The 71,048-nt window shown below is 41.6% G+C and overlaps 2 protein-coding genes across 3 annotated transcripts; one reads left to right on the forward strand and one right to left on the reverse strand.

The window, feature by feature from the left end:
- Positions 1-44,599: 44,599 nt before the first annotated feature.
- LOC115130311 (carbonic anhydrase 1-like) lies at positions 44,600-49,417 on the reverse strand. 2 transcript variants are annotated; one of them, XM_029661317.2, is made up of 7 exons: positions 49,295-49,417; positions 48,784-48,981; positions 46,978-47,096; positions 46,450-46,542; positions 46,230-46,292; positions 45,952-46,107; positions 44,600-44,752 (listed from the first exon to the last, which is right to left on the reverse strand). In XM_029661317.2, exons 1-7 carry the CDS (start codon positions 49,326-49,328, stop codon positions 44,633-44,635), a joined length of 783 nt encoding a protein of 260 aa, XP_029517177.1. In that variant the 5' UTR covers positions 49,329-49,417; the 3' UTR covers positions 44,600-44,632. The 2 variants fall into 2 exon arrangements, with proteins under 2 accessions (XP_029517177.1, XP_029517178.1); XM_029661318.2 differs by lacking the exon at positions 49,295-49,417 and adding an exon at positions 49,134-49,235.
- A 2,038-nt stretch (positions 49,418-51,455) lies between these two features.
- Positions 51,456-57,630, forward strand: rbis (ribosomal biogenesis factor). The gene is made up of 4 exons (XM_029661319.2): positions 51,456-51,562; positions 51,762-51,878; positions 57,062-57,178; positions 57,314-57,630. Exons 2-4 carry the CDS (start codon positions 51,768-51,770, stop codon positions 57,380-57,382), a joined length of 297 nt encoding a protein of 98 aa, XP_029517179.1. The 5' UTR covers positions 51,456-51,562; positions 51,762-51,767; the 3' UTR covers positions 57,383-57,630.
- Positions 57,631-71,048: the final 13,418 nt, after the last annotated feature.

Consider the following 71,048-nt stretch of genomic DNA (forward strand, 5'->3'; position numbering starts at 1 on the left):
GGCCTGTCGTCGAGATCCTGAGGCAGCAAAGCATCCCCAAATCAACACATGAAAATGTCAGAAAGAAATGTTTTGGGAAGTTTTGGAATGGCCTAGTCAAAGTCCAGACCTAATCCCTGTGATGTTGTGGCTGGACAGTTCATGCTTGAAAACCCACAAATTTCGCTGATTTGAAACAGTTCTGCATGGAAGAGTGGGCCAAAATTCCTCTACAGCGACGGGATAGGCTGATCAACAACCATAGGAAGTGTTTGGTTGGCGTCATTGCAGCTAAAGGTGGCACAACCAGTTATTGAGTTTATGGGGGAAATTACTTTTTCACACAGGGGCATTGGGTGTTGCATAACTTTGTTTATGAAATAAATTAAATAAGTATGTAATTGTTATTTGTTTACTCAGGTTCTTTTTATCTGATATTAGGTTTTGGTTGAAAATCTGATAACATTCGGTATCAAAAATAGAGAAAATTAGAAAGGGGGCAAATACTTTTTCACAGCACCGTATATGTGTGTTAAGTTTTTTAAGTTGGAAACTTGTTGGCTACCTGATTCAAACAAGCAAATCGAATGTTTTATATACACCACCATTATGCACTGCCTGCTGACGGTCTGTTTGTGAGGAAGTCATGCCATGTTTTACACGGATTTCCCTCATTTTCTGCACGGAATCACCATATGTCAAAACAGGAATTGAGGTCAGTTGCTTATGATGCGGTTTGGAGACTGTACAGTACAGTAGCTGTCTGGCTCTACAGACAACATAACAGAGACAGGAAAATCCAATCGGCTTTCTGATGCCTGATGATGGACTGTTGAATTAAAAATAGCTTCATAAATTTGATTGATTGATTATGGGAAAACAGGTATTAAATACAAAATAAACTAGAAGAGCTGATCAATTTTGTAAAAGTTTGTATCCCCCCCAAAATAGCACAAAACACACAATATAAATGTGTTCTTAATGTATTAATCCAATTAATATTTCAGTGAGGATTTAATGAGCAATCCCCCCCAAAATGTATTGTCTGTAACTTTGTTCATATTCACCAATAAGATACATACTATATTACAATTTCTTTCTCTAGAGTGGTTTTCTATTTTGCAGCTGTCTGTGATCCCAGAGTTGAGTTCATCTTACTCATCCAGCATGTTATTATTATTATTATGTAACATCTCAAATGTGTCTCAAGTGTCTCTGAAGCACATCTTAGTAAGAGAGAAAAGATAGTATGCTATCAATCGAATGATATTTTCTTATCTTTCTCTTACCCTTCTCTTAACCTTTTCACATTGATGCAAAAGTGTGATAAGCAGAAGACATACTGTATGCACGCACACACTCTCACAAGCGCGCAAGCACTGCAACATCCTCCTGCTTAAGCCCTGAACCCCAGTGTTTTTCTCACGTCTGGCCATTTGTCATAATTACTGTGGAGCTGTCAGGCCTAATACCCGTACACAAGCTCTGGGCCTAGGGGAGAGTTACAGCAGAGCAGAATACAATTGGGGATTTTTATTGTCTGGTACACACCACAAAACATCCTGTCAGTTTTCGAGTGGGCACATTCAATAAATAGTTATGGAATTGAAATAATGCTTGTTTGCTTTGTCGATGTGACAAAATAATTGCTATCATTTTTTCATTTGATACAGTATACACATTTGTTTTCTCAGTTCACTCGTAATTTTCTCTTTGAATGGTCTCTTGCATGTGTTCATTTAGGAATCCATATGCATACAGTACATGACACTGGGTCACTCCACCAAGTGGGTGCCTTTTGAGTAGTGTCATTTGGTACAAAAAACGAAAAACATTTTTACATTCTGCCATAAAGAGTACATGGTCAACTTAATAAAAAGCATATTTTCCCATCTCAAGTAGTTAAATAAAAAAGTGATCATAGTAAGTACCAAGTAAAGTAACAGGCTTGACAATTTCATCTTAAATCAGCCATAAATCCCCATGTGACAGGGCGAATGGAAGCTTGTTGTGTGCAACAGGGAGGGGCAATTGAATGCAAGTTTCTATGGATAACAGTTATGTGTTATGCTAGACCCACTCAGTTTTCCACTACAAAACACCAGAAAATTGCCAAAAAGAGTAGAACCAGCTCACCTGCTTTTATACTAGGGTTTGACTATAAGATGTTCAATGTTTCTTTAAAATAATATTTTTAAAGGAATAGTTTCACCATATTAAAACGAGAGTTCTGTTCATGTAACAGGAGTTTACCTTAAAATGAATCACTAATCATATTAAATCAATAATAATAGCCAGAAATGACTTTGTCAAGGCAACATAATAAATAGGGTTTTACAATGATTATTACAACTTGGAGAAATGTTAGGGTTAAGTGGGTTAAAAACTTCCTAGAAGACACACAGGGTGCAAAAAGGGACCATTCAAAATGCACTTTAATAAAGTCTCTTTTATTCATATTAAAAATCAGATTTATTGAATTTTCCATGGGGTTTATATTAAAGGGCACTTCATTTAATATAACAGGGTTTTAAAATTCTATATTTGTTCACACAATTTCTACTTAAAATATCCAAGGGATGCTAAAGGCACTCATTTCGTGGAACGACCAAGCGGTATTACTTTGCAGAGTTGTAGAGTGAGATAAGAGAGACACTGCAGTTATCAGAAAGCCATACAGTGCCAGCTGTAAGGGTCAGAGATAGATTGGAGAATGGGGGCAACCCAACCCAATCCCACCCTACTGCACAGCACAGTTTACTAACTCACTGACTATTTCGTTTGGGAGGGGGCTTAATGAGAAATAACTACTTGCACACAACTTGTGTTATGTTTCACTATATTGGATCACTCCAATATATTGGTATCAATCCACGGCGGAGGGATACATCCGCGGGGAGGATTTACAGATTTACTCCCGTGTATACCTGTCTTACGACTGGGGTCCACCCCTATATATAAACCCCATGGCCGCATGTTCTCTTTCATTTTCTCTGTGGACGTCCGTATGGTTTGAGGTACAAACTTTCTGAAGTTTGCTTGGTAAGTCACTGGTAAGTGTAATATCTTGCGTGGAAGTATACTCACTGGCTGTTTGCAGCTGGCCACATGGCCAGCCCCTCCTCTTGAGTGTTCCACTTGCTGCACGTGGTTGATCTGTACCTTCCGCCCGTGGTTTGTCGTACTTGTGCATCATTAGCGTTACACTACGACTCCGTGTGCATCCATTAGTATGGCGGCTCTTGCTGCCACAAACTGTAATTTACCTTACCCAACTTGCCCACTAGCTTGGTCTATGTGTGTGTTGTGAATTGCTTTAACATACTGCTCCCTGCACCGTAGACGCGGGTTCTCTGATAATTACCCTGCAGGGTTTTTTCTTGTTCTTTCCCCTGCAGAGTGTAAGAGTATTGTGGTGGGCTTTCCACTACGTTGAGACATTAACTTTGGAGTTCCTTAATGGAGTTACTCCATCATATGGGGCTGTTTTTCCTGCTTGGATATTAAACCGGCTAGGTAATATTGCAGTTGGCCTGAAACAAAAACAAATAAACAAATCCATTACCTGGTTGCTGTTTTTTTTATCTGCCTGCTTTTCCCACACGGGTCTTCCCCATTTTTTTTGCAGAGATACTGGGTAATTTATCCCTCACTGGGTTCCTATTCCTCTAAGCGCGTCACGACATAAGCTCTCCCAGGGCGTTGGACCCCGGCTCCGTTGTCTTGTTGGCTTGGCTGAGCTTATGGCTTCCTTTTGTGACAGGTGTGATGGTGGCCTCCCCCCTGGGGATGGGCATACCTTGTGTACTGCCTGGGTTTGAGCCACGCAGAGAGGGAGGTGGAGCGCCCTACTGGATGCCTGTTTTGTGTGGTGTTCTCAGAACGCATGGCACGATTGGAGGCCAGGAGTCGGACCGCTGGGACCACCTTGAATGGAGGGCACATGCCCTGCCTCAGGAGGTTGATAGCTTCGTTGGCAACGACTGCTGTTCCCTGTTGGCCAGTGATAGGCTGTTCCTGAGGGACGATGCTGGCACTGTTCACCACCGTGAGCATGTCTTCATCGCCCTCAGGGGATCGAGAGGCTATGAGGAGCCTACTCACTCGGGTAGCCAATGCACTGGATATCATGCTGAGGGGCGACAGCGGGGAGGGGCACAGCTTGCGGGGGAGCAACTGTCACCACCATAGTTATGTGCCTGGGGGACCCAGGGTATCAGAAGAGAGGCGGGCCCCGGCAGGACCCCTGACACAACCTTCCCCGGCCTCGGCCGCTTCTCCCGGTCTCAAAGGACAAAGTGGGAGGAGGGTGTGAAGTCCCCTGGGAGTTGTCCGCAATGCTCGAGGGGTACCGACTCCAATTCCAGTACCGGCCCCCGTACTTCAGGGGCCATCATGTCACGACGGTGGCTGACCCTCTGGAGAAGAAAACCCCGCGGTTGGAGATCTCCTCACTCCAAGACAAGAATGCTATCTGCAGGATCGAGATATCAGAACGGCTAGGTGGGTTATACTTATTTTGTGGTCTCAAAAAGAGATTTTTGACCGATTCTGGACCCCTGCAACCTCAATTGGTAATTCAAGGTACTTAGGTTCCACATGCTGTCCCCAGCCTGATTGTTGCAGGCCGTGTCCAGGGACCAGTGGTTTGTGACGCTGGACCTGAGGGAGGCGTGCTTCCATGTTACTGTTCACCCAGTACATTGGCAGTACCTCCGATTTGCATTCGAAGGGAGGGCTTACGAATTCATGGTTCTTCCCTTTGGCCTCTCCTTTCACAAAGTGCATGGATGCTGTCCTGGCATCTCTCACATACCGAGGATTGTTGATCCTCAATTACCTGGACGATTGGCTGATTTGTGCCCCAACCAGGACCCAGGTCCTGTCAGACAGGAGACATGCTCCTGACCCACATCGGCGGGCTGGGCATTACTGTAAATAACAAGAAGAGTCATCTGACGCCCACCCAGAGGGTGGCCTTCATTGCCATGGAACCGGACTCAGTCCTCATCAGAGCACGCCTGCCCACCAGAAGGGTTCAGGTGATCTTATCTTGCCTCGACTTTCGGCAGGGGCGGGTGGTATCCGCCCTGACATGCTGACGGCGGCCTCGTTGCTAATTCCCCTGGGCCTGCTGCATCTCCAGCCTCTTCAACGGTGGTTCAACTCCCACCGGCTGCACCCGTAGCACCACCTTTACCGCCAGCTGCAGGTGACCGCACAGTGCCTCAGTGCATTGTTGAGGTGGTGCTGTCGCTCCTTTCTCTCAGGTGGGCTGGAGATGCTGAGGATGTGTTGCCGGGAGCTAGTCAGCACAGGCGCCTCCCAGATCAGCTGGGGGTTGTGATCAAGGGCAGGTCGGCCAGCGGCTGTTGGTTACCTCCTTGGAGCGGCAAGCACATCAATACACTAGAGCTCCGAGCTGTACTGTTGGCCCTGCGGTCTATCCTTCCACATCTGATGTCCTGGTGACAATGGAAACACCACAGTGGTGGCTTACATCAACCATCAGGGTGGACTGAGGTCCTACTGTCTCCATCTTATGGCACGGGAGCTCCTTCTCTGGGCTCAGGGACGTCTAGCGTCTCTATGCGCAGCGCACATATCTGGCATCCTGAATGTGGCAGTGGATACGCTCTTGAGGGAGGGCCCGCCACCTTGGGACTGGAGCCTACATCCCCAGGTGGTGCAGCACCTGTGGGACATGTTCGGGAGGGTGCAGGTGGACCTGTTTGCCTGGGCTTGCTCTTGCTCCTTTGCTAGGTACTATCGGGTAAATGTGGCACCTCCCTCGGCGGTTGGTTCAGAAGTCCTGGGCATCGCCTCCCCTTCCGGGGACTGTGCCGGGACCCCCCTTCCACATTGACGGCCCCTGCGTCTCGGTCCAGCGTTCGCCGCTGGCTGGCCAGGTCCCTCTAGCACCGACTAAATCTGGTACGGGTATACCAATATATTGGAGTGATCCAATATAGTGAAACATAACGAAGGTTATGTATGTAACCACGGTTATGTGAGCTATATGGATCACTCCAATCCTCTACGGTGCTAGAGGCGCCTCAAAAATGATGTAGGGAACATTTGTCGTGGCCATGGGGTCTATATATAGGGGTGGACCACAGGTGTACCCAAGAGAAAATCTGTGAATCCTCACCTCGGATGTATCCCTCCGCCGCGGTGTGATACCAATATATTGGAGTGATCCATATAGCTCACATAACCGTGGTAATTCCTGAAACAAAATTACCTCAAAGTGACCATAGCATGTGTCTCTTTTCTTTTTTTACACATTTACCCTCCGATGGAATTTCTCCTTTTAATGTAAAACACATCACATAGTAAGCAACCGGCTGGTGTGTGCAGAGTGTGTTATATATACGGTCACTAGAAAAGTTGGGTCTATGGGTGGAAGGTATAGTACATGTAAACGATTACATAAGAACATGTCTGTGAATTGTTGACAGAGTGGAATTTTAACACTGTGATACAATGTACAGAGGGACATCTTGCAGATCATGTGATGTGTGGCCACACACTTAGCGGCAGACACTGGTTACACAAATATAAAACTAAACTGTCTCTATGCATCATAATACGAAATAAATGTATATTACCATGTTATAGACATCAATTGTGTATATTTATTGGCTGTCAAATAGGAAGTCAACCCTTCCCATGTTTGCTGCCAAAGCTAAAGTTTGACAACATTTTGGATCGAGCCTCAGGTGCATTTCTAACTCAATAAAGTTGAATTGCAATCAAAACTCAACCAATAAATGCAGTAACGCATTTTCTTCCTTGAAACTCTCCCTCTTCCTTCTTCTTCCCACGAGGCCCTGAGTTTTCCCTGACTATGTGATCTGGAACAGCTCAGGGCCCTATACCCATGATGCATGACCGGTGACCGTGAGCTCTGAGTGAATTCAATGAACAGTTCAATATCGTCTGCAGCCTTTTTCCTGTTTACAGTAACTGAGTACCATTTTAACTTGTACAGCAGGTCAATGTATTATCCAGACGTGCAGGGCTGTCTCAAAGGAATGATGTCATCATCTATCACTTTATGCAGAATTTGTCATGTGAATGTTCCATGTTTGTTCCAATATTTTGTACATCAGTTGGATTAAATGATTTGTAAAAAATGAGTGTTATTATTATGTATTTGGAATACGTAAGAGTACAATAAGCCCCCACATGAAACATTTTCAGTTTCACCCAAGGGAAGCCTTCCTTGTTCCTCATACGATCTATATATAACGCATGGCTGCTGAAGTTATGATTGCCTGAACTTTTCACCTTCTGAACTTTCCACATTATGAGAAAGTAAAGGTCCTATCTGTACAGATGCTTATGTTCCTGTGAAAAATATAAACCTACTTCCCCAAAAGTCTCCATAAGCAGACAGACAAACCACAAAAGAGTGTAAGAGACTGCATCTACATGTGCGTGTGAGATAGATTTATATATATAGAGAGAGATGAGATAGAGAGTGAGAGGGCAATAAGTCATTTGCTTCTCACAAATAAAATCTTCTATCAATACGTCCTTGTCAAATGTTATACAAGCCATATCATCCGAAGTTGAATTATGACTTGAGATATGCCACGATCCCACGATCCTAGTCCTTTGGTGGCGCCACACACATTGCGCAGCTGCGCGTGAGCTATGCACCTCACCTGATATTCTCATATCTCACGCCCCAACCTGCATCCAGGCACTATAGAGACACATTCCAATCTCCAATCTGTAAAAATGATTATGAGCATGAGGGCTGTCATACACTAGTGTCTCTGAAGAATGTCCCCATAGTCCCTTGCACACCTCAAAAAACTGTTTGGCTTGTGTATAGGGCTATCAATGACCAGATCTCTTTGCATAGACTCTTGTTTACATTCAAACCAATTTTCTTGTACAAACATGGTGCCAAAGTGCAAAGGCCTATGTTCCCGTAAGGTGCAAGGGATGTTTTGTGATGCATAGAGTACTTTGCTCTTTGTCTCTCACAGTACCCCTTGACTATTGCGCACACAACACATTGCATAAAATATAGATTTTTTTGCATTATTCCAAAGCATTTTAAGACGGCCATCTTGTAATTCTAAGACTCTTTGTTTATAAAGGTTATGTCTACAAGCTTAGACCTTTTGGGGAATTTGATATTTTCCTGGTTTCACTGAATCTCTTATCCACACGATTATATGCTGCATGTGTATGAGGGAGCAGGGGAAGAGAGGATTTGAATAATCCTTCCACAAAGATTCATTTTCTAAAGCGGGACCAACTACTGTTGTTGTTGCACAACAATCCCACCAGGCACACCACGTCATTTCAACGTGGATAATTGGGTAATATTTGGTTGAGAAGTTGATCAATGAGATTATAACCTATATTCACCCACTCAAAAAGACAGCCAAAAGTCAGTAGAATTTATGATGTGTTATAACTATTCTTTTAACCATCTAAACCAAATTCCAATGGAAAAACTGTCAGATATTTGGTTTAGTTGTCACTCAAATGTCTCTCGCTTTCAACCATTTAAAACCACAGCAAAATTCAAATGGGAATATCACTTCAAATATTTTATTTACTTATACAGATGAATGTATTATCACTGTGCTTCATTTTATAGCACAGTGCTTCCCAGCTCCGATCCTTGAGTACCCCCAACAGTACATATTGTTGTTGGTGCCCCTGACAAGCACACCTGATTCTACTTGTCAGCTAATCATCAAGCATTTGACAAGCTGAATCAGGAATTGGGAGTTCTTGAGGACCAGAGTTGGGAAACACTGTTATTGCAAAACCGAATGACCTGGATTGCAGTTGAGATTACATTAAAAACCTCTTAAGGATCAGCGCCTTTTTTTCAAATTCCGCCTAAAATGACTCCCAAATCTAGCTGCCTGAAGCTCAGGACCTGAAGCAAGGATATGCATATTCTTGATACTATTTGAAAGGAAACACTTTGAAGTTTGTGGAAATGTGAAATTAATGTAGGGGAATATAACACATTAGATCTGGTAAAAGATAATACAAAACCAAGAAACATTTTTTTTTTATACAAACCCAAAAACATTTTTGTTTGTTGTTTCATCATCTTTGAAATGCAAGAGAAAGGCCAGACAGTGAAGTAGGATTCTAGGTGTAATTTAGATGTTGTTCACAAGATGGCAGCAGTGTATGCAAAGTTTCAGACTGATCCATTGAAGAATTACATCATCACACAATATTTTATATCAAGTCTGCCAGGTGTTCTTCACCAGTTTTCCCAAATGTGCCGAATTGGTCAATTGATACATTTTCAAGTACATAACTATAGAGAACATACAAAAATGCTATGATAATAAAACATTTTACACACTCCCAGGAATGTAACACATGTTGGATCAGTACCTTCCCTAAAGAAAAGACATTAACCTTCACACATCTAGATGGCCAGGCGGGGTGGGTGTGGAGCCAGAGACAGCAGTGGGGTTAAACTGTAGACCCCAGTTCCTACATTTAAATATAAAAATGATTTTTATCAAACAAAACTATGCTACATTTCTATCTCTGGTACCCTCAGGATGACAAATTAGCGTAAGATTACTGAATGCAAGGACATTATTTACCGTCAGAGGTGAATGTATCAAACCAGTTACCGTGATAAGTGTTTTGTTGTTGTGTACTATCTTCAAACAATAGCAAGGTATTTTTTTTTGCTGTAATAGCTAGTGCAAATTGGACACTGCAGTTAGGTTAACAATACATTTTTTTATTTCACCTTTATTTAACCAGGTAGGCTAGTTGAGAACAAGTTCTCATTTGCAACTGCGGCCTGGCCAAGATAAAGCATAGCAGTGTGAACAGACAACAACACAGAGTTACACATGCAGTATACAATAAACAAGTCAATAACATAGTAGGAAAAAAAAGAATCTATATACATTGTGTGCAAAAGGCATGAGGAGGTAGGCAATAAATAGGCCATAGGAGTGAATAATTACAATTTAGTAGATTAACACTGGAGTGATAAATGATCAAATGAACATGTGCAGGTAGAGATACTGGTGTGCAAAAGAGCAGAAAAGTAAATAAAATAAAAACAGTATGGGGATGAGGTAGGTAAATTGGGTGGGCTATATACCGATGGACTATGTACAGCTGCAGCGATCGGTTAGCTGCTCAGATAGCAGATGTTTAAAGTTGGTGAGGGAGATAAAAGTCTCCAACTTCAGAGATTTTTGCAATTCGTTCCAGTCGCAGGCAGCAGAGAACTGGAAGGAAAGGCGGCCAAATGAGGTTTTGGCTTTAGGGATGATCAGTGAGATACACTTGCTGGAGCGCGTGCTACGGGTGGGTGTTGCCATTGTGACCAGTGAACTGAGATAAGGTGGAGCTTTACCTAGCATAGACTTGTAGATGACCTGGAGCCAGTGGGTCTGGCGACGAACATGTAGCGAGGGCCAGCCGACTACGAGCATACAGGTCACAGTGGTGGGTGGTATAAGGTGCTTTAGTAACAAAACGGATGGCACTGTGATAAACTGCATCCAGTTTGCTGAGTAGAGTATTGGAAGCTATTTTGTAGATGAGATCGCCGAAGTCGAGGATCGGTAGGATAGTCAGTTTTACTAGGGTAAGTTTGGCGGCGTGAGTGAAGGAGGCTTTGTTGCGAAATAGAAAGCCGACTCTAGATTTGATTTTGGATTGGAGATGTTTGATATGAGTCTGGAAGGAGAGTTTGCAGTCTAGCCAGACACCTAGGTACTTATAGATGTCCACATATTCTAGGTCGGAACCATCCAGGGTGGTGATGCTAGTCGGGCATGCGGGTGCAGGCAGCGAACGGTTGAAAAGCATGCATTTGGTTTTAGTAGCGTTTAAGAGCAGTTGGAGGCCACGGAAGGAGTGTTGTATGGCATTGAAGCTCGTTTGGACGTTAGATAGCACAGTGTCCAAGGAAGGGCCAGAAGTATACAGAATGGTGTCGTCTCCGTAGAGGTGGATCAGGGAATCGCCCGCAGCAAGAGCAACATCATTGATATATACAGAGAAAAGAGTCGGCCCGAGAATTGAACCCTGTGGTATCCCCATAGAGACTGCCAGAGGACCGGACAACATGCCCTCCGATTTGACACACTGAACTCTGTCTGCAAAGTAGTTGGTGAACCCGGCAAGGCAGAACCAGGCAACTTAAACTATGTCCCGGGAAGTTGGCTGTTTACACCGTCATTCTAGTCATATTATCGCATATTGAGCAACATTTGTCCCGATTTCGGGGCACCGATCCAGTTAAAAATACATGGTGCAAGTGATTGATGCTGAGATTCTGCACATATTACAACAATTGTACATTTCCACAGACCTGCGTTGACCTATGCATACTATTTTTAATATGCATGCTTTATGATTACATAAGAAGAAATGTATTGTTAAAGTCACATCAAAATGAGACCATGGATGCGATACTCATTTTAAGTTTCAATGTTACATTAGTTTGTAAGATGGCCGAAAGAGCCTAAAGTTAAGGCTTACTGTATTACAAAAGTAATATTGAATAGTTATTGTTGACAATGCAACCAAATATCAATATTCAAAGGACATGTATCTCCTGCTTTAAATAGTTCCATCTGAGCCATTTCCTTAATCTCATTCTTTAACTGTTATTTTTGGCTGAGTTGGAGATGTGAATACAATATATAATTTAGTTATCTTGTCGACAAGTTAATAGGCTAATTATTGTATATAAAAAGTGATATTGCATTTTACTTGGTTGTCGATGCAACCAAATATTGTAATGATGTGAGCTGAGAGTCGGGAAGCAAGTTCAGGGAGTGAGTGTTTTAAATAAAACGCAACATAATACAAAACAAGAAACACGAACAACGCACAGACATGAAACAGAAACAATGACGCCTGGGGAAAGAACCAAAGGGCGTGACATATATAGGAAAGGTAATCAGGGAAGGGATGGAGTTCAGGTGAGTCTGATGACGCGCAGGTGCGCGTAACGATGGTGACAGGTGTGCGCCATAATGAGCAGCCTCGTTACCTAGAGGCCGGAGAGGGAGCATACGTGACAGTACTCCTTCCCCAACGCACGGCTGCAGCCGCAGGACACCGACCAAAATGACAATCCCGGGGATCAGGAGCGGACAACTCTGCAGAGGCGTGGGAAACCTGTCAATCCGGCTGAGACGCAAGAGCATGGCGACCTAGCGCGCCGGGGAGAGCGCATACCTGACGGTACCCCCTCCCAGATACGTTCGCATCAGGACGCCAACTCAAAGGCTGGAAGCAAAGGGCGTGACATATATAGGGAAGGTAATCAGGGAAGTGATTGAGTCCAGGTGAGTTTGATGACGCGCAGGTGCGCGTAATGATGGTGACAGGTGTGCGCCATAATGAGCAGCCTCGTTACCTAGAGGCCGGAGAGGGAGCACATGTGACAAATATCAACTTTTGAAGGAGATTTATCATCAGTGCCACTGACTTAGTCTGGCTTAAATTTTTGTCTACAAAAAAAGAATGTCTAAGTGGGTTCACATCTCCATCTCAACCAAAAAATGTAAGTTAAAGATAGGTTTGTCAAGGTTGAATTTGGTTACCATGATGACACAATCCTGCGGTTGAAATACCACCCTCAATTACATTTTTTTTTTCCAATGTATTTTCCCACGTAGATTCCACATCACAATATATTAATAAATAACATTGATTCAACCAGTTTGTGTCCAGAAAACTTTATGTTCAAAAAGTCTGTGTCTGTGTGAATTTCTGTGTTTGCATGTGAATGCTGTTACATGTCATGTGCCTTCACGTGAATGTGTTAGGGAGATATGGGTTGTTTTATGTGTGTGCGTGCAAGCTGATGTGTGTATCTGTAGTCAAGCATACAGTAGACACTGATACAATCAACAACTGAAATGAAATTGGGATCTCCTGTTCAAAACAGATACCAGCACTGTTGCACACACCCTTACACCACATCCACAAGTGAAACTACTAAAAACTGTTCAGGGCAAACCACTAAACATGTTCAAAGTGAAAATAAATGGTGATATTCAATCACTAATATACATGCTCCAATAAAATAATAGATTTTTGCTAAACAAGAGCTCTTTGTTGTGTAACAATATCCACATCCTTGATGGCAGAGATAATTAAATAGTAGTCAGTAATAATAATACATTTGATCATTGGCTTGTCTGATGAAATGGATGCTTCAGTGCCAAGTTTAACACAATGCCAAGTGCAGTACATATTTTATCACCCAATCAGTTATGATGATATAATGGTCCTTCAAATAAAGCGTCTTGACTGGGCCGTGGGTTCAATGTAATCAAACCAGCATGGCATAATAAATGCAATGGCGCCCCACCAAGAAAAAGCTTGAAATCACTTACATTACTATGCTTACTGATTGAAACCAATTGAATGAAACGAATGGGATTATTTATTGGACCGTGCATTCTCTTAATCTATAATATTTTTTCCCCGTAATACGAGTTTGATGGAATGGAGCCCTATGTCTCTATTCACTTACGTCAAGCATACAAATACAGTATGTGGCCTGTCAGCTGAGAGGTTGCAGTGCAAGCAGTTGCCAACACGTGGTAACCTGAGAGACTTGACCCCCTGCCACTCCTCGGGAAACTTTACTCTCCCTGGGTAATGCTAGCCCCTCTCCCAAGCATACCACAGGAAAGTAGGGGCATGGAGGTGAACCATAGACTGTAGAGCTAGTGGGCCGTGAACTAAGGGGTTGGCTGAATGAGCAGCAATAGAGGAAGAGGAGGAGAGAATTCATGGGGAAAGTGGTGCCAGGGTTGTAGGTGGAGGGAGGAATGATGGGAGAGAGAAAAAGAGAGAGGCTGACTGACAAATGTTCAATTCAATGTTAATTGTAAAGGTAACATACACTAAGTGTACAAAACATTAGGAACACCTTCCTAATATTGAGTTGCACCCCATTTTGTCATCAGAACAGCCTCAATTCGTCGGGGCATGGACTCTACAAGGTGTCGACAGTGTTCCCCACGGGAATGCACACATATACAATCCATGTCTCAATTGTCTCAAGGCTTACAAATCCTACATTGATTGAAGTGGATTTAACAAGTGACATCAATAAGGGATCACCTCGACCACCTGGCCGGTCTATGTCATGGAAGGAGTGCTACAACCAGCACTGTAGTTGTAATGTATGAGTAGGAAAGTGTATCAATAGGCTTGCATTTTTGTTATTGGGTCTTTTTTAATATCAAGGAATATTTCACTTTTTCTGGTCATAGGAGTAACATCATGAATTTGTGCATGAGGCAGAAATAATGCTGTGCTGGAAGACGGTGTCCCTTTTTGGAGGAAAGCGAAAGCGGAGGGACGTTGAAAGGCAGACCCTCAGTCTGCTGCTCTTTCCCTCCACTGAGACTGACCATCAGATGCAGGCTATATCAGCCCAGTAAAATAAAATAAAAATTAAATGTAAGTGTATGCTCACTCAGCTGTGCCTCACAAATAATACAACAACTGATCTATTACCGGTGTGATCACATAGCCTACATCAAATATGTTGAAATGTACACTTTTTGAATGGCCTGAGAAGAACAACAATGCATTATCAGGGCAATTTAAGCAAAGCCAATATAATGTTTTGGGCCTATAGCCTACTGCACAAACCTCATTACTACAGTACTGTTTTTAATACATTGGTGTTGCATAGGCTTATGTTTTTTAAGTCATGTTAAAAATATATATAACAGTAGATCTCGGCTTGCATTTTGACTCAAATAAGCTTTGTTTCCACTGCTCTAGTGTGATAACCTCCCTAGTGAAATGGTGTGGCCTTATCAGTATGGCTAGGGGAGGTAATGTTCTATGTAGGTGACCTACTTAGGAATAGAATAGTGTGGAAAACCAAGGGCCTCCCAAGGTGACACACCCTCCCTATCGCCTCCCCTCCTGTATGTGTCATCAGAGGCTCGAAAGAAAATACTCGTACCTCACTAGGACCTCACTAATGACTTCAGTCCAAATATTCAATTAAAAACAGAATGAGGTGTGGCTATGGAAAAACTGAACCAGTAAACACACAATTGCTTAATCAAAAGGATGAAATATTTCCAATATATACTACAGAGATGTTGGTCATTGTGTACAATAAGTGTAAAGTTTTAAAGCAGTTAGTATGTTACTTTACTTAACACCCCGGTGTCCTGGCTAAATTCCCAATCTGGCCCTCAAACCATCACGGTCACCTAATAATCCCCAGTTTACAATTGGCTCATTAATCCCCCTCCTGTAAGGGTTTTCCTCCTCTTCGTCTGAAGAGGAGGTGTAGCAAGGATCGGACCAAGATGCGGCGTGGTAAGTGTCCATGGTTGTTTATTTAAAAACATGAACTGAACACTCAATGAATACAAAACAATAAACGTGAACAAAACCGAAACAGTACCGTGTGGCGAACAAACACAGACACGGAAACAATCACCCACAAACACACAGTGAAACCCAGGCTACCTAAGTATGATTCTCAATCAGAGACAACTAATGACACCTGCCTCTGATTGAGAACCATACTAGGCCGAAACATTGAAATTCCCAAAACCTAGAAAAACAAACATAGACAACCCACCCAACTCACGCCCTGACCATACTAAATAAATACAAAACAAAGGAAATTAAGGTCAGAACGTGACACCTCCTCTCCCCTGTAACTATTCCCCAGGTCGTGGCTGCAAATGAGAACGTGTTCTCAGTCAACTTACCTGGTAAAATAACGGATAAATAATAAACAAAAATTACCCATAATCTACTTGTTTTGAGAGAGTTTATAGTCATTTGGATTATTCTATGATCCCATTCATGTTAAAACTGTGGATTTTTTATGAATGTCACAGTATTAGTAGTATAACTATATAGAAGTCATATTTATTCTTAACTTGCTTTTCTGATCACAACCCTTCTGGCCCCTCCTTTGACACTGTGTTAACTAACCTCCAGGAGAGCTTCAATGCCATACAACTCTCCTTCCGTGGCCTCCAACTGCTCTTAAACGCAAGTAAAACTAAATGCATGCTATTCAATCGATCACTGATCACTGCCCGCACCTGCTCGCCCGTCCAGCATCACTACCCTGGACAGCTCTGACTTAGAATACGTGGACAACTACAAATACCTGGGTGTCTGGTTAGACTGTAAACTCCCAGACTTATTGGCTTCCTATATCGCAACAAAGCATCCTTCACTCATGCTGCCAAACATACCCTCGTAAAACAAAGCCCCATACACTACCCACCATTGCGACCTGTACGCTCTCTTTGGTTGGCCCTCGCTTCATACTTGTCGCCAAACCCACTGGCTACAGGTTATCTACAAGTATCTGCTAGGTAAAGTCCCACCTTATCTCAGCTCACTGGTCACCATAGCAGCACCCACTCGTAGCACACGCTCCAGCAGGTATATCTCACTGGTCACCCCCAAAGCCAATTCCTCCTTTGGTCGTCTTTCCTTCCAGTTCTCTGCTGCCCACGACTGGAACGAATTGCAAAAATCTCTGAAGCTGGAGACTCACATCTCCCTCACTAGCTTTATGCACCAGCTGTCAGAGCAGCTTACAGATCACTGCACCTGTACATAGCCCGTCTGTAAACAGCCCATCTATCTACCTACCTCATCCCCATACTGGTATTTATTTATTTATTTATTTTGCTCCTTTGCACCCCAGTATCTCTACCTGCACATTCATCTTCTGCCGATCTACCATTCCAGTGTTTAATAGCTATATTGTAATTACTTCGCCACCATGGCCTATTTATTTCCTTAACTTACCTCATTTGCACTCACTGTATATATACTTTTTGTTTTCTTTTGTTCTACTGTATTATTGACTGTATGTTTTATTTATTCCATGTGTAACTCTGTGTTGTTGTATGTGTCAAATTGCTACGCTTTATCTTGGCCAGGTCGCAGTTGCAAATGAGAACTTGTTCGCAACTAGCCTACCTGGTTAAATAAAGGTTAAATAGAATTAAAATAAAAACACATGGTTCTCTGTTTTTTAAAACTTTACTTTATATAATTCTATACACATACTATTTCATACTCCCATTTAGCTGTAGCAGTTATGGTGAGGCTATATAGCCTTCCTCTGTTTACTAGTGAATAGCTTAGTGCTGAAGGCCTCACAGCTGTGCATTGGACACATGGTTGGGAAAAGATTAATTAAATCTGAGTTCAATCTGCCTCCCAGCACACAGTTTAATGAACAACAAACAAATATTCCCCAAGGTCAATCTTCTCTTTTAATAAATACAAGTTCAAATCTACTCAACAAATATTTGAATTTTTCTGTTCATTTTTTAACATAGAGGATATCTTCTTGTCTAATACAACATTCCCGTGGATTATCATGTAATAACATTGCTGTTGATGTTTGAGGCAAATATCCTGTTTGAGTGACCACAAGTGCCTTGGTTGTAGACTTTGCTGTTGATCAGATGAGAAATAGAGGTAAAAGTGTAGAAAATGCTGGGAAATGTGAATGTTAAATAATGATTATTATAAGAATTGTAGCACTATTTGAAAGTCCTCTTATAAACTGATTTTAAACATGAACACATTCATATTGTTGGATAAGTTACAGTATATATGACCCAACATATCACCTGACACCCTCATTATGTCATGAGTCCCCAGCCTGCATCCATATATTATAGACAAAAGACACAATCCAAATTCCAATCTGTATGAAGGACTATACCATTGTATACACTTGCTTGGTATTTTATCACTCGATCACTGGTGTACAGTGGCGACCAGTGCCGTTGACAATTTTGTATTTTTTACAAGTATGTCCACATTTCTTTTACAGCATATTAGATGACTGTCTATTAGATGATATTACATTCACCCAGCTCAATGTAACATCGATGGGTTTAGGTTACTACACAATACAAAACATTTTTTCCTATACCCATCATGAGGTTGCTACAAACTGGCCTACAAATGACAGCAGATACTTAAAACATTCATATTTTTGTCTCTAAAATAAAAAATTCAACACAAACATTTGTAAAATATGGAAAACTATGAATCGACAATAAAAACATAACCGTTCTATCAGATGTTTCAACACTGTGACGGAGTTGACATTAGACAAAAACCTGACGGAGTTAATGTTTTACAAAAATATACTTTTTCTTCTTCGTTCAAGTGGTATACACAGTAGCAATTTAGTATTCGGGCAGATGAACTTGACAGTTTATGGTTGTGACCATGGAGATTCCAATATTGTTTGTTTAAATCAAAAGTAGAGAACTTTACAGACCATGAGTGGTGTTGTAGCACTACATTTAAGGAGGAGATGAGTAAGTGGTACTTATGGTAAAGCTGACCCTGAGTCATTCATGACTAATTTAGGATTGTAGACAAATATGACGGTGTTGATCAAGGCTCCAGACACATCTTTTAGGAATCAAAGTTTTGAGAGAAATATTCTTAAAAGTCACAGAGGGTTATTGCAAGAAACAACATACGATCATTTTTTCAGTTGATATCCATTATTTGCTCCAGACAACGGCATTTCCAGGCATAGAGCTGACATGGAAATAAATAATATTGAAAGTATTTAGAAAATTCCCCCAAAATCTTTTCACTTATGAAATTGTTATCTTTAAGCTCAAATAAGGCAGCAATATCATTTTTTTTCAGCTATAAAAAATATAGTTTCCCTGCTGGACAAGGATTGTCCCGACTTTGAAAAATCCCTGCTTGTGGGCCCACAGTTCCATCCTGTTGGAGCTCATAGTTCACAAAATGTACAGTTTGCTACAGTGTGTAGTTCTATATTCATATCTCTGATTGAGTACAGATTCACAACTGTTGGATGGTGCTTAAAAGCTTCTATTAGATCGTTTTTTTCCTGTGAGACCAGCAGCATATCTCATATAAACTCATACTGTAAGCATGAAAGCCCATTAAAAAAAAATTGTTTCAGGGGCCAGTACTCCCACATATGACTTTCTCAGCTATATTGTTTAGTGTGTTTAACCTCTGTGGGACGTTGTGTCCTTTGAGACTCAGAAACAAATAGGTGTAAGGTAAAAACATGAAACCTATCTCCAGGAAAATATTATGCACTCATTCTGGCCAAATCTGATGTTTGACATCAACATCCACGGTAAGGCCTACTCTCATATTCTCAGTACTTGTCAATAATGTGTCGTCAATATTAACATCTTTCTCCACCAATTGACAGAATTGACACATATTTCCTAGAAACTAGTTATAGTCAATGACGTGAAGGAAGGAGCCAATGTGAGTTTCGGGTGAACCCGTTTTGTAGTGCAATGTGGTTGGGATTGAGTGCTACTCTGTGCTAGGCTGGTCTGCCTCCCCAATGCCTGGGGAGATGGATGTCCCAGTTTTCCCTGTCCTTGACTCAGGATTGGGTGTCGCTCTGGTTGTTAGTCATAGCGAAGTGCACCGTCATATTTATTTACCATCCACCATCCACCAAGCACTGCAGTGGAGCCATTTAAACCCTGGTCTCTGTGTGACTGCGTGCATTTATGATAATGCAAGTGTGAATGAGAGGAAATTGTGGTAGGCTGTGTGTGAGTGTGTGTGTGTGTAAACTGCCTATCAAATATGTAGCACCTACAGTGGTTCTTAATTTAAAGGTTTTGAGTTTATGCCGCGACCGTTTGTGGTAGATGAGATGGTGTCAGTTTCTGGTAAATTGCATCATTCTTGCAACAATGTTTGACACTTAAATAACGTGCCATAGAATTCTGCGGCACCCCGCAAGCTGTGCTGCAGTACGCCGCAATTTTCAAAGGATGAACCACTGTAGATTACCATAATGGGCAGCACTGAGACATGGTTGGAGGAATTAAAAGTGACTTACTGATAGTGGTGTGTGTCATATGGTTGTTGTATGCTGACCATAAATATTAGACTCCATGCATTCACTCTGTCTGTATGTAAAGTTCTATTAAATCAATCTCTCTTTCGTACTTTATTTGTCACCCTGGTCTCGCTTGTAATGCGTTTGAGCGCCAGGCTTGTGTATAATATGTACACCAAACACAAATATATTAGGTCACAGAGGGTTTATGACCTAGAGAAGCACTAGACTGATTGAGAGACTAATGAGCAATATTCTGTACTGTACTGTTCTCATTGTGTCATATGAAGGAGACAAAGAAAGACAAGCATGGCTGTAGCTGTGCTAGCTACATGGTACCCAGCAGGATTTTTCCTCTCGTCCAGCTGTCATAACACCAGGAGAGATAACGAGACACAGTACATACTACCCATCTCTGACTGTACTTTCCTTATGACGGGAAAGTACAGTCAGAGATGGGCAGTATTTCTGTGACATGTATTTGAAATACGTATTTTAATTACGTCTGAGTATTTTGTATGTTGTATTACACTGGGCTGAACTACTCTCCAATGTATTTTGTAACAAGATACCTTGGAAATACAAAATACTTTTTTATTCCATTTCTTTTCACCCTACATTGGTATCAAAAGTTGTTCATTTTCACATAAACATTTACATTTCGGTCATTTAGCAGACGCTCTTATCCAGAGTGACAGAGCATTCAGCTAAGGTAGATAAACAACAACATATCACAGTCATAGCAAGTAAAAGTTTCTGTAACCATTACTGAGAATGTTGTTGATGTTTGCCCACCTACTTGCAAATGTGTTTTTGTATTTTAAAATATTAAATATATGGATTTTCATTAAAGGTCTTGAACAGTCATTCTGATTCCCATGTAAAATAGCCTTTTGAGTGACTAAAATATCATCCATGAAAAAAAAGTTGGGTAGAAATGCTCAAATTTTGAGAAAAGTACTTTTTCGCCAATGGCTAACTACCAAGAAGTTTGAAAAGATGCTGAGTGGGCTTGGGAGCTTATATTTATGAGCTCCGCTTGACTGACAGCTCTTTGAAATGCCTAAGTCAAGAAACTTGGATGCAGTGAGCAGTGTTGCTGTAAAATCATCTCAAGCTAATTTGGTGATACACAAAGCAACTCAAACATTGAAATTGCATTAATGATGTATCTTTACCATAGATTAAATGTGTAAACTTTTAATTATATTTGCTGACACAGACAGTCAAATTTTGGCACCAGTAGAGTAGCTATAGTATATAGCTATTTATAAACTGGGTGGTTTGAGCCCTGAATTCTGATTGGCTGAAAGCCATGGTACATCAGACCATATACCATGGGTATGACAAAACATGTATACTTACTGCCTTAATTATGTTGGTAACCAGTTTATAATAGCAATAAGGCTCCTCGGGGGTTTGTGATATATGGCCAATTTACCACGGCTAAGGGCTGTGTCTAGGCAGTCTGCATTGCATCCTGCCTAAGAACAGCCCTTGCGGTGGTATATTGGCCATATACAACACCCCCTCTGGCCTTATTGCTTAAATAAACCACACCCCTCTGCAAACACACCTTCTCCGATGTTGGTTACAATGTGGTACTTATTTAAATTAGGTAAGAGAATAACATGTTACCATTGGTGTATTCAAATGAGAGTTCATTTTAATAATCCCACCTCCTGAATCCAAGTGTTTGACATGGGGAGGGGACCAGTAACTTTATGATCAAATTTATCAATGTAGAAGCAACAGTCATTTTTCATACTTTGGTCATCCTACTTTGATCTGGTTTCATCCTAATATCAACAAATTTAATGAAAAACAATATATCTGCAATATTAAAGCTGATCTACCCCCTTAAAAAAGGTTTTAAAAATAAAATTGTAATTGTAAGAATTTTTCATAAAAAACATTATTTTGACTTTTCATGACCTTGAAATACAATACTTTGTAAAAGTGTATTTATTATATTTTATTTTGATACATTGATCTTTATGGTATTTTGTAGTTGTATTTCATAAATGTAATTTGTGATTTATGCCCATCTCTGAGTACAGAGATGGGCTGTATTTCTGTTACATGTATTTGAAATATGTATTTCAATTAGTTCTGAGTATTTTGACATTTAAATTACACTGGGCTGAACTAACACTCCAATGTATTTTGTAACAAGATACTTTTGAGAGCTGCAATTTGTATTTTCAAAATACAAAATACTTTTCTATACCGGTTCACATTTTGTGGCTCCATTTAACAATGCATTGGCATCAGAAGTATGATAGCACTGTGGTGTGATTAGAGTATGTTAAATTAACTAAATATGAATGCATATGTAAAAAGGAACAATTGCAAAGCATGCTGAGTATTAATCTAATGAGCTCTGCCGTGAAACAAGGCCAATAGTAATACCCAGTGTGGTTTGCAGTTAATTTAGCTATGTTCATTTTCACAAATACTTTTACACTTTGGTTATTTAGCACTCTTTTCCAGAGTGACTTACAGTCAGTGCATTTAACTAAGATAGATAAACAACATATCACAGTCATAGCAAGTAAAATGTTTATGAAAACTGTTACTGAGAATGTTGTTGCTGCTTGCAAATGTATTTTATATATTTTAATTAAATACTTTACAAAATGAAAGTATTTTGAAGTTTACTTTTATACATTGATCTTTATGGTATGTTGTAATTGTATTTTGTAAATTTTGCCTATCCATGCCTTAGTACAGTGTTGAATGAGTCTGAGGCAGAGGACATTTCAAAATGGAGATACTTTAGATAACGTAATAGTCTTGTCTACCTCGCCCTCGTCTTCTCTCTCTCTAAGCCTCTCTGACCCATATCTCCTCTCTGAGCCATCTTTTCAGACCTCCCCATTAACCCTCTTGAAAAAAAACAGCATAGACCAACATACATTTCAAGGTGGTCAATGCTGATCGGATGCTGTTCAACCTGGTCTAACTCAGATCTACCTGCATGGACAGTGTAACAATATTCGCTGAGAGTCAGGAACCAAGTTCAGGGGGTGAGTGTTTCAATAAAATAAACATAATCCAAACAAGCAACACTAACAGCACACAGACATGAAACCGAAACAATGACGCCTGGGGAAAGAACCAAAGGGAGTGACATATTTAGGGCAGGTAATCAAGGAAGTGATGGAGTCCAGGTGAGTGATGAAGCTCAAATGCTTGTTACGATGGTGACAAGTGTGCGCCATAACGAGCAGCCTGGTGACCTAGAGCCGACGAGCCGGCTGAGGCAGGAGAGCCCGGCGATCCGGCTGATCGCGGTCGGGAAGGAGTACTGTCACGCGTGCTCCCTCTCCGGCCTCTAGGTCACCAGGCTGCTCGTTAGGGCGCACACCTGTCACCAGCGGTACATGCATATTGACACTCACCTGGACTCCATCACCTCCTTGGTTACCTGCCCTTTAAATGTCACTCCCTTTGGTTTCTTCCCCAGTCGTCATTGTTTCTGTTTCATGTTGGTGCGCTGTTTGTGTTTCTGGTTTTATTTATTTATGAAAATGTATTCACTCCCTAAACGTGCTTCCCTGCGCACATCGATACAGATAGGCAACTCCAGTCCTCGGGGGCCTGATTGGTCTCACGCTTTTGCCACAGCCTCAGTTAACGCAGCTGACTCCAATAATCAACTAATCATGATATTCAGTTTAGAATGCAATTCATTTTAATCAGCGGTGTTTGCAAGGCATGGGGAAAAAGTGTGACACTACTCTAGCCCCCACGACTGGGAGTTGCCTATCTCTGCTGGTTATGCTGGCAGACCAGCCTTCATTGTTTAGTTTTTTTTGCTGGTGGCCTTCACTATTTTTCGGATACTGGTGACCAACATAAACTAAATTAAAACCAGCATCAAGTCACATTACACTGGCTTGCAAGGTAATGTTTAATTTAGATTGGAAACCCGCCAGTGTGGATGCCCACAATCTGCATTCAGAATGACTGCCAGGGTTAGGAAGACACATTAATGAGACTAGCTAAAAAAGGTCATGTGGAAAACCATTTCAGTAACAGGTGGAAGTCCAACTAGTTTATAAATGTATGAAAGGTGTAACATTAGATTAATTCATGTATTAATCGGTCAATGTACATGCAGAAACACAGATATAGAAAAAAACAGACAACTGCAATACATCATGCTGGGAAATATGATAGTGATGGGTGTGGTTTTGCAGACCAGCTAAATTCTGATTTCTTGGAAGTTCATCTCAATGTGATTAGAACTCCGAACCTCTCGGTTGCCAGCAACCTGAATTTCTTGCTACACCATGGAGGGATCTGCAGATTTAATAAAGATTGTTAAAATATTATATTAACAATATTATTTAGATAAGGTAACAAAGTGGTTAATATACCATTGGGTATCTCACGCTTGAATTTGCATGGACTTCTAAGAAATTCATACACTTCTGCAAGATTCATTAAAGCTACAAACTTGTCAGTGTTGGCCAGTAGCATGTGATAACAATTCAACAGAACAGATGAACCGGAACAATATTAACTCTCACAGGTGGCCAAAAATAACTTCCTGAAAGCCACAGCCCTGCGAAACCAAGCCTCAAGTCTTCTGATCTGACCCACTGGGTCAATAACCCATTATCAGCAAACCAACCTTGCTCTTTTTAAAAATAACCCAACACTCAACCAAGATATAAACGCAACATATAAAGTGCTGGTCCCATGTTTCATGAGCTGAAATAAAAGATCCCAGAAATGTTCCATATGCACAAAAAACTTATTTCTCAAAAATGTTGTGTACAAATGTATTTATATCCCTGTTAGTGCAAACCCTAATGATTCAGGTGAAAAAGTTCCGAGCGTGCGGTGGGAGTCCGGGGATATGGAGAGAAAATAGGTCCGGTATGCTTTGGTTTGAAACGCGTGCTTTGGCATGCTGACTGCAGGATTGTCCAACAGAGCTTTTTCCAGAGAATCTAATGTTAATTTCTCTACCATAAGCTGCCTCCAACGTCGTTTTAGAGAAATTGGCAGTACGTCCAACCGGCCTCACAACCGCAGACCACGTGTAACCACGCCAGCCGAGGACCTCCACATCCGGCTTTTTTACCTGCAGGATCATCAGAGACGGGGTGGGGACTGAGGTGTATTTCTGTCTGTAATAAAGCCCTTTTGTGGGGAAAAACTCATTCTTATTGGCTGGGTCTGTCTCCCCAGTGAGTGGGCATGGCTCCCAAGTGGGTGTGCCTATGCCCTCCCAGGCCCACCTGCTGAATCATGTGAAATACATAGATTAGGGCCTAATTAATTGATTTAAATTGACTGATTTCCTTATATGAACTGTAACTCAGCAAAATCTTTCAAATTCTTGCATTTTGCATTTATACAGTGGGGCAAAAAAAGTATTTAGTCAGCCACCAATTGTGCAAGTTCTCCCACTTAAAAAGATGAGAGAGGCCTGTAATTTTCATCATAGGTACACTTAAACTATGACAGACAAAATGAGAAAAAAAATCCAGAAAATCACATTGTAGGATTTTTAATGAGTTTTTTTGCAAATTATGGTGGAAAATAAGTATTTGGTCACCTACAAACAAGCAAGATTTCTGGCTCTCACAGGCCTGTAACTTCTTCTTTAAGAGGCTTCTCTGTCCTCCACTCGTTACCTGTATTAATGGCACCTGTTTGAACTTGTTATCAGTATAAAAGACACCTGTCCACACCATCAAACAGTCACACTCCAAACTCCACTATGGCCAAGACCAAAGAGCTGTCAAAGGACACCAGAAACAAAATTGTAGACCTGCACCAGGCTGGGAAGACTGAATCTGCAATAGGTAAGCAGCTTGGTTTGAAGAAATCAACTGTGGGAGCAATTATTAGGAAATGGAAGACATACAAGACCACTGATAATCTCCCTCGATCTGGGGCTCCAAGCAAGATCTCACCCCGTGGGGTCAAAATGATCACAAGAACGGTGAGCAAAAATCCCAGAACCACACGGGGGGACCTAGTGAATGACCTGCAGAGAGCTGGGACCAAAGTAACAAAGCCTACCATCAGCAAGGGCATTGAAGATGAAACGTGGCTGGGTCTTTCAGCATGACAATGATCCCAAACACACTGCCCGGGCAACGAAGGAGTGGCTTCGTAAAAAGCATTTCAAGGTCCTGGAGTGGCCTAGCCAGTCTCCAGATCTCAACCCCATAGAAAATCTTTGGAGGGAGTTGAAAGTCTGTGTTGCCCAGCAACAGCCCCAAAACATCACTGCTCTAGAGGAGATCTGCATGGAGGAATGGGCCAAAATACCAGCAACAGTGTGTGAAAACCTTGTGAAGACTTACAGAAAATGTTTGACCTCTGTCATTGCCAACAAAGGGTATATAATAAAGTATTGAGATAAACTTTTGTTATTGACCAAATACTTATTTTCCACCATAATTTCCAAATAAATTCATTAAAAAATCCTACAATGTGATTTTCTGGATTTTTTTCCCTCATTTTGTCTGTCATAGTTGAAGTGTACCTATGATGAAAATTACAGGCCTCTCTCATCTTTTAAGTGGGAGAACTTGCACAATTGGTGGCTGACTAAATACTTTTTTGCCCCACTGTATTTCTGTTCAGTATTAGTGACCAGATGCCTGCAACCGGTTCATCCAAAATAACAAGTATTTCCTTTTAGAGTAGCCCTCAAAATAAGGCCTTCACAAATACAAATAGTATTGTGTTAAAACAATACATTTGATTTATTTTAACTTATGTTCTTACTTGAAGTCCACAGGGCTGAAAATTGATGTATGGAACAAGAATATCTCTGTCACTAACAAATTCAGTCATGGATGGTAACTCACCAATTCACTACAAAGGCAAGGCATTCTAGGAAATATGCAAATAAAGCTTTAGAGTAAGCAGTGCGTTAACACAGTGGAATTTTCTATTTAGCATAACCCAAAAACGAAAGACTAATTAGCCTACCCTGTTTATGATTTAGTTGTCACGGAAGACTGACTGGGCTCATGTCTTCTAATTGAAAAATAAATGCTGCTCTTGGAATGGCATGCTTTGAGCACCACCGAAAAGTGCTATTTGCATGTGAAAAATCAATTCCATATGCTGCATTTAATTAGTCCTATTGTTTACGTTTTTGTTGGTGACACTATGATATATTGATAATTTGCAGCTGTTCAAAATTGTTCGAGTTCGAGCATGTTTCTGTTGGGCCTATGAAGAAGAAAAAGGAGCAATAAAAGCCCCACTCCTTGTCTTCCTAAATTAAACTAGTTTTTGACTGTATGGAGAACAATACCACAGGGGCAGTTTAGAAGGGAGGAACTCTAACCTTTATTCCATAGGCTGAGATCCGCTTTTCCAGGAGCGCATTTTCCACCGGGGCTGATTCATTACACCGATTCTGTTGTAAAAATATCCTTATATGGAAACAAACGGGGCGGGACATACCTGCATTTGTCCAATAGAAACTCTAATTTTGCTCCATTTTCTTCCGTTTGGTTCTTAAACGGTAAATGGTTTCCTTAAGGAATAGGCGACACCCCTGGTCGCAAAAACAACGATTGGCAGCTTACATTTCTTCAGTTTAACCATTATTGGGTTAAAATACACATATACATTTGTTAACAGCTATCCACAACAACCACAAATTGCTAAATGAATGCGCTATGTAGCCTATAATAGGTCTACTTGATATCCGTATCGCAGTTAGGCTACACCACTGCTGTCTTCCTTACCTCCAAGCGTTTATTAAAGTTGGACCATTGGAATACATACTGTAGCTTGGACTGTAGCCTACAAAAGCATGTTCCTGGTCTTTCCCTGCAATCCATCAAACGTATTTGGTGTGTCATCATGGTGGTCTCAGATTTCTATTCAGATTCACTCAGACGGAACCAAACTGATTTGAAGGTCATTGAGAAAACAGAATATAAAAGTTGTCTTAGAAATAATAATCTAGTTTTTTTAAAGTAACTAATCTGATAACAATATTTGGGCTGGTAATGTAATGGATTACAGTTACAGTTTCTTGTACTCCGTTACACCCCAACCCTGCCTGTGAGACCAGCGGCCTATCTCATGTCAACTCCTAAACAAGAGACCATTTTAAAAAAACTGTTTCAGGAGCCAGTACGCCCACATTCTACCACTCATTTAATCAAAAGGTTACATTTGGCATCTGATGAGTTTCTCAGCTATTATTTCGTGTTTTTTTTTACCCCCTGGGACTCTGTCCTTTGAGACTTTAAACAACTAAGTGAAAGGTTAAAACATGGATCTCCAGCCAAATCTCACGTTTCACATCATCATCCACAGTAACTCCCACTGGGCTTGCTCTCACATTGTCAATACTCGTCAATAATGTGTTATCAATTGATAGAATTTACACATATTTCATAAAAAATGTTTTTATTGTCGATGATGTCATAGATGGGCAGTATTTCTGTTACAGGATTCAGACACCTGACATCAGACACCAGACATCACAAATTCAGACACATGTATTTGAAATATGTATTTGAATTACTTCTGATTATTTTGTGTGTTGTATTGCACTGGGCTGAACTACACTCCAATGTATAATGTAACAAGATACTTTCGAAAGTTGTCATTTGTATATTAAAATACAAAATCGTTTTCTATACCATTTCTTTATAGCAGTTTGGCCTTCTGGGGCCCCTTTTCACCCTACATTGGTCTCAAAAGTCTTATGGCACTATGGTGAGATAAGAGTGCCTGCTAAATTAACTAAATGTAAATGTGTAAAAATGAACAATTGCAAAGCATGCTGAGTATCATTCTAATGCACTCCCCGCTCTGAAACAAGACCAATGACAATACCCAGTGTGCTTTACAGCGGTTCATTTTCACTTATACATTTACATTTTGGTCATTTAGCAGACACTCTTGTCCAGAGTGACAGTGCATTCAACCAAGATAGATAGACAACAACATATCACAGTCATAGAAAGTAAGACGTTTCTGTAACCATTACTGAGAATGTTGTTGCTGTTCGGCCTGCCACAAAGCAAATTTACTTTTGTATTTTAAAATACATGTATTTTAATGAAATACAATACTTTGCAAAAATCTATTATATTTTATTTTGATACGTGATTTTTGTAATTGTAATTTGTAATTAATGCCTGTGAAGGGAGTAGCCAGTGTGAGTTCCGGGTGAAATTGTTTTGTAGTGCAGTGTGGTTGGGACTGAGTGCTAGGCTGGGCTGCCTTCTAATGCCTGGGGAGATGGATATTCCTGGTTCCCTGTCCTTGACTCAGTGTTGGGTTTCACTCTGGTTGTTAGTCACAGAGAAGTGCATCGTCAGGTTTATCGGCCATGCACCATCCACCCAGCATTGCAGTAGATCCATTCAATCCAGCTATCTGTGTAACTGTGTGTATTTGTGATAATGCAAGTGTGAATGAGAGAAAATTGTGACAAGCTGTGTGTGAATGAGTAAACTGCCCGTTTAATATGTGGCATGCTAGATTACAATAATGGGCAGCACTGAGACAAGGTTGGAGGGATTAAGAGTGATTTACTGACAGTGGTGTGTGTCATATGGTTGTTGTATGCTGAGCATAAACATTAAACTCCATGCATTCACTCGGTCTATATGTAAGGTTCTATTAAATCAATCTGTCTTTCGTACTTTTTCTGTCAAACTGGTCTCGCCTGTAATGCACGTATCAAACTCATTCCACGGAGTGCCGAGTGTCTGCAGGTTTTTTGCTCATCCCTTGTACTTGATTGATTAATTAAGGTCACTAATTAGTAAAGAACTCCCCTCACCTGGTACTTTAGGTCTTAATTGAAAGGAAAAACCAAACACCCACAGATACTAGGCCCTCCATGGAATGAGTTTGACACCCCTGCTGTAATGCATTTGAGCAACAGGCATGTGTACTGTATAGTATGTATGTAACAGGGTGGAACTGTTGAGTTGGTGAATGCAGTCTGTCAGTGCCAGGTGTATGAGACTCTTGATTGTAATTAAAGTTGTGGCCTTCAGTATTTAACCTGCCTGTTCCTGCCGTTCTAGAGCAGGGCTGGGCAACTGGCGGCCCCACTTAGTGCTGCTGACAAGCGGGGGGGGTGTCTTGCCATATGGGAGGGGGGGTTGCTTGCCATATGAGCAACTGTTGCCCCTCATGATGATTTCAGATTTTTTTTGTGGCCCCCTTCAAAGTTGCCCATCCCTGTTGTAGAGATTACCATGTGAAGGTTGACATGCGCAGGGAGGATGGGAGTGGGGTTATTGGGCTAGTTCAAATTCAGAAGTGTTTCCATGGGTCGTAAATGTGTTTATGGCAAGGTTGCCCGTATGCCTGTTGAACCCACTCTCCTTGTCCCTGGGTACACCCTCCCGAGGTGTTGCACAACACATGTTCTTTGTCTGTGCGGAATATTGATCTGATCTGTGTGTATGCAGTGACTCAAGCCTCTGTTTAATTGAATTGTGGATTTGTACATGTTTTTATGTCCTGTGATAGGGACTTTGTGAGCTTCCGTGGGATCATATATGATAGCAAATTCGCTTTAAAACTATAACATTTTCTCTCAGCCTCATGACAAAATGTGAACAAAAGCACGAGATAAGATAGAAAACAGGAAAAAAAATCCCTGCCCCATGACAAAAAGTGAAGAATTTAAAGAAATGTGCTTTTTCTTGCTCCCGACGCCACTTGGGTACACTGTAGCATCCACCGAGAGGCTCTTGCTGCCAAGGGAATGCCTGACAGCTTGAAAGATGTTTTGGACACTACAGTGAAAATGGTTAACTTTGTTAAAGCAAGGCCCCTGAACTCTCGTGTATTTTCTGCATTATACAATTATATGGGCAGCGACCATGAAACGCTGGTTATCAGGGGGCAAAGTATTGACACGATTTTTAAAATTGAGAGACGAGCTTAAAGTTTTCTTTACTGACCATAATTTTCACTTGTCTAATCACTTGCATGATGACGAGTTTCTCATACGACTGGTCTATCTGGGTGATGTTTTTTTCTCACCTGAATGATAAGAATATAGGATTACAGGGACTCTGCAACTATATTCAATGTGCGGGACAAAATTGAGGCTATGATGAAGAAGTTGGAGCTCTTTTCTGTCTGCATTAACAAGGACAACACACAGGTCTTTCCATCATTGTATGATTTTTTGGTGTGCAAATTAACTCAAGCTTACAGACAATGTCAAATGTGATATAGCGAAGCACCTGAGTGAGCTGGGTGCGCAATTACCCAGGTATTTTCCCGAAACGGGCGACACAAACAACTGGATTCGTTATCCCTTTCATGCCCTGCCTCCAGTCCACTTACCAATATCTAAACAAGAGAACCTCCATCGAAATTGCAACAAGCGGAAAATTCTGTGAAAATTTAATTTAATCAGAAGCCACTGCCAGATTTCTGGATAGGGTTGCTCTCAGAGTTTCTTGCCTTGGCAAATCGTGCTGTTAAGACACTGATGCCCTTTGCAACCACATACCTATGTGAGAGTGGATTCTCAGCCCTCACTAGCATGAAAACTAAATACAGGCACAGACTGTGTGTGGAAAATGATTTAAGACAGACTCTCTCTAACAAAACCCAACATTGCAGAGTTATGTGCATCCTTTCAAACATACCCTTCTCATTACCCTGTGGTGAGTTATTCACCATTTTTGATGAACAAATAAGGTTTTATATGTAAGATGGCTAAATAAAGAGCAAAATAATTGATTATTATTATGTTATTATTTTTGCCCTGGTCCTATAAGAGCTCTTTGTCACTTCCCACGAGCTGGGTTGTGACAAAAATTCACACTCATTCTTATGTTTAATTAATGTATCATATAGTGTGTGTGGCAGGCTTACAGTGATGGCAGAAAACAACATTTGAGAATGCGCTGACCCTGGTGCTAGAGAGGGTACGCAGCTGGAGGTTGAATGTTTGTAGGGGTACGGGACTATAAAACATTTGGGAACCACTGCTCTACACTATACTTGTTTGTTTTGTCAAATAAACTGAAATTAGGCTATAAGAATTTTCGCAACCAGGAAATGGCGGATTTCTGCATAGTATATCTTTACATGGTGTACGTTACATGTACACCATATCAAATCTATTATGTCACTGAGAGTTTGTGACCTAGAGAAGCACTAGACTGAATGAGTGACCAGGAAATCCTCTGTACTGTACTGTTCTCATGTTGTCATATGAAGGAGACAAAGAAAGATAAATAAGCATGATTTCAGCTGCGCTAGCTACATTGGTACCCAGCAGGATCTTTCCTCTCGCCCAGCTGTCATAACACCAGGAGATATAAAGAGAGCCAGTACAGTGTTGAAAGAGGCTGAGGCAGAGGATATTTCAAAATGGAGATACTGTGACATATATATATTTTGAAACTCACTCTCACTCTCCCACTCTCGCTGTCTCTGTCTCTGTCTCTGTCTCTCTTTCTCTTTCTGTCCCTCTCTCTTTATTTCTCTCTCTCTCTCTCGCTGTCTCTGTCTCTCTCTCTCCCTCTCTTTTGGTCTCTCCCTCTCTTTCTCTGTCTCTCTCTCTCTCTTTATGTCTGTCTGTCTGTCTGTCTGTCTGTCTGTCTTTCTCTCTCTCTCTGTCTCTCTCTGTCTCTCTCTATCCCTCTCTATCCCTCTCTTTCTGTCTCTCTCTCTCTTTCTGTCTCTCTCTATCTCTGTCTCTCTCTCTAAGCCTCTTCTCTCTAAGCCTCTCTTCCCTCTAAGCTTCTCTGCTACCATCATTCCAGATCTCCTCCAATAACATGAACAAACGATAAACCTCTATGCAGTCTGTCTAATGTATGTACTATATTTGAAAAAGGAGAACAAACTGTAAAGTTATATGTTGTAGTATCTCAAATTTGGAATGACTGAGCAACAAAAGACCTATAGATCGGAGTCCAGACTGCTTACTGGAGTCTTGCTGGCAGACTGACTGGTTTACTGGCAGTAACTGGGGAAGCACTGGGGAACGGGCCAGACAAACTCTAAGCTCAGCATGGTTTGGACTGACCCCTGCAAGCTTAGCCTATCCCAATGGACCAGGAAAAGAACACATTCCTGGCCAGTACCTCAAGCGTGGAGGAGAAACCCACAAATATCTCTAACTTCAGTGAGAGGGGGTGAGCCTGTTCCCTGACACCTCTTTGATAGTGTTTCATCTGAGTATGAAGGATTCATTATCAGAGAAGTCCCTCATGAAAAAGTACTACTGAATCACCACTCAGCCCTACTACACAAGATCTACACAAAACCTACTGGTTTTACTACTCGATTGCTATTGAGATGTGTAGGAAACCATTAGTGATTTATGTAGTAATTTAAGTAGTAATGGGTGATAAATTGGGACGCTTCACATTTGCATACAGACACACAAACTTATTAGTTAGCAAAGTTAACAGAGGCTACATAGCGACATCTCAATGGGGCTAGCAAACAACTAGGCTAAACACAAGACCGTTTTGGATATCAATATTTTTTATGTGGTACAAAGTTATATAAACGGCTATGCAATGACATGAAAATATCCATAAAACATAAAGGAAAGTTAAACTTACAGATGGTGCCAGTAGAAGGGCTTTGAAATACAGGACGACGAAGGAAGGAAGATGACTTCATTCCGAATTGTCCAAAACAGTGGCTAGCTAACAACAACCAACTACTCCCTGTTTGTCTTCCTCTACGGTTGTGAAAAGCTGGTGTAGTCTGGCTTTAGTGTTGTTACTTGTTATTTACTACCCACATCAAATAGTAAAAACTCTACCTGATTACTATTGTCAAGCCTGTGTAGTAAAGTGTTTTGAGTACTTACTGTATTTACTACCAACATCAGGAAGTGAAAATCTCCAACTGATTAATACTGGAAACCCTACCGTTTTCCACCCGAAACTACAAAACTCTACTTGTGTATCTTGAGTAGTGCATAAACTGCACATTCACCATGCACTCCCTACAACTTTCTTCATAGTCACTACTGCACAAATAGGTTTTGTGTAGTAATTCAGTAGCACTTTTTCATGAGGGGTGTGGGGACATGATACAGTATGTCACATCTGATCTAAAGACATACTGTATTTGTTGTGTAGCTCCTAAATAGATGCACTTCCTCAATCAAGATAGCAAAATGTCTCCTTCCCTGCCTAAGCAAGTTGTCAAACTCTGGCGTCGTTACAAAGAAAAATGAGATAAGTGATGCTTTTTATCAGCAATTTATCTCGGCAGGCTTTTTATTAGAAAGATATGGTGGTTTAATTGACCCAGGTCAACCAGTCGACTGCCTTCCCCTCTCCCATCCTCTAGCTGGCTCAATGGAAGTTCCAACTTCTAGTGAATATTTGTATTTTATTTTTTACTTTCTACTTGTGATATGCTAGATGCCTTGTGCAAGATTTACGTTAGCTGATTTGCTTGATTCTTTGTTGCTGATGTTTTCTTCTCCTCTGATTGCAAATTCTTTAACACATATTTTTAACCTTATTATTTCTGTGCTGTTTCATAATGTTGTGTTTTGCTTTTCAGGGTTTGTGTTCGCTTTTCGTGTATTGTGTAATTGATGTGTATCCAGTGCATTCGGAAATTATTCCGACTCTTTGACTTTTTCCACATTTTGTTACAGCCTTATTCTAAAACTGATTCAACTGTTTTTTTCCCTCATCAATCTACACACAATACCTATAATGACAAAGCAAAAACTGTTTTTTAGATTTTTTTTTGCACATTTATTTAAAATAATGTGTATTTAGACCCTTTGCTATGAGATTCAAAATTGAGCTCAGGTGCATCCTGTTTCCATTCTTGAGATGCTTCTATAACTTTATTGGAGTACACCTGTGGTAAATTCAATTGATTGGACATGATTTGGAAAGGCACACACACACCTGTCTATATAAGGTCCCACAGTTGACAATGCAAAACTGTCTGTAGGGCTCAGAGACAGGATTGTGTCGAGGCACAGATCTGGAGAAGGGTACCAAAAAATTCTTGCAGCGTTAAAGGTTGCCAAGAACACGGTGGCTTCCATCATTCTTAAGTGGAAGAAATTTGGAACCACCAAAAATCTTCCTAGAGCTGGCAGCCCGGCCAAACTGAGCAATCGAGGAGAAGGGGCTTGGTCAGGGAGGTGACCAAGAACCCTATAGTCACTCTGACAGAAGGACAACCATCTCTGCGGTACTCCAACAAATCAGGCCTTTATGGTAGAGTGGCCAGACTCAAGCCAATTCTTTAGTAAAATAACATGACAGCCCGCTTGGCACATTAAGGACTCTCAGACCATGAGAAACAAGATTCTTTGGTCTGATGAAACCAAGATTGAACTCTTTGGCCTGAATGCCAAGCATCACGTCTAGAGGAAACCTGGCACCATCCCAACATGGTGGTGGCAACATCATGCTGTGTGCATGTTTTTCAGCAGCAGGGACTGGGAGACTAGTCAGGATCAAAGTAAAGATGACAGTAGCAAAGTACAGAGAGATCCTTGATGAAAACCTGATCCAGAGCACTCAGGACCTCAGACTGGGGTGAACGTTTACCTTCCAACAAGACAAAGACCCTAAGCTCAAGAGCCAAGACAACGCGGGAGTGGCTTTGGGACAAGTCTCTGAATGTCCTTGAGTGGCCTACCAAAGCCATTATTGATGTCACTTGTTAAATCCACTTCAATCAGTGTAGATAAAGGGAAGACAGGTTAAAGAAGGATTTTTAAGCCTTGAGACAATTTAGACATGGATTGAGTACATGTCCCTTCACATGAGGGTGAATGGGCAAGAAAAATATTTTAGTGCCTTTGAACAGGGTATGGTAGTAGGTGCAACAGTTTGTGTCAAGAACTGCAATGCTGCTGGAATGGAAATCATTGGAGTCAACATGAGCCAGCATCCCTGTGGAATGCTTTCGATACCTTGTAGAGCATGCCTTGATGGATCGAGGCTGTTCTGAGGGCAAAGCGGGGGGGGGGGTCAATGTTAGCAAGGTGTTGATATGTATAGTGTAATTATTGTTAATTGATGTGTTCATGCAAGGGCTCATCTGCAAAATGAAGCTGGCTAAATGAAGGTACAAAATTGTAGCTCCAATTCTAATGGTTCTAGTTCTATCAAGGCACAAGGCGAGACCCAAATGCAGACACAGGAGGCAGATGGTTGGAGTCTTACAATGTTTATTAATCCTAAAGGGGTAGGCAAGAGAATGGTTGTGGACAGGCAAAAGGTCAAAACCAGTTCAGAGTCCAGGAGGTATAGAGTGACAGACAGGCTCGTGGTCAAGGCTGGTAGAATGGTCAGGCAGGCGGGTACAAAGTCCAGAAAAGGGAAGGAGTCAAAACTGGGAGGACTAAACAAAGGAGAATGCAAAAAGCAAGAGAATGGGAAAAATCCTGCTTGACTTGGAAACATACAAGACAAAGTGGCACAGAGAGACAGGAAACACAGGGATGAATACACTGGGCCGAGGGTACGCTGGCCTGCTCTTGTTCAGGGAAGAGTGGAGGCTGACACCCCATGGAGCACTCGAAAGGGGAGAGTCCCGTGGCAGAACTGGGAAGAGTGTTCCGGGCATACTCCACCCAGACCAGTTGACGGCTCCAGGTAGTGTGGTTAGTTGAGACCAGGCACCTTACGGTGGTCTCCAGGTCTTGGTTGGCTTGCTCCGACTGACCGCTAGTTTGGGGATGTAATCCGGATGACAGGTTGGCCAACGATCCAATAAGGGTGCAGAATGCCTTCCAGAACTGAGACAAGATCCCCAATCGGAGAACATGCCTACCGGGAGTCCATGGATCCAGAAGACATACTGCACCATAAGCTGGGCCGTCTCCTTGGCAGAAGGTAATTTGGGGAGATGGATGAAATGGGTGGCCTTGGAGAACTGGTCGACTACCGTCAGAATGACAGTGTTGCCATCAGACGGAGGGAGCCCAGTGACAAAGTCCAGATATATGAGATCAAGAACAATGAGGAACCGGTAGAGGCCAGAAGGTTTGCCGTGGAGTCTTGTTTTGAGCACACACAGTGCATGGAATGACGAAGGCAGAGACGTCAGGGACCATTGTGGGCCACCAGAAACGTTGTCGAAGGCAGGCTAGTGTACGACGGGACCCTGGATGACAGGTCAGCCTGGAGGAATGAGCCCATTCCAGGACCCGGGACCAGACTGGGTTAGGGCCAAACAGCCGGTTAGCCGGGCCCCCTTCAGGTCCAGGTTGGGAGTGTTGCACCTCGCTAACCAGATTCTCAATACCCCAATCCACAGTGGCAGCAAGGGATGAGGTAGGGAGAATGTTTTGGAGGGTGTGGCAGAGGAACTGTATAGGCGGAAGAGAGCATCAGGCTTCACATTTTTAGACCCAGGACGGTAGGAAATGGTAAAGTTGAATCTTGTAAACTGGAGGGCCCACCGGTCCTACCTTGAGTTGAGGCGCAGGGCTGAACGGAGATATTCCAAGTTATGGTCGGTCCAGACCAAGAACGGCTGTTCTGCTCCTTCCAGCCAGTTCCTCCACTCTTCCAATGCCATCTTCACCACCTGGAGTTCTCGGTTGCCAACATCGTAGTTCCTCTCAGCAGAATTGAGACGATTGGACAGGACGGCACAGGGATGAAGCTTCTGGTCAGATCGCTAGGACATGATGGCCCCCACTCCAACATCCGAAGCATCCACTTCCACCACAAATTGACGCAAGGGGTCCGGATGGATGAGGATTGGGTGCTGAGGTGAACCGATGCTTCAGATCCACAAAAGCTTTGTCGACAGCTAGAGACCATTTGAACGGTACCTTGGGGGAGGTGAGTGCTGAGAGGGGGGCGCAAGGGTGCTGTAATACCAAATGAAACGGTGGTAGAAGTTTGCAAACCCAAGAAACTGTTGCAACTAAACCCTGGATGTTGGTTGAGGCTAATCCACCACTGCTTTCACCTTTCCATGATCCTTCTGAACATTGCCCTCAATGACATATCCCAGAATGGTGATATAAGCGCAGAGGAGCTCACACTTCTCAGCTTTCACGAACAATTGGTTCTCCAGGAGGTGCTGAAGGACCTGTCTGACATGGAGTATATGTTCTTGGGCAGATCGGGAAAATAATTGGATGTTGTCCAGGTAGATGCACACAAACCGGTTTAGCATGTCCCGAAGCACATCATTGGCCAAAGCCTGGAAGACAGCGTTGGTGGCCAGTTCGTACTATCAAGGCACAAGGCGAGACCCAAATGCAGACACAGGAGGCAGATGGTTGGAGTTTTACAATGTTTATTAATCCAAAAGGGGTAGGCAAGAGAATGGTTGTGGACAGGCAAAAGGTCAAAACCAGTTCAGAGTCCAGGAGGTACAGAGTAGCAGACTGGCTCGTGGTCAAGGCAGACAGGCTCGTGGTCAAGGCAGACAGGCTCGTGGTCAAGGCAGGCAGAATGGTCAGGTAGGCGGGTACAAAAAAAATGCAAAAAGCAGGAGAATGTGGAAACCGCTGGTTGACTTGGAAACATACAAGACAAACTTGCACAGAGACAGGAAGCACAGGGATAAATACGCTGGGGAAAATAAGCGACACCTGGAGATGGTGGAGACAATCACAAGGACAGGTGAAACAGATCAGGGCATGACAAGATCAGTTAACATTTAGTAACCTGTTTCACTGATTCAAGTATAGATTTGTTACCGTGCCTTGCAAAAGTATTCATCCTCCTTGCCGTTTTTCCTATTTTTTTGCATTACAATCTGTAATTTAAATGGATTTTTATTTGGCTTTCATGTAATGGCATACACAAAATAGTCCAAATGTGTAAGTAAAATTTTTCAAATTAGTTTAAAAAAATGCAAAATAATAAAAAAGGGAAAAGTGGTGCATACATATGTATTCACCCCCTTTGCTATGAAGCCCTTAAATAAGATCTGGTGCAACCAATTACCTTCAGAAGTCACATAATTAGTTAAATAAAGTCCACCTGTGTGCAATCTAAGTGTCACATGATCTGTCACATGATCTCAGTATACATACACCTGTTCTGAAAGGCCACAGAGTCTGCAACACCACCAAGCAAGCGGCACCATGAAGACCAAGGAGCTCTCCAAACAGGTCAGGGACAAAGTTGTGGAGAAGTACAGATCAGGGTTGGTTTATTAAAAAAAGATCTGAAACTTTGAACATCCCACGGAGCACCATTAAATCCATTATAAAAAATGGAAAGAATATGGCACCACAACAAACCTGCCAAGAGATGGCCGCCCACCAAAACTCAATCACAGAGGCAACAAAGAGGCCAAAGATAACCCTGAAGGAGCTGCAACGCTCCACAGCGGAGATTGGAGTATCTGTCCATAGGACGACTTTAAGCCGTACACTCCACAGAGCTGGGGTTTATGGAAGAGTGACCAGAAAAAAGCCATTGCTTAAAGAAAAAAATAAGCAAACACGTTTGGTGTTCACCAAAAGGCATGGGGTGTCACGAATCCCGCTTCCTGAGTCTGTGTTTGCCTGTGTTTCTGTCCTGGAGTGTGTTTCCGGTGTCCTGGAACGCACCCTGTCTGGTTGCCGGGCAATGTAGCCAGTTGGGAGTTCTGATTACCCGCACCTGTATCCCATCAGCTATCTGCACACCTGGTCTTGATCATCATCTCTCCTCTTCATAAGCCCGGACCTGACATCCATTCCCTGCCGGATCGTTAGCCATGAACACCATTCACCCGGAACCCATACCCTATGCCTGTCTGCTCGTCGCCAGTGTGTTGTTATCCATTGGATCTGCCTATCCACTCCCATCAACCCACCTCCGCTGCCCGCTCCTCCACCCGGAACTATCTACCTCCACGTTCTCATTGATTAATAAATACTCACCATCTTCTTACTCACCTTGTCCTGGTCTGCTTCTGGGTCCAATTCTGGTAAACCCTGACATGGGGGAGACTCCCCAAACATATGGAAGAAGGTACTCTGGTCAGAGAAGACAAAAATTCTGCTTTTTGGCCATCAAGGAAAACGCTATGTCTGGCGCAAACCCAACTCCTCTCATCACCCCGAGAACCCCATCCCCACAGTGTTTTTCATCGGCAGGAACGGGGAAACTGGTCAGAATTTAAGGAATGATAGATGGCACTAAATATAGGGAAATTCTTCAGGGAAACCTGTTTCTGTGTTCCAGAGACTTGAGACTGGGACGGAGGTTCACCTTCCAGCAGGACAATGACCTTAAGAATACTGCTAAAGCAACACTCAAGTTGTTTAAGGGCAAACATTTAAGTGTCTTGGAATGGCCTAGTCAAAGCCCAGACCTCAATCCAATTGAGAATCTGTTAAAGATTGCTGTACACCAGCGGAACCCATACAACTTGAAGGAGCTGGAGCAGTTTTGCCTTGAAGAAGGGCACAAATCCCAGTGGCTAGATGTGCCAAGCTTATAGAGACATACCCAAAGAGACCTGCAGCTGCAATTGCTGAAAAAGGTGGCTCTACTTTGGAGGCGTGAATAGTTATGTTTTTTTTGAAGGGGTGAATAGTTATGTTTTCTTTTGTCTTATTTCTTGTTTGTTTCACAATAAAAAATAATTTCCATCTTCAAAGTGGTAGGCATGTTGTGTAAATCAAATGATACAAATCCCCCCAAAAATCTATTTTAGTTCCAGGTTGTAAGGCAACAAAATAGTAAAAATACCAAGGCGGGTGAATACTTTTGCAACCACTTATCCAAGATCAATTAAGAGGTAGTTAGTAACCCAAGCTCATCCGTGTTTGGATCTCTTCCTGCTTGGTGCTCCCATAGTTGAGTTGGATCATATGACATCGGTGGCCAGTCCCTCTGATCAGGACCTAGCTGTGATCTGTGATGATATAGGTCAAAGGTAATCTGTTAGTCATGTGAAGTTCTGGACAGCTCTCGTGTCAGTAGTTAACAGGTCGTGGAGTGTCCTGTAGGTTCTGGAGTCATAATATGCACTCCTATAAACTAGTGAACAGCTGGCATGAGAACATATGATGGAAGTATACAAGAGTCAAACTGTTTACTAGTTGACATGAGACCTTCTGAGCGTGAGAGCAATCTGAGCCTGCGTCTAATTTACAGTCTTAAGCTTACCATATGCTTCCCAGTCAAAACAGTTCATGCTGAACACTTCTGAACACGACATTTTGTGACGTTCTAGTTCGTTTTGCTGTTCGGAAGCGTTCAGAAGTTTATTTTTAGGCAGTTCGAGCACGCAATTTTTTTTTGAGGTAGTTCGAGCACGCAATTTTTTTTTGAGGTAAGCCAAACTTTGGTAGCCAAAGTTTTCGCCCTTTCGTCTGTGATTGGTCAAAAGTAGGGATTCTTCAATTTAGTATTTGTTGTCATTCAACAACAGACTACTAGTTTTCATGCACGTTTTCACTTGAGAAATTCTGCACCAAACATCTTAGATGTAAAATTTGCAACGAATACCTCCTCTACAAAAACTTCTAAATTAATGACAGATTTCTTGATTTATCTTAGATTGATAGACTATTTTAAGGAAGTGTTACTGTGTTATTGCTACGGCATCTCAAAAGGGACAAACAGTAATATTGCTGCTTTTTTCTTGTTTTTCAAGCAAATGTATTTAAGGGAGAATGCCGGTTTCCTCTAGTTACACAGCCCTTTTTGGTCTTAATTTAAGGTTAGGGTTAGGCATAAGGTTAGCAGTGCAGTTAAGGCTAGCATTAAGGTTCGGTTTAAAATCACATTTTAAGAAGAGAAATTGTAGAAATGGGTGGGGTTTATGACTTTGTGACTGTAATAACTAGTGACAACTGACTACACGAGGCACAGACATTCAAATCAAATCAAAAGTTATTTGTTATATGCACCGAATACAACTGGTGTAGACTTTACCGTGAAATGTTTGCTTACAAGCCCTTTCTAACGATGCAGAGTTAAAAAAGAATAATACAATAAAAAATTAAACAGTAACACATGAGGAATAAAATAAAATACATAAGAATGGAGCTATATATAGGGAGTACCAGTACCAGATCAATGTGCAGAGGTTTGAGGTAGATATGTACCAGAAGGAAAGGTAAAGTGACTAAGCATCAGAATAGATAAGAGTAAAATAAAGAACAGAGTAGCAGTAGCAAATGATGAGTGTAAAAGTGTGTGTGTGTGTGTAATGTGTATGTATGTGTGTTTTTGTTGTGTCGGAATGCTGTGTGTCGTGTGTGTGTGCATATGTAGTGTATGTGAATGTGTGTGTGTTTTGTGCGAGTGTCAATGTAGTGTGTGCGAGTAAGTGTGTATTTGGTGTTTGTATATACACTGTACAAAATATGATATCTAAAACCTAAAAGGGTTCTTCAGCTGTACCCATAGGAGAACCCATTTTGTTCCCTTTCCACAGAGTGTTCTACATGGTTACCCAAAATGGGTTTACCTGGAACCAAAAAGGGTTCAGCCTGGAGTCAAAAAGGGTTCCCTGATCGGGACAGCTGAAGAACTCTATTGGAACCCTTTTTTCTAAGAGTGTAGTCTAGAGACTGCTCTAGGGTTCAGTGCAAGATAGAGTGTGCAGATAATTCTGCTAAGAGCAAACCAAACCTAGCATGTGGATGTCTTTAGGAGTTTGGGCAAGCTAACTGAATGGCCCCTAACATTTTAAAAGCTCCATTTAGATTTAGATGTTTATTTAGATTAAGAGCTTTTGCCCAGGAAGTAAATAAATTGAAACCGTCTGGTAAACTCAATTTCCAACCTTCCTCATGTAAGTGATGAATGAGAGTTGGAAGGGTGGCTTCAAAAGAGACTAAGGGCTAGATTCAATCAGATCAAGCGTTAACCGGCGATAGCCGACACCCGCATTGCTAATAATGTTTTACTGCGTTGGAGCTGTCAAATTAGTGAGTAGCTCCTCTTGACCATTGTCATGAAGACACAGTCTTGATCGTTGTCACAAAGCCAACTTGAGTTAGAAGTTCAGAACAAGAAAGTGTAGGCTACATAAAAATAATGATAGAAATTCTCATTTCATTTAATGATTTTCAATCAGCCTAATAGAGGTGTAGATTACTTCTCACATTCCAGTGTTTAAAAGGCTGCCTGGGAATTATTTTAATGCAACTCTGTGCAGCCAATGACAATGTCCGTTTTAGGTATAATGTCAAGAGACGCTTGTGGATTTGACAGCTCTAACTCAGTTCCACCAACCACTATGCAGAGGTCGGATAAAGTGGATCTGATTAAATAAAGCCCTAACTGTCTGGTTGTGAAGTAGACAAAGTACAACGGAGACAAAAAAAATTGTCATAAAATATATTTATTCAACTGATAAAACTTCCACTTCCTGGGAGTAAGTCTGGCTGTTTTTGGGTGGCCCTTTAATTTGTGCTTTGCATAAGGCTTTTAAACTCAATTTCATTATCAAATACAGTCATCCGTTTTTGACAGATATGATTCATAATTTCACTTGCATTCAACATTTTTTTAAATTTAAATTAGCATGATTCTGTGGTCCCAAAGTTAAAGGTGACCCTTCGTCATTAGTAATCTGGCCTAAAAGGACCCGACACCCCACTAACACTACAAAGCTTATCAGTTGGCGGGTTGATTCTTCCTTGGCTGTAGTGCCCTATGGCGTCGCACAAGGCGACTGTGCGTTCGAAACGTTACAACACAATACATAGGGGCTTGCAAAACAATGCTTAGACGGATATTCCATTACACAATTCATAATGTCTGAAAAGGGTCATAACCGAACCCTCCTGTGGTCATGTCATCAAGACAATACTACAAGTATAGAGGAGCTTTCAGTTGCAAAACGCAGTTCAGGAATCACTTAAATATTGAAAAAAATAAATCCATTAATATTGCTAATAACACCAAGAGGAACAAACAAATAAAACAAATGATTGAAGATGAGGCTTTGCTATAAAAACACAGGAATGCAAAGTCATTGTCATGACAGAGCACACTAGCTAACAGTTTGTAGCTGTAACCTCCAATTATGTGTGTGTGCTTGTATGTATGTCAATGTGTGTCTGTATATTGGGTATGCACTGTAGGCATGCTAAGTATGAAAATCAATGAGCAGGTCAATGACTGTAGGCCTGTGTGTGTGTGTGTTCCAGAGGAGGATGTTCTGGTTCAATTGGGTGTGATGGAAGTGACCACTGTGTTTCATTAAGCTGCCGTGATCCTGAGGCAGGCAGTCAATCAGAGATTAAAGACAGACTGGCAGTGTGTGTGTGTGTGTGTGTGTGTGTGGCCCTACTCACAGATGGTGGAAGCAGTTTCATCCACCCCAGGCCTGCCACTGACTGCTAGTCAGATATGCTTGTCTTTCTCCAACTGAATCATCCATTACATGATCCCAGCTACATTTCTATAGTCTTAGCCTCTTCGCAAGCTTTGTTTGTTTGTTGACACATCCTCTCTATCTATCTATGAAAAACTACAGAGCCCAGTAGCTGTCTACAACATTGGCACCGCAGGCGAAATCCCGGTAAATCTGTCACATTATAGCCACCACTGTGGAGTGCTTCTCTTGTGAAGTACATCAGGGCTTCTCTGGCTTGTTATCACTCAAGAGAGGAGAGAGGGGATACAAAAAAGGTCAAAGCCTCAACTGTTTCCTCTTCCCACGTCACATCACAGCAGGGCAACCCTGCACTGGTAGGAATGGGGAGACAGGAAAGGAGGGATTTCGTCCTTCTAAAAAAAATGTAAGGGCAGACATACAGTACATGTGCTCTGAGTCTTACTGCAGGGGAGGCACGCCTGGGTGTCTCACTAAGCAGGGGAGGGGATTGGGGGGCAGGGGGATTTATTTGAAGGATGCACGCACAGCGCGGCCCTTGAGGGGCTGAGGGGGGCGGTAGTTGTCCACCATGCAGCAGGCGGCCTCGCCCTCTCCAGAGAAAAGCAGGCACCGGAATTTGCCCATCTGTCAGAGGAGAAAGGAGAGAGAGGAGATAGAGTTATACTCCTTACCTCCTGTCCCTGTCACTCACCCCAATACATCTCCAGTCATACAGTTGGTAGCCTTCATTAAGTAAAGCAAAGGTTGTGTGGGACTTCTCTATTTAAATGATTTTCCTAAACAGTGATTCATGGAATTAAGCTTAGTGTCTTTCTGTTGATGCCTTAAGTCTGACAAAGAGATTGAGGTCACAAATGAGAAGTACAGTCAAATGACCCATCTAAGAGATTTGCCATTCATTTTGGCCAATAAATTAGTAAGAGGTCACAAGTTCGTGGCTACAGCCATTGGACATTCTGTACAGTACATAGTGCAACCCCTGAAACAAGTCTCTTATTTTTCACCCTCAGGGATTGAATAACATTTGATCACGGGAGACAAGTAAGTTCTTATTAAACTAATATCCACCCAAATATTCTAATCTTCAAGTAGCTTCTAATAGTGCGTCATTAGCTACTGATAAACACTTAATACAATGTTCCTTCTTCTGAAGTGTTTCTGTTACCATTCATGATATTTACTGTATGAATAATTTCTTTGATATTATATCTTATGTCTCTGCCTAGTACGGCACCCCCTCTAAAGCCTATGTGTACATTTCCCTGTTCACCCTTGAGACGCCCAGGCAAAGGTATAAAATAAACATTTGACTGGGCAGTGTTACATGGTCACAAGTGAGTCAAGCCACAAGGGCAGGGTTTAGAGAAGACGTGGGCTGCCATTTTACAGGAACTCTCAACATGACTATGCTTGTATGAAAATGTGTGGGTTGAGGTTGATGTAGGAGCATTTTCAAGTCCACTGGAAATAAACAGACCTCCCACACACTACTTTATTTTTTTGGCCAACAGAACATCCAGCTGGACAGGCACATAGGAATCTTTTCAGTTTTGGTGGAGAACCGGGAACGACCTCAATGACCTGGAATGACGTGTCCCATTACTCTAAAATAGGAGAAAAGACTGCAGAAATAGCAGCCATATGCTTCTCAACTATCAAATCTTCTTATCTACAACACATTATAGTTGTCAAGCAGACTCTTTAATCAAGGAAGAGATTAAGAAAGGAGGCTATTCCAGACTATTGGAACAAAGCCAGTATACTGTAGCTGCAGAGTGTAAATTCAATCCCTTACTACTCAATGAGGTCGTGACCTATCATACCTGGGCAGGGCTGACGCTGATTGACTCCTTGCAGACGATCCAGGTGACACTCTCCAGCAGAGGAGGTGTGGTCAGGGAGCCGTCGTAAGTCCAGTAGTCTAGGGACTTGGGGAGCAGGATGGTGGGGTCAAAATTCCCGAAAGAGGTCTGCTTGCCCTGTAAACAAAGAGGGAGGCAAACGACAAGTTTACATCAGCAGGTCAAGGATTGGCTCAGAGAATGACAGGTTCCATGCTAGCAGTAGCACCACTTACAATGCTTGCTCCAGATAGACTTACCTTGGCTTTAATGGCATCAAAAGCATCAAGGACCTTCTGAAGATTGGCATTTTCATTTCCAATCTAATGAGACAAATTCAACACACATAAATGGCAAATAATAATGATAATTTGACCAAAATATTGCACTTGAAAACATATTTATATTATCTTTAACTAATAATCTAAGTGAAAACAATTGAAGGTATACAGCAAAATGGCTGAGTCCATTGCTACACACCCGGAGGAAGACTCCTACAACAGCAAGGCCATCAGACTTGCTAGCAGCATCACCAAAGCTGGGGTACTTGGTGTTCCAGTGTACCAGGTGGAGCTAAAATAAAGAAATAGGACACAAGCAGTGAGCAACCCCAGGGAGTATTCTCTTACCACTAGGCCTTGGGTCTTTTGTACAGTGGGGTTTAGGGGTTTAGACCAATTTGGAAGTTGCATGGCTGAGGCTTTTGTTGAATTACACAATATTTATTGAAAAGCAGGGTTTAAGTCAATTCCCTTTCAGCAAAGTCAATTCATGAAATAAATTGAAATTCAATTCACGAATTGGCAGAAATTCCTCATTGAATGTCAAGCGAACATTTTCACTCCATGAACTGAAAGTTCACTGACCCTTAAAAGTCATTTATGAAAAAAACTAAAAGAAACATATTGATGGCTTGCCAAATACTGTGGGTTGCACTACTAATGCATACCATTGACACTTGTGTTGAAACTAAGGGATTCAAATCAAGTGTGTGACCAGTGTCAGTACCTCGGCAGCATACTTGGTCCCGGCCACGGTATGCTCAGAACCCCTGTCGTCGCTGGCGCCCCAGTGGAAGTGGAACTGCTTTAGCCTGTACGTCCCTGAAATGGGCCCCCCTGTCAGAGCTGCCAACCGAACACAGAAAACAAAGACATAAACACGTATAAGTGCAATGGGTCAACCTGTTATGTGGCCCGAGTTAGTACTACCTGACACCAGTTTAAGTCCACTTTGTATAATAGCACTACAAGACTTGCGTGTACAAAACACATGAGATGTTCACATTTCTGAACAGGATCATTATGCTTTCATAATAAGATTTCAAAATACACCATGTTCCTTTTTTTTACTGAGATAACATCGCTTTTAATCTTTGGTCCATGATGAAAATGTGTCACAAGACACAATGCGATGAGTTGTCTTGACGGGTAAAATGTGGACAGACATACTGACAGACGTCATGCCAGAACGATAATAAGAGAGCAATGCAAAAGCCGCTCGTGTCCCTGCCATCTCCACCTCTCCCCCACACTAGCACACAGACACAGACTTCCTGTTTGATGGAAGAAGCAGACTCAGTTCCTGTTGCATAATCCAGACCGAAAATCAGCAAGCCCAAGGTCAGTTTAAAATACTTTCCAGGTATTGTTCCTTTGACAGAGTCATCTATTTATACCAATTTAGTGGCAGCAGGTAATCCTTGACTAATTCGTCTATTCCCATCTCATGTGATGTCACAGTTGATGCTGACCGAATAGGCTATAACCTATAGGTTCTCTTTGAAAATTATTTTGAGGACACGATTTACAATAGTTGGTTCTGCTTAATAAGGTGGAGACTTTTCTGATAAGTAGAAGAGACACCCTCTACATTAGGAGACTGACTTTGACCACTCCCTGTGGGTAGATTTAGACTATAGCTATGATGGCGTAATTTCCAATGTAGGTCTACACACAGACAGGTATGACTAACAGTCATTCGTTCTTTCAGGCATACGCTTATATTTGTGTTTGAATATGAACTTGGCATTCAATTTAAATGAGCTTCCATTACGTTAACACAATAAACATGAAACATTTACCCTGTAAGCACTAAGGCGATCATAAATAGAGGATTACCAATTCAATATCAATAACCCCCCCCCTGACATATAGGCCTATGTTGCATCTAGTAAAATGCTAGGATCACATGCCATCAGGAATTACAGAGACAATAGAATATCTTGTGTAACAAATCACAGGAATATAAAAATGCTACACCATACATTAAGATTCGGATTAAGTAGTTTCTAAATTTCTCACAGCAATATTTTATAAATATGAATGTGACCCCCCCCCCCAAAAAAAGATTTCGTCATTACATTTTTGCACTGTATTAGGCAATAGCCTATTTTTTTTATCGAATTATAATGACAGCAGAACTAGTAAAATATCATCATGTTTTACTTAGTTACTAAAAACATTACCATTCACTCCTGACACATTAATGGTTAACCAGACTCAGTCCTATTTGCATAAACTGACCTTCGCCTTTTTTTTGCGCTAATAACCGCTCTTCCAGTCTAAAGGTCTAACGTGCAGGGGAAAGTTTGTGAGGGTTGCGTTACCAATTCCATTACATACTATTGTTTTCATGCCATAGTGTGGGTGGTGAACGAATATAGTCTCATCCAGCCATATTCCATGCCCATAATATTTGTTACTTTGTAAATGTATGAATCATTAATATTAAAAAAGTGCACAAAGTATCCACAACTCTAAGGTACCATTTCGAGACACCTGTCATGACGCATGCTTAATGATTGACACTAACTTGAGTTGTCGTTGTCGTCGGTGTAGGTCACTTGAAAGGAATGTCCGTTGTTGAGAATGTCAATGGAGGTGGAAGGGTCGTACTTCAAAGTGAGCGCCTTCAAGGCTGCGTCGAAGGCAGCCTCCCCAGGTACGATGTCAATGGGAGACTGGCGGGGTCCGTTGGCAATTGGGAAGCCTTCACACCATTTGTCGGGTCCTAGAATGACAGTGGGGACATTGCAGTTGAAGACAATATTTCAGTATCTGTCAAAAATGTAGCCTACGTAAATTATTGCTTTCCATTGACATTGAAAATATTTTTGATAAACTTGCAGCTTGCTGTAACCGGGTGAGATTGTTATGACGCACCGTAGCCTAATAGCAATGTCAAAGAGGGATACATTCAAATACATGTAGACAATGATTCATCAATGCATGGCCGTTGTCTTTTCATTCATTCATCCGAGAGTATATGCTGTACTACAGGTCCCTTTTAATGTCATGATAAGAACAGAGCACAAGCGCCTCACCATTGTCCGGTGCGTATCCCCATGCATGAGACATTGTTACTATTTGGGTATTTCTGGGTATCTATTGCTGTAAATCTCCCAAAATTGCGTCGCTCCCGAGTGCAAACAGCCAGTGTTCTCCACTTGACAACTGTCAGAGTTTATATAGGCTCCCTGTGGATTGCGTGTAGGAGAGGAGGAGTTAGATGCACAATCGATGAGCCCAGATTCTCTCTCTGTGTGTGTGTGTGTGTGTGTGTGTGTGTGTGTGTGTGTGTGTGTGTGTGTATGTGCGTGCGCGGCACCACAGATCCTGTGAGTCGTCGCTTAGCTCTACGTCCAGCGCTCCTTCATCCAAATAATTTGCCACTGGAAGGCGCGACACAAACTGTATGGATATTCCCGAACAGTACCATGTGCAATAACTCTTTGATGTTGCGCCCTTCCACTTCCTAAACTCGAACGCTACAATTGCATTTTGAGTACATACACTCAGGGGGAGAGGGGGGAACTCAAGAGTCCCTTTCTTCCCTTCCCTTTTAATAATGAACATGACTAAAATTGTAAAAATAATAAATATAAAACAATATTGAGCGTTTAGGATATGTGGTATTCACAGACTTTAGGACGAATTATTTATTGCATTGAGCAGATGGAATCATTGTGTATTATTGTCTTAGGTATATGTTTTTAATTTTCACCTAGCCCCAGGGCTACGGTAGTATATAATTAATTGTATTAGACTATTGATACCGTTTAGGCCTAGGTTATGACATTTTGCCTAGACTGAGAACAGTTAAGTGTCTGTCTGTCTGTCTGTCTGTCTGTCTGTCTCCTAGTTTTTCTTTAATATTATAAACAGACTAACATATTTTCTAATATGCTGATAATGCAAAAACCCACCCCCATAATGGCGTTGCTTAAAACCCCTTAATAAAAGTGAAAGGCTTCACACTGGGCACACATAGGTTGAATCAATGTTGTTTCCACGTCATTTCGTTGACCAACGTGGAATAAACTTTGAATTGACTTCTGTGCCCGGTGGGTTAACTCCCGCCACTGAGAATACAAAACATTAAGGCCACCTGCTCTTTCCATTACATAGACTGACCAGGTGAATGCAGGTGAAAGCTATGATCCTATGATCCCTTATCGATGTCACTTGTTAAATCCATTCATTCTGTGTAGATGAAGGGGAGGAGACAGGTTAAAGGTGTTGCTAATGTTTGGTATTCTCAGAGTACGCTCACCGACTCTTATGAAAGTGTATCAGAGGCAATACGTTGCTGCCATCTGGCGGTCATAACGAGAAAGCAACTATTTTTGTAGCTGCTGCCAACTATTTTTGTTAGCCGAAAACTGCAACCTCATCTGCATCAAAGGGAATGCGAACGGTAAAATAATGATTTGATAATGTCCTCAGATAAAATACATGTATTGCATAAAGGCTGTAGAATAACAGCATGAGGCAAAACAAACGGAGCATAACATTTCTGCATAAACACCGATCAGAGTACATCACTGGTGCCAAGCTTCCTTGCCTGCAGACATTACTAGTGTCTCCTGTTCAGCAGTTTTATGGGTGTCAATGTAAATAGTCCGGGTGGCCATTTTATTAATTGTTCAGCAGTTTTATGGCTTAGGGGTAGCAGTTAAGGAGCCCTTTGGTCCTAGACTCCTGTACCGCTTGCCGTGCAGTAGCAGAGAGAACAGTCTATGACTTGAGACGGACACAAATAAAACATGTTTTCTGCTACTAAGATCAGTGAAATGTAGTCTAAACTGACAACGGAGTGAAGAGCAGAATTCTCAACTAGCAAGCAAGTCGCAGCAATGAAGAATTGAGTGTGCGCGCGTTCACGCAAAGGGGGTGGGAGGGGTGATTCTGGCAGGGGGAGTCCTGTTCCCCCTGTATATAGCCTCGTTATTTTATTGTGTTAGGTTTTATTATTTTACTTTAGTTTATTTGGTAAATATTTTCTTATATCTTTCTTGAACTGCATTGTTGGTTAAGGGCTTGTAAGTAATAATTTCACGGTAAGGTTACACCTGTTGTATTCAGACATGTGACAAATAAAGTTATATTTGAATACATTTGATTTTGTACTCCTTCTTTAACCCAGCGCTGATTCAGCACGGATAGCGTTGAAATCGAGGGCATCATGGGGGCGTTTCAATCTGTTGTCCTCGGGAGCACTGATTGGTTCAGATTTTAGTCGCATCTAAATTGCGTCAAGCTCCGTTGCTTCAACACGTTTTACATTTGCCGATAGTCGTCCACTTCTTGAGGTTTGTATATTTTGTTATTATTCTTCGAGTTTATCTAGTTATGTGGATTTACATATTGAACGCACGTGATGTTACTGTATTTTCTTGTATATTGTGTCAACATAAACTAATAAACGGTATGATCACAACGGGTCGATCTGAGCAAGCTTAGCCACCTCTACTTAGCTACCTTGCTAACAGCATACATTTGTTCACATAGGTTATCATGGCGAAGAATAAACAAAAAGGCAAAAAGCAGCAGAATGTTTTCCGAGTGACCAACAAACAGACAAAACAAAAGAACAAGGCAAAACCTGTCACTTCAACTCTCAAACACGTAAGTGGAAAATGCTAGCTAACTACCATCTTAGTTAGCCAACTATTTAGCTAATAGGCTTCACACAGTAGGGTGTCCAATCAAAAACGCATCTTTTGAACAATGAGTAAACCAATGAAGAAAACCAATGGTCCAAACCTCATGTCTCTATCATAATCCGTTAGTTATTGGAGTTTTACCGTTGTAAGATGGGTGACTAAATCAATGGAGGCCAGAGGATAAAAAGTGGCCAGCAGGAAAGTTGCATCACGTCAACGAGGCTGGATTCTGTGCAAGAATTAGAGCTGCAATATTGATCTTTTTGTCTGACCAGACCACGTTCACATTGACAGATCTATAACTCGCATGTATTTCTAATTGAAGTCAAGTGTAAAGCGGTATATCTGTTGTATGTTACCATTTCTATGCTTCCCATGCTTAAATTGAGTTTTTGCGCATTTTACTTTCAGTGTTGTAAGCGTTTCAAACAGGTGAAAATACAATATTTTTGGTTATGGAAAATATATTTCAGTGGTTTAGATGGTACAATGACTCTTGTTTTGTCACGAACAGAAATTAGGCGAACTATTTAGAATTTTAGCAATCAGGAAATGGCAGAGCGATTTCTGCATAGTGCATCTTTAAGGTTACTGGCGATCTAACGCTTACAGGCTCACTTAATATTTGAACTTTTTATCGTTCTTCTCGAATCCGCAGGACATAAAACAATAGAGGTAAGATGGATATCGATTTTGAGACATGACATGTAGTATTTGTGCTTTTCATTTTTTTTTTTCATTTTTAAGTTTTTCCTAGATCTCACAAAAACAAGTTATGTCTGTGAAATGTCAACGGAGCACTGAGCATATACCCAACTTATTTTGAAAGTCTTTCACATTCATATCAGCTCTTTTCATGCAAATTTAGCTTTTTGCGACCAGCGGAAACAACTGATGATGACGACGGCGACAAAATGTAAAATCCTAAGAAGTTGTTACGAGAAACCTGCACCACTATGTCAACAAAGTTTGGTGCTTATTATCGGATATATTACCGTAACATTTCAATTAATTGCGGACTCTCAAATAGCCACTGGTCCCTTTTTAATACCTGGACAACGGCACGCATTGCACAACATCGGGTCTAAATGAATTGTTTACGAGGTTACCATGAATAGTTTATGACAGGGCTGTCATTCATTTTATGGAGGGCCTAGTGTCTGCGTCTTATTTGTTCAATTAAGACCTAGATTGACCTTAATTCATCAAGTACAAGTGAGGACCAAAATGTTGTTTACGAGGTTTAATGTTTGATTTGTTACATTAAATAATTCAGTAATGAATCTAAAAAATATGGCGTTTTTATCGCCAGTAAGAAGCTTTTGGCTGCTGACAGCTGAGAACTACTAGCTAACTGGCAAGCGGGAAAACAGTCAACAACTTCAGGACAGACCCCCGTAAATTGGCAGATTGCCATCTTGTGGCGAAAGTAAGAACTGCATTTTTAAAAACAGGCATTAAGACATAAGAAATGTGACAGTGTATAAATGCCAACACAATAGTTCAGGAAATGAAGAAATTGATTAAAATACTGAAAGTGAATGGTGGAATTAAACAATTAACTATGCAAATTAGCAAAAGATGTGTGCCTTAGAAAAATAGATGCCTTGCTCATATAGAATCCTGTCTCTAGAGCTGTGTTCACATTGGCTCTTTGAAGTGACTCAAATTCTATTTATTTCCATATCTGATTCGACTGTTCATTTTCCTGGAGTCTGAACAGCCACAAAGCACATGGAATCGGATATGATGGCGCCGGAAGAGATGCCTGCCGTTCTATGTGCTCCTAACCAATTGTGCTATCGTGTAATGTTTTTTTCCCCTGCGTTATTTGTAACTTATTTTGTACTTAATGTATTTGCTACTGTCTCTTATGACAGAAAAGAGCTTCTGGATATCAGGACAGTGATTACTCACCTCGTACTGGACAAAGATTTTTTCTTTAATGAGTCGGACGTGAGGGATTTACTTCAGGCACCCGGCAAGGCCCAAATCCCCATCATTTGCATGAAGAAGAGACGGCAATATCAGGGTGCCTTGTAAGGATCCGACAGCGAGTGAGTAATCTCCCTCTACCATCAGTCCTATTAGCCAACGTGCAATCATTGGATCACAAATGGATGAGCCCCGATCACGACTATCCTACCAAAGGGACATTAAAAACTAGGGACGCACCGATATGACATTTTTGTCCGATACGATATTCAATATTTTCCTTGCCAAAAAACAGATACCGATAACCGATATTACACGTTTTTTGCCGCCTTTTAAGCATTCTAGTACAGTTAAATAGTTGAAACACACACACTGACCAAAAAGTGACTTTGTTGGCATTTACGCATTCCCCATTACCAGTAAAACATAATCAAAACCTATTTCCTTTACTTACTTGCAGTGCTGTTTCGTTGTTCATTTATTGACTCATTTCATTCACAACCAAGATTTCACCATTTTATTATTATTTTTAATTTAACCTTTATTTAACCAGGTAGGCTAGTTGAGAACAAGTTCTCAATAACAACTGCGACCTGGCCAAGATAAAGCATAGAAGTGTGAACAGACAGCAACACAGAGTTACACATGGAGTAAACAATAAACAAGTCAATAACCCAGTATAATTTTTTTTTTACATTAAAAAAAGAGTATATACATTGTGTGCAAAAGGCATGAGGAGGTAGGCGAATAATTACAATTTAGCAGATTAACACGAGTGATAAATGATCAGATGGTCATGTGCAGGCAGAGATACTGGTGTGCAAAAGAGCAGAAAAGTAAATAAATAAAAACAGTATGGGGATGAGGTAGGTAAATTGGGTGGGCTATATACCGATGGACTATGTACAGCTGCAGCGATCGGTTAGCTGCTCAGATAGCAGATGTTTAAAGTTGGTGAGGGAGATAAAAGTCTCCAACTTCAGCGATTTTTGCAATTCGTTCCAGTCACAGGCAGCAGAGAACTGGAAGAAAAGGCGGCCAAATGAGGTGTTGGCTTTAGGGATGATCAGTGAGATACACCTGCTGGAGCGCGTGCTACGGGTGGGTGTTGCCATCGTGACCAGTGAACTGAGATAAGGCGCTTTACCTAGCATGGACTTGTAGATGACCTGGAGCCAGTGGGTCTGGCGACGAATATGTAGCGAGGGCCAGCCGACTAGAGCATACAGGTCGCAGTGGTGGGTGGTATAAGGTGCTTTAGTAACAAAACGGATGGCACTGTGATAAACTGCATCCAGTTTGCTGAGTAGGGTATTGGAAGCCATTTTGTAGATGACATCGCCGAAGTCGAGGATCGGTAGGATAGTCAGTTTTACTAGGGTAAGTTTGGCGGCGTGAGTGAAGGAGGCTTTATTGCGAAATAGAAAGCCGATTCTAGATTTGATTTTGGATTGGAGAGGTTTGATATGATTCTGCAACTACCATGCTTCACTGTAGGGATGGTGCCAGGTTTTCCCCAGACGTGACGCTTGGCATTCAGGCCAATGAGTTCAATCTTGGTTTCATAAGACCAGAGAATCTTGTTTCTCATGGTCTGAGAGTCCTTTAGGTACTTTTTGGCAAGCACCAAGCAGGCTGTCGTGTCTTTTTACTAAAGAATTGGCTTCTGTCTTGCCACTCTACCATAAAGACCTTTTTTGTTGGAGTGCTGCATAGATGGTTGTCCTTCTGGAAGGTTCTCCCATCTCCACAGAGGAACTCTAAAGCTCTGTCAGAGTGACCATCGGGTTCTTGGTCACCTCCCTGACCAATGCCCTTCTCCCCTGTTTGGCCGGGCGGCCAGCTCTAGGAAGAGTCTTGGTGGTTCCAAACTTGTTCCGTTTAAGAATGATGGAGGCCACTTTGTTCTTGGGGACCTTCAATGCTGCAGGCATTTTTTGGTACCCTTCCCCAGATCTGTGCCTTCGACACAATCTTGTCTCGTAGCTTTACAGACCATCCCTTCGACCTCATTGCTTGGTTTTTGCTCTGACATGCACTGTCAACTGTGGAACCTTTATATAGACAGGTGTGTGTGCCTTTCCAAATCATGTCTAATGAATTGAATTTACCACGGGTGGAATCCAATCAAGTTGTAGAAACATCTCAAGGATGATTAATGGAAACAATGCAAATGATCTCAATTTCGAGTCTCATAGCAAGGGGTCTGAATACTTATGTAAATAAGTTTTTTTTTTTCATAAGTTTGCTAACGTGTCTAAATCTGTTTTCATTTGTCATTATGGGGTATTATGTGTGTGTGTGTTTTTATTTAATCCATCTTAGAATAAGGTTGCAAAGGGGAAAATTAGAAGGGGTCTGAACACTTTCCGAATGCACTGTAAGGCAAAAAACGAAAGGTGGGTGGTTGATATATATACAACTTTTAGAATTGTTGCTAATTAGCAACTTTGCAACTACTTGGCCTGTTAGCTTACCCTTTCCTTTAACCCTTTACCCTTAACGCCTAACCTTAACCCCTAACCTTAGTATTAGTTAGTGTTAGCCACCTAGCTAAAGTTAGCTGCAACATATTGGTATTTGTAACACATCACACATTTTACTAATTTGTAACATATTGTACAAATTGCAATTCTTAACATATCATACAACATGGATGATAAACATCCACAAATGAATACATATGAAACATAACATATCATACTAAATGTAGTGTCTCAGATTTACGTACAAAATAATACAAAATACTCTAGTTGGGGGATCAACTAGCTACGACAATGCTGTTTTTCAGGTTCCCTGACATTAGGTATAAGCATTTGTTGATGGTGTTTCTGTAATTAATCCCATTGGAGTCATAGCCTAGTTAGATTTTGACTGAATGCATTGAAAGTATTCACCCGCAATGCCATAAAGTGTTCTTACCTTGTAAGTATTCAGCCTGCCACTGTCTCAAAATGCCAACTTTTCACTTGGAAAACTTTACTTGGTGATACTTTACTCGATATGGAATGCTCTGGTGTCGTATCTCCTGTGGCTAGTTGCCTGTTAAACCCTGACACTCAGCAAATGATCTGTGAAAAAAATGACATCAACAAGTCGGTGTCATCTCACCATTGTCCCTGAAGGTTAACTTAACCGTCTTGTATGTGTATTGTGCAAGGGTAGTATTTGACACAGTTGCTGACAACTGTTTCCCCCCTTTGTGCACAGATCAATAAAGTGAAGAATGAGAAGGTGGAGAACCTGAATAAAATATTTACAGAGGTCCAACGGGATGTCAGAAGTGTATCAAAATGCACTGCTCCGGTGCCCAGAAAGCCAACTCCGGTAAGGTTAAACTGAGAATCAATGGATTTAACTGGCAGTTGTGTGCTGAGTATCCTCCATCTGATGGTTGTTTTGATTGTCATCCTTTATCTCTTCTCAAGTCTTTTTTTTTGTTTGTTTGTTTTTTTATGTCAGGTTGTCCGTGAAGCACCGAAAGAGTCTGCGAATGTGGACGGCGCTGCCCAGCTGTTCTCTCAGCTATAGTGCGGATTGGCTGCATGAAATGAAATCTAGTTACAATTCGAACAGTCCACATTGCCCCAATAAATTGTGTAGAACGTAATATGACTATCATGATGACGATATGTAAATATGGTGATATATAAAATTAAAAAAGTGTGCAGATATTCGAAGAATGTAAAGGATGAATTTGTTGAGAGGTTGACACATGCTGTAAAATGATAGATTCCCCGTTGGATACATCTGCCAAATATAATGATCAACAACCTTAAGGTGTCTGTTGCATGTATCTATGCTGATATTGATCTGTCTTCACAAGACTATGCTGCCAATGCTGAATGTCAGGGTCTTAGTGCCACACACCATTTCATTTTTGAAGGTAGTTTTTTTTTTGATTTTCACTCTTGATGAGATATTGTACTAATTATTAAGTTGTTCTTGGATAATCCACTGAATGATGCGTGGGTCTATAAGTAAATCACTCATTCTTCTCCCTTTTTAAATAACTTTGGGAGAGCTACGTCTCGGCGCAGCTTGCTGGCAGTGGCTGGTTTTATGTATGCTGGGCACATTCAGCGGTAGCCAGTTGGTGGTGCTTTACTGATGTGCTCCTGATTGCCTGTCTCTGGACAGCCACCTGTGTGGAGGCTGTATTTATTCAGTCAGTAAGCATGGGGCTGTCACAAGACATACGTGTGCCTGGGAAATGCTGCAACCGAGATTACATTCGCATTTTACAGCTTGTAACATGCTTCTTTCTGTAAGCTGTTTTTCTGGAGGTGGTTATTGGTGAAATGATATGTAAATGGCAGATGTTCGATATCATATTTTAAATCCTGCGTTTCCAATCTCATTAGTCTTTTCAAGGCTTTAATTGTAAAAGTGTCACCACTTAGAATTTAGGTGCGAAGTAGAATATTCCTGAAATACACCCCCTCCCCCCACCCCACCCCCCAAACAACTGAATGGTATGAGGTGAGTGGAACAGTGATACATGTTCAGAGCTTAGCTTAAACACTTTTCTGAACATTTAAATGAAGCTAAGGTGCGAGGACATTACATTTTCAGTGTAGGCCTATATACATGCATTTGTGCGAGTGTAGCTGTTGTATTTAATACGGCAGAGGAAATGGTTCTCTTGGTTCTGAATGATTGGGCACAGTGGGGTTAGTGTGACAGCTGCTACAGTGTAGAGGTTTCAGACTGGCCTTGGAGCCAGGTACATCCCATTGAGATTCCAGATGGAACAGCTAGAGACAGCGGGGTGGCACCATAATACCCTGGCGGAAGAGAATACATATCACACATGCATTTATATAGGACTGAAAAACACGATCAAGCACACTATTACGTTGACTTATGCAGTAGAAACCCTCCATCCAGCCACACTACAAAGCACAGTGTGAGTTTTATCTACACCCCACTAGGGTGAGAAAATCTCATGGTAGCACAGGACATTGTACCTGGCCTGTCAATTCCGTTTCCACAGTAGGTGGCATCATTTCAAGCATGACTTGCTCTTCAAAAGGGGTCCTCGTGACAGGACCATAAAGTGGCAGAACATTTTCGAAGAAAAAAGATTGTCTGAGTAAGATGGTCGCTGTCCACTGCCTGTTGGTGCTGAACCTCAAAATGGCGCTATTGATGCTATCAGTGGTTCTAAAATAGCATGATTATTATATCGCTCATTCTACACATATCAATGTCACCATGACAGATGCAGTTTTTGACAACATGCCAGTATTCTATCTTGAGTCTGCTTCCTTGATTCTGCTGTGGTACATTGTTCAAATTAACTTCTACATTTGTGAAGTACAACACATTTAGTTTGGCCTAGGATGTTATTTAGAGACTCATCAATTCTGCCCACTCAAACAAGTTATATGAAGGCTATTACCTTTTTTTCCGGCTTATTGCTGAAATGGCTGACAATACAAACTGCACAGTGCATTTTTAGATGCAGATACAGTATATCACCATAAAGTTAGCAGCTCAAAGCTTGAGATAATAAAAGTTACATTGAAAAGTATTGACTTAATCAACTATAAAGACAATTGCTTCTGAAGTACGTTCTTCTTGCCATTCTTTCTACATTTACTTAGTACTGACCACTGCATGTCATTCAAAAATGCAACTGCATTGGAAGAGTTATAATTAAAACCAATTTAATCATCTGAATTTAGCCAGAGGACAAAATAAAAATATTTATCTACATCTCGAAGTAAACAAGACATAACCCATCTGATTAATTGGGTGTGGCAGGAAGAAGATTGCTTTAGGCCTAAGTAATTTAATCTAATTGTTTTTTTCCTAAATAAGAACACAATGAGGAGCTCGGTATTCTTATGGCCACAAGGTGGTGCTATTAGAAGACTTAAGGGTTGTCCAACAACTCTGTGTGTCATGGTTGGGCTCAATTCCATAATTGATTTGAGAATGCCACATAAATTCCAATACAACTTTTGAATTTCAATTGAAATAATAAATGGATAGAGAATTGCAATTTGAATTAAAGGAAATATAATACAATTAATATAATTCAATTCAATTCTATATTAGGTGTAGTTTATACAAATATATACTGAACAAAAATATAAACGCAACATGTAAAGTGAGCTGAGCTGAAATAAAGATCCCAGAAAATACCCTAAATCTCTCACATTTTGTGCACGAATTTGTTTACATCCCTGTTAGTGACCATTTCTCCTTTGCCAAGATAATCCATCCACTTGACAGTTGTGGCATATCAAGAAGCTGATTAAACAGCATGATCATTACACATGTGCACCTTGTGCTGGGGACAATAAAAGGCCACTGAAAAATGTGCAGGTTTGTCACACAACACAATGCCACAGATGTCTCAAGTTTTGAGGGCGTGTGCAATGGCCATGCTGACTGAAGGTTGTCCACTAGAGCTGGTGCCAGGCAATTTAATGTTCAGTTCTCTACCATAAGCCACCTCCAATGTCGTTTTAGAGAATTTGGAAGTACATCCAACCTCACACAAGCAGACTGTGTGTAACCACACCAGCCCAGGACATCCACATCCGGCTTCTTCACCTGCAGGAACGTCTGAGACCAGACACCCAGACAGCTGATGAAACTGAGGAGTATCTCTGTCTAAAGCCCTTTTGTGGGTAAAACTCATTTTGATTGGCTGGGCCTGGCTCCACAGTGGCCTCCATCATTCTTAAATGGAAGAATTGTGGAACCACCAAGACTCTTCTTAGAGCTTGCCACCCGGCCAAACTGAGCAATCAGGGGGAGGAGGGGCTTGGTCAGGGAGGTGACCAAGAACCCAATGGTCACTCTGACAGAGCTTCAGAGTTCCTCTGTGGAGATGGGAGGACCTTCCAGAAGAACAACCATCTCTGCAACTCTCCTCCAATCAGGCCTTTATGGTAGAGTGGCCAGACTGAAGCCACTCCTCAGTAAAAGGCACATGACAGCCCGCTTAGAGTTTGCCAAAGGGCACTTAAAGGACTCCTAGACCATGAGAAATAAGATTCTCTGGTCTTATGAAACCAAGATTGAACTCCTTGGCCTGAATGCCAAGCGTCACGGCTGGAGGAAACCTGGCACCATCCTTACGGTGAAGCATGGTAGTGGCAGCATCAGGCTGTGGGGATGTTTTTTAGTGTCAGGATCAGGAAGTCCGGATCGAGGGAAAGATGAACAGAGAAAAGTACAGAGAGATCCTTGATGAAAACCTGATCCAGAGCTCTCAGGACAACAACCCTAAGCACACACCCAAGACAACTCAGTAGCGGCTTCGGGACAAGTCTCGGAATGTCCTTGAGCCAGACCCCTGACTTGAACCCATTCAAACATCTCTGGAGGGACATGAAAATAGCTGTGCAGCGATGCTCCCCATCCAACCTGACAGAGCTTGAGAGGATCTGCAGAAAAGAATGGGAGAAACTCCCCAAATACAAGTGTGCCAAACTTGTAGAGTCATACCCAAGAAGACTGAGGTTTAAATCGCTGCCAAAGGTGCTTCAATAGAGTACTGAGTAAGGGTATAAATACTTATGTAAATGTGATATTTCAGATGTTTATTTTTAATACATTTGCAAAAAAATCTAAACATTTTTCACTTTGTCATTCTGAGGTATTGTGTGCAAATTGATGAGGGGGACAAATTGCTTAATCCATTTTAGAATAAGGTTGTAACGTAGCAATGTGGAAAGTATAAAAATGTATGCACTCATTACTGTAAGTAGCTCTGAATAAAAGCGTCTGCTAAATGATGTAAAATGAAAATGTCAAGGGGTCTGAATACTTTTCGAATGTACTGTATATTATACACTGTTCAAAAAAAATAAAGGGAACACTTAAACAACACAATGTAACTCCAAGTCAATCACACTTCTGTGAAATCAAACTGTCCACTTAGGAAGCAACACTGATTGACAATAAATTTCACATGCTGTTGTGCAAATGGAATAGACAACAGGTGGAAATTATAGGCAATTAGCAAGACACCCCCAATAAAGGAGTGGTTCTGCAGGTGGGGACCACAGACCACTTCTCAGTTCCTATGCTTCCTGGCTGATGTTTTGGTCACTTTTGAATGCTGGCGGTGCTTTCACTCTAGTGGTAGCATGAGACGGAGTCTACAACCCACACAAGTGGCTCAGGTAGTGCAGCTCATCCAGGATGGGACATCAATGCGAGCTGTGGCAAGAAGGTTTGCTGTGTCTGTCAGCGTAGTGTCCAGAGCATGGAGGCGGTACCAGGAGACAGGCCAGTACATCAGGAGACATGGAGGAGCCCGTAGAAGGGCAACAACCCAGCAGCAGGACCGCTACCTCCACCTTTGTGCAAGGAGGAGCACTGCCAGAGCCCTGCAAAATGACCTCCAGTAGGCCACAAATGTGCATGTGTCTGCTCAAACGGTCAGAAACAGACTCCATGAGGGTGGTATGAGGGTCCGACGTCCACAGGTGGGGGTTGTGCTTACAGCCCAACACTGTGCAGGACGTTTTTCATTTGCCAGAGAACACCAAGATTGGCAAATTCGCCACTGGCACCCTGTGCTCTTCACATATGAAAGCAGGTTCACACTGAGCACATGTGACAGACGTGACAGTCTGGAGACACCGTGGAGAACGTTCTGCTGCCTGCAACATCCTCCAGCATGACCGGTTTGGCGGTGGGTCAGTCATGGTGTGGGGTGGCATTTCTTTGGGGGGCCGCACAGCCCTCCATGTGCTCGCCAGAGGTAGCCTGACTGCCATTATGTACCGAGATGAGATCCTCAGACCCCTTGTGAGACCATATGCTGGTGCGGTTGGCCCTGGGTTCCTCCTAATGCAAGACAATGCTAGACCTCATGTGGCTGGAGTGTGTCAGCAGTTCCTGCAAGAGGAAGGCATTGATGCTATGGACTGGCCTGCCCATTCCCCAGACCTGTATCCAATTGAGCACATCTGGGACATCATGTCTCGCTCCATCCACCAACGCCACGTTGCACCACAGACTGTCAAGGAGTTGGCAGATGCTTTAGTCCAGGTCTGGGAGGAGATCCCTCAGACCATCCGCCTCCTCATCAGGAGCATGCCCAGGCATTGTAGGGGGGTCATACAGGCACGTGGAGGCCACACACACTACTGAGCCTCATTTTGACTTGTTTTAAGGACATTACATAAAAGTTGGATCAGCCTGTAGTGTGGTTTTCCAATTTAATTTTGAGTGTGACTCCAAATCCAGACCTCCATGGGTTGATAAATTTGATTTCCATTGATAATTTGTGTGTGATTTTGTTGTCAGCACATTCAACTATGTAAAGAAAAAAGTATTTAATAAGATGATTTCATTCATTCAGATCTAGGATGTGTTATTTTAGTGTTCCCTTTATTTTTTTTGAGCAGTGTATATATTCTTTGGCACCTGGAACTGTGACCTCTCAGATTCAATTAAACTTATGACTGAGTGGAATTTATTGGAATCGGGTTGGAACTTGGAACCAACATCATTATTTTCCATTCGTTTCATTCTGAACAGAACCATCATTTTTCTTGTCCCGTTCCACTGTTCCGACCAGCAAAATACATTTTTCAACCGGTTCTAACACCCCAAAAATAACTGTTTATATTATTCCTTCCTGTTCCTTCTTAAACCTTTGAATTATACATTTTTTAAATTATTTTTAGCTCGATATAAATTCCTTCACCAATCAGTGCTGGTAGAACAGCTTGCTATGGAGCGGGAAAGCTATTTACATACATTGGACGGTGTAGAGCGACATGTTGAAGGTGCGAGAGAGGGTGGAGGAGGAGGCTTGGCTTGAACCATTGGACATCTTGTTGTTATGAACTGACAGACCCACATAATTATACCTACGGAGGAGCGGCTTCTGTGAAGGAGCGTTGAATGTCTTTGAACTTGGACCAGAGCTAGCTAATAAGCTTGTGTGTGTAGAGTGGCACCAGAATGACCTTTTTGTAGTCAATAAATCCACTGTGAAACGTCGTAACTATAGTATCCTTTAACTAGCATTGAAAAAGTGAATTCATTCTTCTTTCATTTTCAGCTGGCAAGCAGGCAGACACTGGAATATGTTTCTGAGGGACAGAGTGAGGGCTTTGCATAGGCGCTTTGTTGGATTTTTTGTGGGACTGGAAGAAAATACCTAGAACATAAAACAAAGTTATTAACCGGTTCCCATGCTTTTAATAGAACGGTTCTGTTTGTGTGTGTGTGTGTGTGTGTGTGTGTGTACATACGTGAGTGCGTGCGTGTGTGCATTTCAGGCAGAGACTGCGGCTGTGTGTGGGACGTGTGTGAGGCACACTGAATGTCAATGAGGAGCTGAAGGCACATTTGCGGTGCGTCACTCTTATTGCACAGCTGGGTTTTTCACTTTGACAGTCTAACACCAAGAGGTCACAGTGCCTGCTCTCCACCACTCTGACAGAAATGAGAACGTGTGTGTGTGTGTGCGTGTGCGTGTGCGTGTGTGTGTGCGTGTGTGTGTGTGTGTGTGTGTGTGTGTGTGTGTGTGAGAGAGAGAGAGATTTGCTCTGCTTTTAAGTCAATCTCCGGTCACTGTTGCTGGGACAAGGTATTTAATCTCTGACCAGTGGTCATTCTTTCCCTGCATGTGGCTGTCACAATGACTTCTGGGTAATACCCCGTCGTTTTCTATTTTTTTGACATATCCAGGAATGGGAAAGGGTTGATTGCTTGAAAAAGTAGTGAAGTAAAAGAATGACACACTCAACAATGAAGAACAAATGAATGTTTTTTTCCCCCTCAAAGATGAGCCTTTAGAGATTGTGTGGTTAAACAGGTTGCATTACATCTCCAAGGTACTGTATTCCTACACATGACCAGCAAAGGTCTAGATTGAAGGCTTATTTTGGAGCCCCACCATTAAAACCATCAACCCTGTGCTACAGAACTGGATCCTCACCAAACAATCAAACCGACAGTACGCTGTGCAGCTCTCCACAAACCCATCAGAGCATTGGGCCACTGCAAGCTGTTTAGCTCATTGGGAAAGAAATCGGTTTTACACTTGAGAGGACACAGACAACACAACCGTGGCTTTTCTAAATAGAATCAACAGAAACTGTGCGCATGCTCTCGGGAGCCCCACCCGACGCTGATTGTTTGGTGTGAGAGGGGAGGTGGGGGGAGAGAGAGGTCTATGGCACGAGGGGAGTTTGGAGAGGTGTGTATGCAATTCAGGGAAGCAGAAAGGATAGTGCTTGTTTGGTACACCTGTCAGATGTGTGTACCAGGTGCATCTGTTCTCCCCATCTTCTCTACTTCGATGTCAGTCCTCGAGCAAGAAGTATCCTAAACACACATGCGGGCACACACACACCAGACATGGCTTCAAATACATGTGTATTTTATTATTTTTTATTTAAATACTAATTTTTTTGTGTATTTTCAAATCATGTGGGCTGAGTCACCTACTTCTATTGGAAGCATTATCTAATATTTTCCTATAAATAGCCTACCACTTGAAACTATTTTCAAATACTTATTTTCAAGTACGACATTTCAAATACCAAACAAGCCTGGGTTCAAATGCATGAGAACGTATTTTAAATAATTGTAATTGAAAATACACTTGTCTGTGTATTTGAGTATTTTCAAATGTATGCCAATACCTTCCAAATGTATTTCCAAATACATTCCAATTTTATGAACTTTAAATACCCTAAATTAGTATTTGAACCCAGGTCTGCTCACACACACAGACACACACACTGACAACCCAATGTCACACAAGCTGTCTGGTGTTCACTGGCTCAACAACTCGTCCCTCCCTCCCTCGTACTTACCTGCCTGCTTCCCTTCAAAACGCATGCAGTGGACTGCTTCTGCCCAGGTCTCTTGCAATGCAGTTTGGCATTGATGTCTCAATATCAAAACTCACAGCACTTTCTACTCCCACTGAGAAAGTGCAGGCCTCTCCTTTGTTAGATCCATCTATTTATTTTCCTCTAGTGCAAGGAATAAGGATTGTTTTTGTCCTACCGTGATGGTGTGTGTGTCATTGTGTATGAGTTAATGCATCCTACAGTTTGTTTTTGTGAAGACACAATGCTTACTTATGTAGTAATGGGGGGAAAATCGCTAGTTTCATATCGGGATATAATTTTTGGATGATATTACATTGATGTTTGACTCCAAGTATCGATTTGGGAAAGAAAAAGGTAGGTGTCATTAGCTCGTGCTAGTCGGATGTACCTGCTCCAAAACGGCGGTATTTTTCATCCTATAGCTTGTTCTCCATCTTCTTTTTAAATAGTGAGCCAACATGTTTTCAGAACTTTTATTTCCATGACTGATCAAATTTAATTTTTTAAATGCTCTCTCTTGTCTTTCTGCAGGATACATATCGTGAGATATATGCTTGGATCATTAAATCACAATGAAGTGCACAACCCACTGGGTACGAACTGGTTGAATCCACATCGTTTCAACGTAATTTGTCAAAATATTGTGACGTGGAAAATACATTGGATTTGCAAAAAGTTATCAATGTAAAGTGTTATGTACGTCATGGTAAGCATTTTTCAACATAGACAAACCTTGTATAAAATATGTTGACTTTGTGCCTTTGAAACAATGTCAGATCTTCAACGTTATATCCACTATCAGAAAAAAACTATAGGCTGGGCAGTGTCTCCTACTGGAGAATTTATCTACAGCTATCCATTTGGTTTCCCATCAAGGGTTTTTAACTTAGCCCAGCCATGATATTTTTTACTGACTGCTACCAATGTGCTATTGTGAGAATGATTATTAAGAGATCTCTCAAAAATGACATAGATTCACTGTTGCTATCGAAGTCAGTCCGAAGGGTAGGTTTAACAGAGCAAATGAAATGTAACCACACTTTGTCATACAGTGCATTCGGAAACTATTCACATCCCTCGACTTTTTACACATATTGTTACTTGACAGCCTTATTCTAAAATTGATTAAATTACTTTTTTTTCTCAATCTACACACAGTACCCCATAATGACAAAGCGAATAAACAGGTTTTTAGACATTTTTGAAAACAGAAATAGCTTATTTACATAATTATTCAGACATTATGAGACTTGAAATTTGAGCTCAGCTGCATCCAGTTTCCATTGATCATCTTTGACATGTTTCTACAACTTGATTGGAGTCCACCTGTGGTAAATTCAATTGATTGGACATGATTTGGAAAGGCACACACCTGTCTATATAAGGTCCCACAGTTGACAGTGAATTTCAGAGCGAAAACCATGCCATGAAGTCGAAGGAATGGTCCGTAAAGCAACGAGACAAGATTGTGTCGAGGCACAGCTCTGGGGAAGGGTACAAAAAATGTCTGCAGCATTGAAGGTCCCCAATAACAAAGTGGCCTCCATCATTCTTAAATCAAAGAAGTTTGGAACCACCAAGACTCTTCTTAGAGCTGGCTGCCTGGCCAAACTGAGCAATCGGGGGAGAAGGGCCTTGGTCATCAAGGCAAAGCGTGGCTACTTTGAAGAATCTAAAATATATTTTGATTTGTTAAACACTTTTTTGCTTACTACATGATTCCGTACGTGTTAGTTCATAGTTTTGATCTATTTACTATTATTCTACAATGTAGAAAATAGTAAAAATAAAGAAAAACCCTTGAATGAGTAGGTGTGTCCAAACCTTTGACTGGTACTGTATGCAAATGTGATATTTAATTTGAATTTTATTTTTGTTAACCTTAAAATGAGTAACACATACATGGCCACATTTTTAGTTTACTGTAACTATAAAATGTTTTTCTTATTATGTAATCATAGAAGATTGCATGCAAAGGTTGCAGGTCAGTGGAGATCTTCACAATTGCTATAATCAACAGCATTGATCTGTGTACTTTTAATGTCATCTCTGTTGCAATCCAAGTCATTTGGTTGTGCTATTAGATGAAGTACAGTAATAAAACATGTTGTATAAATGCAAAATATCTGACATTGTATTCCCATTTCAACTTGGTCATGCTTTTAAATGGTTGAAAGCAGAGTGGATAACACATTGTTGAATTCCCAAACTTCTGGCTGTCTTTTTGAGTGGATGACTAAAGGTTGAAATCCCATTGATCAACATCTCAACCAAATATTAACCAAAGTGCCGTGGTTAAATAACATGGTGTTCCCAGTGGGAAGTATGATATTGTGTTGTGAGATCCGTGGCAATTCCCAGCCCTAATGTTCAGAATATTTGTATATTACCATTTAGTATGCATAACTGTGTTTTCAGCACCTTTATATGTAGATCGGGTTGATTAGCATTCTATCCATGGTGAGACTTTTTGAGAAGTCACACTTTCTGTGAAAACTCTTCACGAGTCTTGAGGCTCTGTTGGATGAAGGCTGGCCCTGCAGCAAGTCTTAACACAGCCCTTTTCAGTGAGTCTCTGTGGGCTGGGCCGTCCTGGGCCCTGCATACAAAGTGGGCACCTTTGTAACCCCAGGGCGAAAGGGCAGGAGATGATGAGAGGCAGAGCCCAACTTAAAAATGTGAAAAGAAAAGAATACCAAAAAATAAGGTGGCAGGATTAAAGTGCAATTATCAAACACAGTCTGCTTACTTAGAAGCTCAACAAGGTATCACAGTTTGAATTCGAAATTGGACTTTGTCCATGTTTTTCCAAATGTCTATGGGTGAAGTCAAGGATCGGATGTTTAAGTTGATTCACTGTTACCTAACTCCGCAAAAGTGAAACCAAAAACATTAACCTCGGGCTGGGTATTTTACATCTCGGTAGGTTAAGGGTTACGGTTTGGGATAGGGTTAATATAGGGTTAAGTTTAGGAATTCATTCTGAGTGGTTAAGGGTTACGGTTTGGGATAGGGTTAATATAGGGTTAAGTTTAGGAATTCATTCTGAGTGGTTAAGGGTTACGGTTTGGGATAGGGTTAATATAGGGTTAAGTTTAGGAATTCATTCTGAGTGGTTAAGGGTTACGGTTTGGGATAGGGTTAATATAGGGTTAAGTTTAGGAATTCATTCTGAGTGGTTAAGGGTTAAAGTTTGGTAAAGGCAATCCTTGGCGCTGGAGCGCAGCTTTTATGTCAAGATAAAAGCGCTCACCGCTGCCCATAATTGCCGGGTTTGAAGGCAGATCTAGACGTTCTTGGGACCTGGATGGATGTCTAACTTTAACTTTAAACTAGAGCAATCTTCCTGAGAAGCTACCATTGAAGGGGGAGTAAATACAATTCCACCCAATGGTAACTGAGCAACATTCAATACCTTGGTTTCTCTATTATGATGCTCTGCACTACACATTCAAAGTTACAACCGAGTCCAGGTACCAAAATCAGCCCTATAGATTTCCTCCACCCATCAGAGCACATGGATCACACATCATTTTGAACACAAATTGCCCCGTGACCTGGCCGGTAGAAAAAAAGGGATGTTCTCAAACCAAACAGGTGTGAACACCCATGGACATTAAAGCCAGGGCCGTTATCAGTCTGGGCCAGATAGCACACTGGAGACTCAGGACAACATTATCCATGGGAGAGCTCCAATACTCTGCGTGACACCGTGTGTGCTTCCTGTGAGGTGACAGATGGGTTGATGCTGATGTAATATTTATACCAAAAACGACATTATAGTGCAGGGCTCTCCAACCCTGTGTCCTGGAGAGCTAGCTACCCTCATCTAGGTTTTTGCTCCAACTTCAGTTGCTCAAACCTGAATCAGCTTATCAACCAGCTAATTACATATTATAATCAAGAGCGCATGATTAGGATTGGAGGGAAAACCTACAGGACACTAGCTCTCCAGGAACAGGGTTGGAGAGCCCTGTGTTAGTGTATTGGAGGCAATGGTTGCAAATGTGTATACATGTATTTACAATCGTGTCATAGGGGCTAAGGATTTTGAATGCAGAAAGACACATACCTAAATCAAACACACACTCAGCAACTTTGTTCTCAGTTTTCTACGAGTGTTTCTAGGTAGCTGTACTAGGTGGCACCTTGCATGTATTCCGGGAGGTATTAATAAATGAATCATATAGCTCTGTAAGGATTACCACCCATCTCAGAAATGTGTTGAGTAAGATTCAACACCTTTATGAAATGTATTGAGTTTCCTTTGAGAGTGAGAGACAAATTGTTCGGATAATTCACCTTTTAGACACTCTTTCCAGAGGAAGCTACATTCAATTCTCTCACAGTTCTTTGGTAGTCACCATGGTAACAAAATGTGTCCTATTTCTTCCAGCCTTTTCACCTTTCCTGTCGGTCTTCGTACTCTTTGGAAACTTCCATTAGTTCTATTCTGTCAGTCGGGCCACTGAATGACAAGTAACGATCTTGGTGTGCCTTGTTCAAACAGTCAACTTGAGACGGTCCCTGGCAGACAACTCAAAGTAAACCCCAGTGACAGGTGTCTGAAAAATCGATTTAGTGCATGTCAAGGCAAAGTGTGTGCCATGGGACTCCACAAAGTGACATCAGTGGTCTGTTTTGACAGTCAAAACCATTTTGTTTGAATATTCCAAGTGGAATAACAGAAAAATGGAGACTCCACATTGGTATACACTGTAAACAGTATACTATGTAACCTACATTTATCAGATGAGAATCACACTTCAATCTACAAATCTGCACTGTTTTTTTTCTTCCAAATGAGGAAAACTAGAAGATCCTCCATAACATTACAGTTACTACATTAATATTTTCTCTAGCAAGACATTGGAATGCAGCCAAGCGTTTCACCTTCAGCACCTGCAATTACAACCACTTTTCCCACCAAATCAACTGCAGTCATTCCAGAGGTAGATGGGCCGGCCCCGAATCGATTGTGCCACCTTAATTAACATTTGAATTCAGAGAGACCACAAATGCTGACATTCACATCGAGCTGTATCTAAGCACCCCCACACATACATTCCTTGTTTTCCTCGCCAATTGCTCCCTCACCTTCCAATGAAGCCCACCACACTGCCCTGCATGCGCTCACAGCTGTTTAGTAAATCAATTAATGCACGCGAAGCAGGAAATTCAAATTCAGCAGCCCCCTCGCATAATTTATATATGACCGCACTGCAGGAGCCATTCATATCACCATTAGGATTCTTATAACTCAATTTGAGATCGATGCCATTACATCTTGGGGTATCTTCATCATCTTGATGACAGTTGGCTGGGAGACTAATCATGGATACATACACAGACATGCTTGGTAGTTTTTG

Source organism: Oncorhynchus nerka, linkage group LG6 (genome assembly GCF_034236695.1).
Source record: "Oncorhynchus nerka isolate Pitt River linkage group LG6, Oner_Uvic_2.0, whole genome shotgun sequence".
NCBI classification, from domain to species: domain Eukaryota; kingdom Metazoa; phylum Chordata; class Actinopteri; order Salmoniformes; family Salmonidae; genus Oncorhynchus; species Oncorhynchus nerka.

Bases quoted from the DNA above. Each gene is read 5' to 3' on its own strand.
- LOC115130311 (XM_029661317.2), bottom strand. From the start codon at position 49,328: ATGTCTCATGCATGGGGATACGCACCGGACAATG. The intron at 46,543-46,977 runs GTACTGACACTG...TCTTTATTTTAG, and splicing joins GGACCAAGTATGCTGCCGAG to CTCCACCTGGTACACTGGAA. The intron at 46,108-46,229 runs GTAAGTCTATCT...CTTTGTTTACAG, and splicing joins TTGATGCCATTAAAGCCAAG to GGCAAGCAGACCTCTTTCGG.
- rbis (XM_029661319.2), top strand. From the start codon at position 51,768: ATGGCGAAGAATAAACAAAAAGGCAAAAAGCAGCAGAATGTTTTCCGA. The intron at 51,879-57,061 runs GTAAGTGGAAAA...CTTTGTGCACAG, and splicing joins TCACTTCAACTCTCAAACAC to ATCAATAAAGTGAAGAATGA. The intron at 57,179-57,313 runs GTAAGGTTAAAC...TTTTTATGTCAG, and splicing joins TGCCCAGAAAGCCAACTCCG to GTTGTCCGTGAAGCACCGAA.